This window comes from Phyllobates terribilis, unplaced genomic scaffold, assembly GCF_046119375.1.
Source record: "Phyllobates terribilis strain yellow unplaced genomic scaffold, ASM4611937v1 Scaffold_25__1_contigs__length_18738178, whole genome shotgun sequence".
NCBI classification, from domain to species: domain Eukaryota; kingdom Metazoa; phylum Chordata; class Amphibia; order Anura; family Dendrobatidae; genus Phyllobates; species Phyllobates terribilis.
The window spans coordinates 16,561,981-16,625,718 of record NW_027362785.1 but is presented as its reverse complement, the minus strand read 5'-3'; the positions used below and the strand labels follow the sequence as shown (position 1 = coordinate 16,625,718).

The window sequence follows — 63,738 nt, the reverse complement described above, 5'->3', positions numbered from 1 at the left end:
AATCCTCAGAGAAAAAAGACTTTGAAAAAGTCTAGTTCTGTGAGGTCGGTGGTGTCAAACTTGATTCCTGATTCCGCTACAAAATCAGGAATCAGTAGCTCATTATTTTCAGGTGGCGAGGTCCATATGGGGTCAGTAATGGGGGGCGCTGGTTCATAATCTGTCCTGGGGCGTCTGTGTGGCGGTTCAGCAGCACCTGAGGAGGAAGAGGAGGAGGATGACGAAGAGTCAGAAAAATAAAGAAAGGTGGCATCCTCTCCCTCACTGTCAGTGTCTGAGCCAAGAAAAGCGTATGCCTCCTCCACTGAATAGCGGGTTTGGGACATTTTTTTTCTATGTATGTGGTGTGTGTGTGTGTGTGAGTGCTTGGTGTAAACTTTTTTTTTTCTTAAAGAAAAAGATGAAAAAAAAGGAACAACCGGAGGTGGTGCAAACAGCGAGAACAGGTGCGGATTACTGAACTACGTCCCTGATCAACACTCGGCGGCTGCTGGATGTGCATGAAAAAAACTGCCAAAAGTCGACCGATCAAGTACTGATCAGCGCCCAGTGGCAGAAAGGGGGGTTGGGGAGAGGGGGATTGGGGTGGATGAGGAGGGATCAAAAAAATCTAGTTACAGTTGTCTTCTTTCTTCTGCCGCAGCAGGAGCAGTGATTGTGGTGTCACAGGCTTCTGTGGCACCGCAAGGCCCAGAACTAAGCATGATCGGACTGCGCGACCGCCCTCTACAAAAGAAAAAAAGTCAGTGGGAAAAAACAGCATAAAACAGCAAGCATGAGTGCTGTTGGGTGATCTGCGTCACCAATCAATGCTCGGTGGCTGCTGAATGCATGCGCAGAGGTGGTGCAAAGTGTGTGGGGGGTGGACAAGGACAAAAAATAGTCCTGGAAAACAGCGAGCACGGACGTTGATCAGTGATGTAGTCACTGATCAGCACTTGGCAGCTGCAGGACGCATGAAAAAAAGAAAACTGCCAAAAATCAAGAGATCAAGTACTGATCAGTGATCAAGTACTGATCAGCGCTCGGTGGCAGAAAGGAGGGGTGGGGAGGTGCGTTAAAAGAGGGGGGGATTGGTGTAGATGAGGAGAGATCAGGCAGGGATCTTCTTACAGATGTCTTCTTTCTTTTGTAGCAGCAGGAGCAGCGATTGTAGTGTCACAGGCTTCTGTGGCACCACAAGGCTTAGCACGGCACATGATCGGACAGCGTGACCGCCCTGTACAAAAAAAAGAAAGTCCATGGAAAAAAAAAAGTGTAAAACAGCGAGCACGAGTGCTGATCGTTGATTTGCACTCGGCGGCTTTTGGATGCATGCACGGAGGTGGTGCAGAGTGGGGGGGGGGGGTGAAAAATGGACAGGGACAAAAAAAGTTCTGGAAAACAGCAAGCCCGACGTTGATCAGTGATTTGCATCACTGATTATCGCTCGGCAGCTGCAGAAAGCACAAAAAAAAAAAACTGCCAAAAATCGAGTGATCAAGTACTGATCAGCGCTCGGTGGCAGAAGAGGGGCAGGTGGAGAGGGGGGGTAAAAGAATGGGGGAGGGGAGAGAAGGGGATTGGGGTAGTTGAGGAGAGATCAGGTAGGTGTCTACTTACTGATGTCTTCTCTTCTTAGCAGCAGGCAAGAGGCAGTAGAAGGGATTGTGGTGTCACAGAAGCTTCTGTGGCACCACAAGGTCCAGCACAGCGGAGATCAGCAGCATGATCGCCCTGTGCAAACCCTCAGCAACTGTGAGGGCGGTCACAGGTAGGTCATAGGGTGGTCACCGCCTGGTCACAGTGCGGTCACGCGCTCTGATTGGTGCGATTGATGTCATCATCGATCTCACCAATCAGAGCGGGCAGGGGCAAGGCCTGGCATTACCAGGCGCCAGCCTATGACTGGTGCACTTAGAGCACCGATCACAGGCTGGACATTAGTGTTTTAGGCAATCTGAAAGCCTGAAACATTGAGAAATGCAGCCATTGGTTGTTCAAAATTGAACAGCCAATCACAGAGATCGTAGTTACCCTAAGGTAAGATGGCGCCGTAATTTTAATGTAATCACCACGACTTCAGACGCGGGACAGCATTAAAGATTTATAGTAATAGTACATACATAGTCCATAATTACCAGGGCGCAGGGTGGAACTATTACTCACCACGTCATAAAGGGGTTAACCAGCTTCGAAGAGGTTTTTTTTGGTACGTGGCAGCACAAAATTGTAGAGTAATGCAAGCAACCCTGCGTGCTTTGATGAATTTTTGAGTGCAGATTGTATTAAAAAAAAAAAATGAATCCGTCAATGATTTTTTGAAAAAAGCAATCAAGCTATGGACTGTCATAGAGATGTATGCGACCAGAAGGAACACTCATTTCCAGCTGATGATACCTAGCACCTGTACCTATTCTAAATACAGCTAACAGCGGTATTAATAGGGGATAGAATAGACTTTTTTTTCATGGTTGTAACAGCAAGGAGTTTAAGTCAATAATCCCTGTCTGGATGCGTGTAATACGCTATCCAAGGTGCGATAGCTCACCCGTATACGAATTGCAGATGAGAGGTAATATTGTAGAATATAGAATCGATTTGAATTGTCCTTCCCATTATTAAGGAGTGGGTCTCCTAGACTGTTATTGCGTATGCAGTAAGTGCAAGGACTGCCAAAAATTAGGACGCACTCCAATACCAATTTGAAGAGACGTAGTGAAGGGCCTCAGAAAAATTGTATTAAAAATTAGCTATGACTAAGGGGGCAACCCTAGCGCCAGAAATGCATAAGAATTTTACATTTTGCTTCATTTTTTAAATGATCCAATAAAGTTTTTTCATATTTTACCTGTTTGAATTTTCTCCTATTCGTTTTAATTATGGCGCTCACCATCTTGGTTGAGTCCTCACAGTTTTGAAAAACGGCACAGATGTCAGGCATCCATGCCCACTCATCAGCTCTTATGTGCGGAGGCTGACCAGAATACCGACGGGCGTGTTGAAGCTAGTATTCAATAACTTCCCTCTGCTGCTCACAAATCCTTCCAAACATATGCAACGTTGAGTTCCAACGTGTGGTAACATCGCACACCATTGGGTGAGCTGGAAGCTGCAAACGCTGCTGAAGCACTGCCAGGGCGGCGGAAGCTGTACCAGACTTTCAGAAATGGGCACACATGCTGCATACTTTCACAAGCAGCTCAGGGTAGGTTTTGAGAAATCGCTGAACCATCAAATTGAGTACATGGTACGCGTGTGAGATTGCCAAGCTTCAGAGCTGCCACCATGCGCCAGCCATAGTCACACATGACCATGTCTGGTTCTAGGTTTAGTGGTGAGAGCTACAGATCAGCCTGCTCTGTTACAGCTTTCAACAACTCTGCAGTGGTGTGTGGTTTGTTAGAAAGCAGATTAGCTTGAGCAGTGTCTGTTGCTGCTTGGCCGAGGCAGTGCTTCCAGATTATGACTAATGTGGTAGTTTCGAGGTTGGGAGCTGAAGAGGAGGTGGTGCAGGAGGTGCTGTAGAATGTGGGGCCACCCTGATTGACCCATTTCCCACAATCCTCAGCGTTGGGAAGACGTGTTCTGTCCCAGGGTCCAACTGGGTCCCAGCTTCCACAATATTCCACAAGCACTTGTCCACGTGTCCGTGGTTTTTACCTTCCCAGTAACTGCATTGGTGAAGGCACGGGTAACGTTCTGGGAAATGTGCTTGTATAAGGTGGGGACGGCACACCAGGAGAAATAGTGGTGGCTGGGGACCGAGTTCCGAGGGACAGCCGCCATGAGGTTGCAGAAAGCTTCCGTCTACACATGCTGAAAAGGCAACATTTCCAGTGCAAGCAGTCTAGAAATGTAACAGTTTAGTATTGTGAACTGTGGGTGGCTGAGTATTTGCACTTGCGTTCCAAGGACTGGGGTAAGGACAACTGAATGCTGAACTGGAACAAGGACGTGGTTGCTGACGGTGGTGGTTGCAAGTGTGCATTGACAGGTGCAGGGTAGAAGTAGGAGGGCAGGAGGCATCTTCACCTATGTCATGGATAGCGGATTGACGTGCATGCACAACAGCAGAACAGGCAGTGGCGTCACCCGCAGACACTATTTCTGGACCCTGGCGTTTGGCCCAGATAGTCGGGTGCTTTGCTGTCATGTGCCTGAGCATGTTGGTCAGGCTGGTAGTTTTGCTGCCCTGCTGATGCTGGCATGGCAGATGTTGCAAATGGCCTTTTTTGGGTTACCTGGACAGTCTTTAAAAAAAGAGCCAGAGTCAGGAAGACCTAACAGTTGGACTGGCAGCTTTTCTCGTATTGGTGTTTTGGGGAACAGTTGCCGGCATTGTGTCTGTGACCACCCCACTGCTTATTCCGACCTGTTGTGGTGCTCTGCCTCCCTCCCCCTCTGCGCTGCTGTCCTCACTATGCATGTCACCTTCAAAAGGTTGGGTCAGTGACTTCATCGTCCACCACCTTGTCTTCCACGTACACAACCTGGTCCTCCTCCTGAGTTTCTGACAATTGTGTCTAATCATCATCCACCTCTTGCGACAGTAATTGCACTTTCCCACCGTCGCCTTTGTGTGACCGTAGCTGCTCAAATATTTGGGCATCGCTACATGTGATCTTGCCTCGCTTGAAGCAGACCAAGCTTGAGGCTAGAATCTATAAATGGAAGTGTGAACAGCTCTTCAGAGTGTCCAAGTATGGGATCACTTGTCTCTGGGCACTTGGCATGGTGGGAAGGAGGATCAGGGTGAGGAATATGTTGTCCAGACTCACGGCTAGTGAGACTGGACCGTGTGGAAGACAGGGTGGTGGAGAAACTGACTGGAAGCATTATTTGCTATCCAACCAACAACCTTTGCACACTGGTCTGGCTTCAAGAGTGGTGTTCCACAGCCCCTAGAAAGTGGGACAGGGAGGTGGGTTGACATAATGCGGGTGCTTGTTGTGCTCCTTCAGCAGGCACCGTTTCATCTTGTCCTCGGCCTCCGCATGCACCATCAGCAACATGTCCACTTCCCGTCCCTACGCGCCTTGCCCATTTTAAATGGGGTATAATATTTTGCAGTTTGCAAAAAATGTCAGGGTTATTACCGCAGTAATATTTGATCACGTCTGATGACCTATTTTTATGCAGTGGCGGTATAGCGATGCTATTGGTCAGTGACCAATTGTGGATATGTTTTGAACGCATAACTGGCAGACTTTAAATGGAGTATAATATTTGGCGGCTTCCAAAACAAAAAAAAAAATCAGGATTATTACGGAAGTAATATTTGACCACCTGAGATGATGGACAAGTTTCTTTGCTTGCACAATACAGCAATGCTATTCAAATCAACAACATCTATGCCGATAACAAGCAAACGGAGCAGTAAAAATGGTGTATTATATTGCTTTTCACCAAAATTATCAGGATTAAGAGCAAAAAGAATATTATTAGAGCTGATATCTAGGGCTATTGATAGGAGTTCCAGCAGCAGAAAGAACGTGCAATGGACCCTATTCTGTACTATACTAGATCTCCACAAACTCTACCTAACTAGTATTACCATCAGGATTAGCCCTAACAAGGAGCGTTAGTGTAGAATAACATTAGTAGTGTGGAATCACAGCTTAAAATAAGCGACAATTCTCTCCCTCGCTCAGCAGCACCCTTCCCTACTCTGCCTGTGCCGGGGAGACTGTGACAAGCATAGGGTCCAGAGTCTTATATAGACCCGATGACGCTGTGCGGCCAGCCAATCACTGCAATGCCACACATAACATGGCTACGGCATTACAGTGACTGGCAGGCAATCCCTGCATGTTAATTGGCATTCTAATATGCACCAAACATGTGGGACGGGGACTCGAGTGTTCCAAAAACACTCGCCCAGTAACGAGGAACTGGAGCACTGTGACACTTGGCGAGTCACGAGGAGTGAGGAGTATGCTCGCTCATCACTACTGGTCACCTAACATCGATCTTCTGACTCCCAAATTACATTGTAACTGATTTTTTTATGGACAACTTATCTAAAAATCACGGAGATAACATTCCTCAGACTAAAAAAATGTCAATCCTGGATAGGGCTCTCCACCTTTCATCTATTCTTGGTGCCTGTGGAGGCCTAGTGCAACCAAGTCCTCGTTTCTTAAGTTGGCCATATTCATCAGTTTCGACTCAGCCGAGTGTTCCCATGTTCTGTACAAGACAGCCTCTGCCACAATCCTGTGTTCTCCACATTCCTGTTCCTTTTGGCAACATCTGTTGGGAAAAAGCGCGCTAATCAAATCTGTATGAGGACCTTTGTATGGTAAACATCAGTGAAATGACCAAAGCTGCCCATACACATACCTTATGTTTATGGGGAGTCTCCCGACAACAGATGTCAAAGAAGAGAACAGGCAGGAAAATAAGATGTCAATGTCTGATCCTTACAGGAATACTGAACGTAGAAATAAGAAGAGTGAATGGATGGAAGTCAACATGATGGGCCGCACGTTGCCTCTAAAAGTCCTGCAGAGAGGACTAACTCTTCAGAACGCCGGATGTCAGCATCTCGCATCCCAGTGACACATATCTTGTGTTATAATTTTGTACAAATACATTTATTGGTCGTACTGTACATATTCACACAAAAGTAATCACCAGAAGACACCAGTGCGAAACATGAACAGCATAGAAACGAAAACTGCTGCATTCTAGATCCGGCAAAATGAATGATATAAATGGCACCAGGGCTGGTATGTACTCGCAAAACAGACAAAGGCTCTCCCATGTAACAGAAGCATTCATCCTCATCCAGCCACGGCAAAAAACATAAACCTATGGGAAAAATAAAAAAGGCCAGACAGGCCTGGCCATTAAAGAGGGTCCTCTCAGAAGTTCTGATTAGTGGGGGCTGAGCCACAAGTGATTAGTAAACTGAGGGAGGAGAAGGGCTTAGAGGATTTCAGCTCTCCTCCGACACTGAAGACAGCTCAGCAGTTGGAGCGAAGCCACTCTCAGCCGGGCCCTTCCACAACTAGACTTCCACCGATCACAACTTGGTGGCATTCTTCCACCGATCACAACTTGGTGGCCTTCCACTGCAGGGAGTTAACATTAGCGTCTTTTTAGCTGGAAGTTTAGGCCTTTTGGTGTTGTCACGTTCTGATTTGACTCCATCACTTCTACCCATCTTTACATACAGCTTGTTAGGGTGATGGCGCACGCTAAATAAATAATGCTGAAAACTATGGCAGCTATGTACAGGTGTAAATTGGTGCCAATTTCTGGGGGGGGGGGGGTGTAATTATTCATAAATGCTTTAGAACAATGATGGTCCCACATTACCCCAAAACTACCTACTTTTAATCATCAGTTGTGAGGAGTAAAAAGTTGCAAATCTTACTGCAAATATGAAACTACCGTCTATTATGTATCGGGGACTCCCAACAACAGGGACGCTGGATTAAAACTCCAGATACTTCTGACCTCGGGAAAACAAGCCACCGATAAAAATGGGTAGTGTTCGGCAGAGGAACCATCAGTATAACATTTATAATCATTATAAAAAGGGAGTCCTATGAACAAAGTACATTTTAGTCAATAGATCTTGTAATAACAAGTTCCACAATTGGACGTTAAAACATGTTATGCTGAGATAATCATGAGATAATGTGTCCCCACTGTGTATGGCTTGTGTCTGCGCGTGGGCGAAATAAGTGATTGTACAGATGATATAGCATTGGCATACAGCTTCTTTCTGTGAGGTAACATTTCCCTGCCCGTTTTATCACAGGAGCGAGTGTTTGTACTGCTCAGCATACGATGGGCGTTCATTAAAGATCTCCCCTGACCCACTTCCATTTATCACAGGACGCTGAAACTTCACATGTGTAATGATATAAGTCTCTATAGGTTACGTGCCAATTTGCAACTCAGAACTGATAACGGTCTGAATTTTACAGGTGAAGTGGTGTGAGGTTTGAAAATGGACCCAGTGGAATACAGAGCAGTCATCAAGTGCCTTTACATGAAATGGCTGCACAGCAAAGGAAATGTTTGATGAAAGAGGTTTATGGTGATGATTACCCATCATATGAGATCGCCAAGAACTGGCATAGTCAATTGAAATGTGGTCGGACTTTGGTGCAAACAGCTCCAATTCCACAGCGACCCCACGCTGCCAATGATGAAACACACCATCCAGCAAGTGGAGGTTGCCATTTTGGAAAATCACTGCATAACCATTCACCACCTAGCCCAAAATGTCAAGATTAGTGTGGGGTCCGTGGAAAAAAAATCATTCAAGACCATCTTCACATGCAAAAGATATCCGCTCGCTGGGTTCCCCGGGCTGCTAACACCTTTCGAGAAGCAGGAACGAGTCGAAAGCTCTCAGGCTCTATTGACAAAGAGTCATGGAAACCAGGACTTTTTCAACAGACTGATCGCACCGGATGAAAGCTGGTTCCATCACTATGATCCTTCGATGTAATGGAAGCATCATGACTCACCGCCTCCAAAGAACCCTCGGAAGGCAAGGTCACGCTTACAGTATTTTGGGACAAGCACAGAGTAGTATTAATCGATTTCCTAGCAAAGGGTACCATGATTAGTGGGGCATACTATGCTTCACTGCTGCGGAAATTGCAGAAGGACATCAAAAACAAGAGAAGCGGCATGCTCACAGAAAGGTGTCTTGCCTTCTGCAAGACAATGCACCAATTCACACCTCACATGTTGCCCAAATGGAAGCCTCCTATGGCTTTGAAATTCTACAACATCCCCCTTAGTCACCCGACCTCGCACCATCGGACGTGCATCTCTTTCCAAAAATGAAGTTATTTTTGAAGGGCAAGCATTTTCCAGATGAGACTGATTTCCGAAGTCACAACGTGGCTTTTGGAGCAACCCGTCGAATTCTACAAGCGAGGCGTTTACAGTTGCTTAAAGAGATGGGAGAAGTGTGTGTCCTAGGTGGCACCTATGTAGAGAAGGACTAATAACTGTGCCAAGTTTCATTGCGCTCAGTCCACAGGAAGTGGGTCAGGGGAAATCTTTAATGAACGCCCCTCGTAGATCAGTTCAGCGAGATAGGAGCTCCGGCAGTGAATGAGCTCATAGAACACTGATTTATCATGAGTTTAAAATCTTGGCGAAGCAGTAAAACCAGTCACTCCTGTGATAAAACAGGCAGGCAAATATGTTACCTCACAAAAAGCAGCAGCTGTGATCTCATGCTGACCAGTCTGTATACTCGTTTGCTCCCTTGGCCAGTAGCTGTGGTACATTCAGACCATGTCCCTGCACGGACAGCCACAGCCATTACACATTTATAAGGTTATCTCAGCACAACAACATTTTGTTGTTAACGCATCCATTTGTGGAACTAATTTTTATTTCAAGCTCTATTGACAAAAATGTACTTTGTGGGACAAAGCTTTGAATTACAGAAGCCATTTTAAATTGCAACACAAGACTGGTGACATTCAACCAAATTGACAAAAAAAAGATGATTTGTTGCGGTTATAATCATAAATCGCTCATTTTCGAGTCACACAATGAACACAGTCCCAGTCCTCAGATCAAGCTTAGCGACACCCGTCTGAGGGCAACCTCTCCATTGTTGTGGGTGTCTATGGCGGTCAGTGCGTCCGCGTAGCTCATCATGCACACGGTGGCTTCGCCGCTTTCTATATTTTGGAGATTCACAGAACTTACTTTAAAGTCACAAAAAAAATCTAAAATTTCAGTGGCAGTGATGGATACAGGCAAGTTCCTCATGACCAGTAGCGCTACTCCACTGCTCGTCTGCTTTGCGTTACAGATCGAACCCTCATCACAACCATTTACACGGTCCGAACGTTGTTGTGGAAGACTGCTCTGAATCACTGGGGGGGTCTGTATAAAGTCTGATGCGACCACTGCTACCAAGTCTGTACCAGAAAGGGGCGAAATGTCAGAATGAGAGGACACCCCTATCTCCTCCATGGCTGATTGTTCTACAGTGACGTGCACTTGGGCAACTTGTTCCACCGGTAGGGTGGCCTGTACTGATGCCACAGGCGCACTGGCTTGTACTGGTGCGCTGGTAGCCACACTGGGTAATGACTCTGAGGTGACACTCGACTTGCCACCGGCCTTAACCTTGACATTACGTATGCGTTCAGACACTTTTATTTCATTCGCTTGCTCCTTAGTAACGCGGATTATCAGAATTTTAATCCCCTGATAGGTCTGATTATTTTGTTTTTCAGCTCTGGATGCCTCTTTATCATCGCTGTACGTTACCAGCACATCCCCGAGCCCATCCCACTTCTCGTCATGTAATAGGTAAATGTCGTCGTCTTTCACACTTCTCCCAGTGAAGAATTTCCGGATCTCTGATTTAGTGACATTGCATGGAAAGTTTCGCAGATACAGACATCTTCTCTCTGGTGACCTCCTTCTACTTGTATGATAGTTACGCTCCCGTGAGGATCGACTTCGTGACCTCCTCCTACCTCGGCGACCATTACTTTCTTGTGAGGATCGACTTCGTGACCGCCTCCTACTTCGGTGCCCATTTTCTTGTGAGGATCGACTTCGTGACCTCTTCCTATCTGGGAGTTTGCTACGGTCTTGTGAGGATCGACTTCGTGACCTCTTTCTATCTGAGTGATCGCTACGTTCTCGTGAGGATCGACTGGGTGACTTTTTCTTATCTGAGTGATCGCTACGTTCTCGTGAGGATCGACTGGGTGACTTTTTCTTATCTGAGTGATCGCTACGTTCTCGTGAGGATCGACTGGGTGACTTTTTCTTATCTGAGTGATTGCTACGGTCTCGTGAGGATCGACTGGGTGACTTTTTCTTATCCGAGTGATCGCTACGTTCTCGTGAGGATCGACTGGGTGTCTTTTTCTTATCTGTGTGATCACTACGTTCTTGTGAGGATCGACTGGGTGACTTCCTATTATCTGGGCGATCATTACAGGCTGAGACTCTCATATGATCGATTAACCTGTACATGGACCCCTTTGAGATGGGTAATACATTCAGCGGGTAGCCCATGAAAGTTTCTTTGTTGAAGCCGAGTGCTCGCTTGTAATCTCGCTCTCTTTGGAACATGACGAATCCTTCTCTGGTCCGTCTGCCCTGTTTATCAACGAGGAAGTCAATCTGCGAGTCCTTCATGTACAGATCGGAGAAGAGCTTCTTGATATCACTTTTCTCTGCTTCGAAGCTTAGATTAAGGAGATGCACATAGTACTCCTGTACATAAACAGCTCCTCGTCTCGTTATTCTGATGTTCGGTGATCTGGACCTGCTCCTGGATGAGCGTTCAGGAGAGCGCTCTCGCTTTGCGATATGGTCCCCACCATTTTGGTTCCACTCCTCCTCATTGGAAAGCTTGAGTACTACAGGTGAATAGCGGAGGGGCTTATTATTAAACTTCATGGCTTTCCTGGCATCAGATTCATTTCCGAACTTGACGATCGCCTTCCCACTTCTACATCCATTGAAGAGTTTTAGAAACAAGATATCTTCCACACAGAGCCCCCTGAAAAACTCTTGGATGTCGGTCCATGTGGCTTCAATCGGCAGCCCCCGTATGTACAGATAGACAGTTGACAAACTGCCTTTTTCATTACTTTTTAAAGCAGTTTCTGGATTACTGGAGGAAGTTATCGATGACTTCAGCCCAATCTTGACTATCTCCAAGGCCTGTCTCATCTCGTCTTCATTGCTGTACTCCAGATAGACAAATGAATCCTTAAGTAGACGACCCGACAGGTTCATGGCTTGGCGTGCATCATCATGTGTGGAGAACACAATATACGCTTCACCATATAATCCACCTATGATGGACACCCCTCCTCTGGGTATATTCAATCCACAGAAGAACTGACGAATGTCAGAAGAAGCTGCCGTAGCAGGAAGACCCTTCAGCTGGACGATCAGAGACATCATGGGGTCAACACCTGAGGAGAGGAAAAACAAATGTACGTAGAGTGAGAAGAAATATCCGGATGCTGTCCTGATCTATATCTGATACGAGAGATAGTCAGATGCACATATACTGTGTAGTGTACAGGCCAGTGAGGCCGACGTCCGCAGGGACTGTGACATTAGACACAATTTAAGCTGTCAGACCCGTGTGCTCTGTGCAAGCTGCATGTCACAATTTGTTTTACCATCTCATCTATGCAGAAAAGTACTCTTAATTGTACCATAGACTATTGAAGGGGTTGTTTGGATACAAATAATTGCAGAAATTTCCAAAACTGCCTAAAAAAGACAAAAAAAACCCCCCTCACCCACAGTGATCCCCGCAGGTCCTGTCCTGTCCAGTCCAATCACTACATGGAGAGGTGACTCTCCTCAGCCAGTGAAAGGCAAACACGGCATCTCCAGTGTGTCCATGACGGGACTAGGAAGCTGGGAGACCAGGTGACTCCCAGAATGGATTGCTTCTGACAATGAGTGGGATACAGATGTGAACATGGCCCTATGTCAGATGGCTATTTTTAGAGAGCAAATTTGGGAATTTACCAACCAAGCAATCGGTGCCTCACAGCGAAGGTGATGGCAGATCATAAACAAAACTGTATATAAATTAGGTTGTAAAGTGCTCGATGCTTGAACACACCCATTCCAAGGCCAGACTATGGCGGGGTGCAATGACGCCGGGCCACTGCACAGTGCACCAATGGAAGACTATGCCAGTGCACCCAGCAGCACCGCAAGAGGAAGAGAAGACATTTCCATGTTTATTATCCTCCCCTTCAGGGCACCCCTATGAAGCTCATCCCCTCAGTGGTAATGACCTGGAGGATGTGTGATGTCAGCGCAGCAACTCCCACATCTCACTCATCCACTGTCACACTTACCCTCCGTTACATCTCGGTTGTAACCCCAGACACCTGTCCCCCGTCACCGTTACCTCAAGTCTCCATTGTCCTTTGAGTCACAGTTACAACGTCTCACCCCGTGCTCTCCCATCTCCCCACCCCGTCCAATCGCGCCTCCCCCGCCCTCTCCATCGCCGTCACCTCGCGTCTCCCCCGCCCTCTCAGTCACCTCGCGTCTCCCCCGCCCTCTCAGTCACACCCGCCCTCTCCGTCACCTCGCGTCTCCCCCGCCCTCTCCGTCACCTCGCGTCTCCCCCACTCTCTCCGTCACCTCGCGTCTGACCCGCCCTCTCCGTCACCTCACGTCTGACCTGTCCTCTCCCCCACCTCGCTTCTTCCCCATCCTCTCCCCCACCTCGCTTCTTCCCCGTCCTCTCCCCCACCTCGCTTCTTCCCCACCTCGCTTCTTCCCCGTCCTCTTCCCCACCTCGCTTCTTCCCCGTCCTCTCATGTCTTCCCCGTCACCGTTACCTCATGCCTCCCAAGTCCTTTTTGTCACCTCGCGTCTCCCCCGTCCTCTCACGTCTCCCCCCGTCCTCTCCGTTACCTCGCGTCTTCCCCGTCCTCAAAGTTACCTCGCGTCTTCCCCGTCCTAGAATCATACAATGGTAGAGTTGGAGGGGACCTCCTGGGTCATCTGGTCCAACCCCCTGCTCAAAGCAGGATTCACTAAATCATCTCAGACAGATATCTGTCCAGCCTCTGTTTGAAGACGTCCATTGAAGGGGAACTCACCACCTCTCGTGGCCGCCTGTTCCACTCATTGATCACCTCACTGTCAAAAAGTTTTTTCTAATATCTAATCTGTGTCTCCTCCAATTCAGTTTCATCCCATTGCTTCTAGTCTTTCTTTGTGCAAATGAGAATAAAGATGATCCTTCTACAATGTAACAGCCCTTGAGATATTTGTTTGAGGTTACCTCGTGTCTTCCCCGTCCTCTCTTGTCACCTCGCATCTCCGCCACCTCGCTTCTTCCCCGTCCTCTCCCCCACCTCGCTTCTTCCCGGTCCTCTCACGTCTCCCCCGTCCTCTCTGTTACCTCGCGTCTCCCCCGTCCTCTCCATCACCTCGCGTCTCCCCCATCCTCTCACGTCTCCCCCGTCCTCTCCGTTACATCGCGTCTTCCCCGTCCTGTCAGTCACCATTACCTCATGTCTACCCTGTCCTCTCCATCACCTCTCGTCTCTCCCATCTTCTCCGTTACATCGCGTCTTCCCCGTCCTGTCAGTCACCATTACCTCAAGTCTCCCCCGTCCTCTCCATCACCTCGCGTCTCCCCCATCCTCCCACGTCTCCCCCGTCCTCTCTGTTACATCGCGTCTTCCCCGTCCTGTCAGTCACCGTTGCCTCACGTCTCCCCCACCTCGCTTCTTCCCCATCCTCTCACGTCTCCCCCGTTACATCAAGTCTTCCCCGTCCTGTCAGTCACAGTTACCTCTCGTCTCCCCCGTCCTCTCCGTCACTGTAACCTCGCGTCTCCCCCGTCCTCTCCGTCACGGTTACCTCGCGTCTCCCCCGTCCTCTCCGTCACCTCGCGTCTCCCCCACCTCGCTTCTTCCCCGTCCTCTCCCCCACCTAGCTTCTTCCCGGTCCTCTCACGTCTCCCCCACCTCGCTTCTTCCCGGTTCTCCCCCGTCCTCTCACGTCTCCCCCGTCCTCTCACGTCTCCCCCGTCCTCTCACGTCTCCCCCGTCCTCTGTTACCTCGCGTCTCCCCCGTCCTCTCCGTCACTGTTACCTCGCGTCTCCCCCACCTCGCTTCTTCCCGTTCCTCCCACGTCTCCCCCGTCCTCTGTTACCTCCCGTCTCCCCCGTCCTCTCACGTCTCGCCCCGTCCTCTCTGTCATTGTTACCTCGCGTCTCCCCCGTCCTCTCCGTCATTGTTACCTCGCGTCTCCCCCGTCCTCTCCGTCACTGTTACCTCGCGTCTCCCCCACCTCGCTTCTTCCCGTTCCTCCCACGTCTCCCCCGTCCTCTCACGTCTCGCCCCGTCCTCTCTGTCATTGTTACCTCGCGTCTCCCAAGTCCTCTCCGTTACTGTTACCTCGCGTCTCCCCCGTCCTCTCGCGTCTCCCCCGTCCTCTCGCGTCTCCCCCGTCCTCTCCGTCACCTCGCGTCTCCCCCGTCCTCTCGCGTCTCCCCCGTCCTCTCGCGTCTCCCCCGTCCTCTCGCGTCTCCCCCGTCCTCTCCGTCACTGTTACCTCGCGTCTCCCCCGTCCTCTCCGTCACTGTTACCTCGCGTCTCCCCCACCTCGCTTCTTCCCGTTCCTCCCACGTCTCCCCCGTCCTCTGTTACCTCCCGTCTCCCCCGTCCTCTCACGTCTCGCCCCGTCATTGTTACCTCGCGTCTCCCAAGTCCTCTCCGTTACTGTTACCTCGCGTCTCCCCCGTCCTCTCGCGTCTCCCCCGTCCTCTCCGTCACTGTTACCTCGCGTCTCCCCCGTCCTCTCCGTCACTGTTACCTCGCGTCTCCCCCGTCCTCTCGCGTCTCCCCCGTCCTCTCCGTCACTGTTACCTCGCGTCTCCCCCGTCCTCTCCGTCACTGTTACCTCGCGTCTCCCCCGTCCTCTCCGTCACCTCGCGTCTCCCACACCTCGCTTCTTCCCCACCTTGCTTCTTCCCGGTCCTCTCACGTCTCCCCTGTCCTCTCACGTCTCCCCCGTCCTCTCACGTCTCCCCCGTCCTCTCCATCACTGTTACCTCGCGTCTCCCCCGTCACTGTTACCTCGCGTCTCCCCCGTCACTGTTACCTCGCGTCTCCCCCGTCACTGTTACCTCGCGTCTCCCCCGTCACTGTTACCTCGCGTCTCCCCCGTCACTGTTACCTCGCGTCTCCCCCGTCACTGTTACCTCGCGTCTCCCCCGTCACCGTTACCTCGCGTCTCCCCCGTCACCGTTACCTCGCGTCTCCCCCGTCACTGTTACCTCGCGTCTCCCCCGTCACTGTTACCTCGCGTCTCCCCCGTCACTGTTACCTCGCGTCTCCCCCGTCACTGTTACCTCGCATCTCCCACGTCACTGTTACCTCGCGTCTCCCCCGTCCTCTCCCCCGTCACTGTTACCTCACGTCTCCCCGTCCTCTCCCCCTTCACTGTTACCTCGCGTCTCCCACGTCCTCTCCCCCGTCACTGTTACCTCGCGTCTCCCCCGTCCTCTCCATCACTGTTACCTCGCGTCTCCCCCGTCCTCTCCCCCACCTCGCTTCTTCGCGGTCCTCTCATGTCTCCCCCACCTCGCTTCTTCCCGGTCCTCTCACGTCTCCCCCGTCCTCAGTTACCTCGCGTCTCCCCCGTCCTCTCGCGTCACTGTTACCTCGCGTCTCCCCCGTCCTCTCACGTCACTGTTACCTCGCGTCTCCCCCGTCCTCTCCGTCACTGTTACCTCGCGTCTCCCCCGTCCTCTCCGTCACTGTTACCTCGCGTCTCCCCCATTCTCTCCGTCACTGTTACCTCGCGTCTCCCCGTCCTCTCCGTCACTGTTACCTCGCGTCTCCCCCGTCCTCTCCGTCACTGTTACCTCGCGTCTCCCCCACCTCGCTTCTTTCCGTCCTCTCCCCCACCTCGCTTCTACCCGGTCCTCTCACGTCTCCCCCACCTCGCTTCTACCCGGTCCTCTCACGTCTCCCCCTTCCTCTGTTAACTCGCGTCTCCCCCGTCACCTCGCGTCTCCCACATCTCGCTTCTTCCCCGTCCTCTTCCCCACCTCGCTTCTTCCCGGTCCTCTCACGTCTCCCCGTCCTCTCCGTTACTGTTACCTCGCGTCTTCCCCGTCCTCTCCGTTACCTCGCGTCTCCCCCGTCCTCCCCGTCCTCTCGCGCCTCCCCCGTCCTCTCGCGCCTCCCCCGTCCTCTCAGTTACCTCGCGTCTTCCCCGTCTTCTCAGTTACCTCGTGTCTCACCCGTCATCTCCGTTACCTCGCCTCTCAACCCTCCTCTCACGTCTTCCCCGTCCTCTCTGTTAACTCGCGTCTCGCCCGTCCTCTCACGTCTCCCTGTCCTCTCCGTTACCTCGCGTCTCATCCGTCCTCTCCGTTACCTCGCGTCTCCCCCGTCCTCTCCGTTACCTCGCGTCTCCCCCGTCCTCTCCGTTATCTCGCGTCTCCCCCGTCCTCTCCGTTATCTCGCGTCTCCCCCGTCCTCTCCGTTATCTCGCGTCTCCCCCGTCCTCTCCGTCACCCCGTCCTCTCCGTTACCTCGCGTCTCCCCCGTCCTCTCGCGTCTCCCCCATCCTCTCGCGTCTCCCCCATCCTCTCCGTTACCTCGCGTCTCCCCCGTCCTCTCCGTTACCTCACGTCTCCCCCGTCCTCTCCGTTACCTCGCGTCTCCCCCGTCCTCTCCGTTACCTCGCGTCTCCCCCGTCCTCTCCGTCACCCCGTCCTCTCCGTTACCTCGCGTCTCCCCCGTCCTCTCCGTTACCTCGCGTCTCCCCCGTCCTCTCCGTCACCTCGCGTCTCCCCCATCCTCTCACGTCTCCCCCGTCCTCTCCGTTACCTCGCGTCTCCCCCGTCCTCTCCGTTACCTCGCGTCTCCCCCGTCCTCTCGCGTCTCCCCCGTCCTCTCCGTTACCTCGCGTCTCCCCCGTCCTCTCCGTTACCTCGCGTCTCCCCCGTCCTCTCCGTTACCTCGCGTCTCCCCCGTCCTCTCCGTTACCTCGCGTCTCCCCCGTCCTCTCCGTTACCTCGCGTCTCCCCCGTCCTCTCCGTTACCTCGCGTCTCCCCCGTCCTCTCCGTTACCTCGCGTCTCCCCCGTCCTCTCCGTTACCTCGCGTCTCCCCCGTCCTCTCCGTTACCTCGCGTCTCCCCCGTCCTCTCCGTTACCTCGCGTCTCCCCCGTCCTGTCCGTTACCTCGCGTCTCCCCCGTCCTGTCCGTTACCTCGCGTCTCCCCCGTCCTGTCAGTTACCTCGCGTCTCCCCCGTCCTCTCCGTCACCCCGTCCTCTCCGTTACCTCGCGTCTCCCCCATCCTCTCCGTCACCCCGTCCTCTCCGTCACCTCGCGTCTCCCCCATCCTCTCACGTCTCCCCCGTCCTCTCCGTTACCTCGCGTCTCCCCCGTCCTCTCCGTTACCTCGCGTCTCCCCCGTCCTCTCGCGTCTCCCCCGTCCTCTCCGTTACCTCGCGTCTCCCCCGTCCTCTCCGTTACCTCGCGTCTCCCCCGTCCTCTCCGTTACCTCGCGTCTCCCCCGTCCTCTCCGTTACCTCGCGTCTCCCCCGTCCTCTCCGTTACCTCGCGTCTCCCCCGTCCTCTCCGTTACCTCGCGTCTCCCCCGTCCTCTCCGTTACCTCGCGTCTCCCCCGTCCTCTCCGTTACCTCGCGTCTCCCCCGTCCTCTCCGTTACCTCGCGTCTCCCCCGTCCTCTCCGTTACCTCGCGTCTCCCCCGTCCTCTCCGTTACCTCGCGTCTCCCCCGTCCTCTCCGTTACCTCGCGTCTCCCCCGTCCTCTCCGTTACCTCGCGTCTCCCCCGTCCTCTCCGTTACCTCGCGTCTCCCCCGTCCTCTCCGTTACCTCGCGTCTCCCCCGTCCTCTCCGTTACCTCGCGTCTCCCCCGTCCTCTCCGTTACCTCGCGTCTCCCCCGTCCTCTCCGTTACCTCGCGTCTCCCCCGTCCTCTCCGTTACCTCGCGTCTCCCCCGTCCTCTCCGTTACCTCGCGTCTCCCCCGTCCTCTCCGTTACCTCGCGTCTCCCCCGTCCTCTCCGTTACCTCGCGTCTCCCCCGTCCTCTCCGTTACCTCGCGTCTCCCCCGTCCTCTCCGTTACCTCGCGTCTCCCCCGTCCTCTCCGTTACCTCGCGTCTCCCCCGTCCTCTCCGTTACCTCGCGTCTCCCCCGTCCTCTCCGTTACCTCGCGTCTCCCCCGTCCTCTCCGTTACCTCGCGTCTCCCCCGTCCTCTCCGTTACCTCGCGTCTCCCCCGTCCTCTCCGTTACCTCGCGTCTCCCCCGTCCTCTCCGTTACCTCGCGTCTCCCCCGTCCTCTCCGTTACCTCGCGTCTCCCCCGTCCTCTCCGTTACCTCGCGTCTCCCCCGTCCTCTCCGTTACCTCGCGTCTCCCCCGTCCTCTCCGTTACCTCGCGTCTCCCCCGTCCTCTCCGTTACCTCGCGTCTCCCCCGTCCTCTCCGTTACCTCGCGTCTCCCCCGTCCTCTCCGTTACCTCGCGTCTCCCCCGTCCTCTCCGCTACCTCGCGTCTCCCCCGTCCTCTCTGCTACCTCGCGTCTCCCCCGTCCTCTCCGTTACCTCGCGTCTCCCCCGTCCTCTCCGTCACCCCGTACTCTCCGTTACCTCGCGTCTCCCCCGTCCTCTCCGTCACCCCGTCCTCTCCGTTACCTCGCGTCTCCCCAATCCTCTCACGTCTCCCCCGTCCTCTCCGTTACCTCGCGTCTCCCCCGTCCTCTCCGTTACCTCGCGTCTCCCCCGTCCTCTCCGTTACCTCGCGTCTCCCCCGTCCTCTCCGTTACCTCGCGTCTCCCCCGTCCTCTCCGTTACCTCGCGTCTCCCCCATCCTCTCACGTCTCCCCCGTCCTCTCCGTTACCTCGCGTCTCCCCCGTCCTCTCCGTTACCTCGCGTCTCCCCCGTCCTCTCGCGTCTCCCCCGTCCTCTCCGTTACCTCGCGTCTCCCCCGTCCTCTCCGTTACCTCGCGTCTCCCCCGTCCTCTCCGTTACCTCGCGTCTCCCCCGTCCTCTCCGTTACCTCGCGTCTCCCCCGTCCTCTCCGTTACCTCGCGTCTCCCCCGTCCTCTCCGTTACCTCGCGTCTCCCCCGTCCTCTCCGTTACCTCGCGTCTCCCCCGTCCTCTCCGTTACCTCGCGTCTCCCCCGTCCTCTCGCGTCTCCCCCGTCCTCTCGCGTCTCCCCCGTCCTCTCGCGTCTCCCCCGTCCTGTTACCTCGCGTCTCCCCCGTCCTGTCCGTTACCTCGCGTCTCCCCCGTCCTCTCGCGTCTCCCCCGTCCTCTGTTACCTCGCATCTCCCCCGTCCTGTCCGTTACCTCGCGTCTCCCCCGTCCTCTCAGTTACCTCGCGTCTCCCCCGTCCTGTCCGTTACCTCGCGTCTCCCCCGTCCTCTCGCGTCTCCCCCGTCCTCTGTTACCTCGCGTCTCCCCCGTCCTCTGTTACCTCGCGTCTCCCCCGTCCTGTCCGTTACCTCGCGTCTCCCCCATCCTCTCGCGTCTCCCCCGTCCTCTCCGTTACCTCGCGTCTCCCCCGTCCTCTCCGTTACCTCGCGTCTCCCCCGTCCTCTCCGTTACCTCGCGTCTCCCCCGTCCTCTCACGTCTCCCCCGTCCTCTCCGTTACCTCGCGTCTCCCCCGTCCTCTCGCGTCTCCCCCGTCCTCTCCGTTACCTCGCGTCTCCCCCGTCCTCTCCGTTACCTCGCGTCTCCCCCGTCCTCTCCGTTACCTCGCGTCTCCCCCGTCCTCTCCGTTACCTCGCGTCTCCCCCGTCCTGTCCGTTACCTCGCGTCTCCCCCGTCCTGTCCGTTACCTCGCGTCTCCCCCGTCCTCTCCGTCACCTCACGTCTCCCCCTCAGGACACTGACATCACCCCACGGCTGCAGCACTCGGTTGCTATGGGTAACCGCATCACTTTACGTCCGGTCGCCATACTTCCTGTACCGAACATTCACGACACGTCCCGGCCTGCAGATAACTCACCAGCCCGGCCTTGTAGCCGCTGGCCTTCTCTCCCAGATGAGCCTGAGCAATATGGCGGCGGCGGAGTCACCTGTGCGCAGGCGCAGCAGCTCGAGGACTCAGTGAGCGGTGGATGTAATGTGAGCGGTGCTGCACGGTGCGGCCGCCATAGCCTCTATAGCGCAGCCACTTCCGGCCTGTGTTTCCGCTGTCAGCCGATAACCAGATCAATGGCCGCGATCAGTGCGGCGACACAGTCTAGGCCGGAGGAGAGGAGGTCACATGACGCGGCACGTGGTGCAGGGACAGGACCTGAGTACGGGCGTGTGTGCTCCGTGTCCTTTGTGTCAGGGGTGGGGGCTACTGTGTCTTGATGGCTCGGGGGGTATCTGACTGTGGCTCATGGCTTGAGGCGTAACTGACTGTGGTTGGAGGGTATCTGATTGTGGCTCGGCTCTTGGGGGTATCTGACTGTGACTTGGGGGGGGGGTATCTGACTGTGGCTCGGGGCTTGGGGGGTATCTGACTGTGACTTGGGGGGGGGGTATCTGACTGTGGCTCGGGGCTTGGGGGTATCTGACTGTGACTTGGGGGGGGGTATCTGACTGTGGCTCGGAGCTTGGGGGAGTATTTGACTGGCTAATGGCTTGGAGGGTAACTGACTGTGGCTCGGGGCTTGGGGGGGTATCTGACTGTGACTTGGGGGGGGTATCTGACTGTGGCTCGGGGCTTGGGGGTATCTGACTGTGACTTGGGGGAGGGGTATCTGACTGTGGCTGGGGGTATCTGATTGTGGCTCGGGGCTTGGGGGGTATATCTGACTGTGGCTGGGGGTATCTGACTGTGGCTCGGGGCTTGGGGGGTATCTGACTGTGACTTGGGGGGGTATCTGACTGTGGCTCGGGGCTTGGGGGGTATCTGACTGTGACTTGGGGGGGTATCTGACTGTGACTTGGGGGAGGGGTATCTGACTGTGGCTGGGGGTATCTGATTGTGGCTCGGGGCTTGGGGGGTATATCTGACTGTGGCTGGGGGTATCTGACTGTGGCTCGGGGCTTGGGGGGTATCTGACTGTGACTTGGGGGGGGTATCTGACTGTGGCTCGGGGCTTGGGGGGTATATCTGACTGTGGCTGGGGGTATCTGACTGTGGCTCGGGGCTTGGGGGGTATATCTGACTGTGGCTGGGGGTATCTGACTGTGGCTCGGGGCTTGGGGGGTATATCTGACTGTGGCTGGGGGTATCTGACTGTGGCTCGGGGCTTGGGGGGTATATCTGACTGTGGCTGGGGGTATCTGACTGTGGCTCGGGGCTTGGGGGGTATATCTGACTGTGGCTGGGGGTATCTGAATGTGGCGGGGGGTTTTGGGGGGGTATCTGTGGCTTGGGGCTATCTGACTGGCTCAGGGCTAGGGGGTATCTGACTGTGGCTGGGGGGTATCTGACTGTGGCTCTGTGGTTGGGGGGTATCTTACTGTGGCTCGGGGCTTGGGGGGTATCTGAATTTGGCTGGGGGTATCTGATTCGGGTTGGGGGCTATCTGACTGTGGCTCCGGGGTTGGGGGCTATCTGACTGTGGCGGGTTTTTTTTGGGGGGTGTCTGATTTGGGGTTGGGGAGTATCTGACTGTGGCTTCGGGGTTAGGGGGTATCTGAGTGTGACAGGGGTATCTGACTGTGTTGGGGGGTATCTGACTGTGGCTTGGAGGTTAGGGGAGTATCTTACTGTGGGTTGGAGGTGTCATGGAAATATTGAAAGTCTCCTTTCTCCTCTGTCATAGAAATTTAGAAAATATTTTCTTTCCCCAACAGCTCTTTCCCCTTCCCTTATCCACCATCTGTCTGCAAAATTAGCAGGCGCAGGAGAAGTGGCTTGTAGGCAGATGCCAGTACAGTCATGGCCAAAAGTTTTGAGAATGACACCAAAATGATATTTCCCATGATCTGCTGGCCTCTGGTTGTTATTAGTGTTTGTCTGATGTTTCTATCACATACAGAAATATAATTGCAATCATATTATGAGGACCAATAGGTTATATTGACAGTTAGAATCAGTTAATGCAGCAAGTCAATATCTGCAGTGTTGCCCCTTCTTCTTCAAGACCTCTGTAATTCTCCCTGGCATGCTCTCAATCAAGTTTTGGACCAAATCCTGACTGATAGCAGTCCATTCTTGCATAATCAATGCTTGCATTTTGCCAGAATTTGTTGTTTTTTGTTTGACCACCCTTCTCTTGATGATTGACCACAAGTTCTCAATGGGATTAAGATCTGGGGAGTTTCCAGGCCATGGACCCAAAATCTCTATGTTTTGTTCCATGAGCCATTTAGTTATCACCTTTGCTTTATGGCAAGGTGCTCCATCATGCTGGAAAAGGCATTGTTGGGCGCCAAACTGCTCTTGGACGGTTGGGAGAAGTTGCTCTTGGAGGACATTCTGGTACCATTCTTTATTCATGGCTGTGTTTTTAGGCAAGACTGTGAGTGAGCCGATTCCCTTGGCTGAGAAGCAACCCCACACATGAATGGTTTCAGGATGCTTTACAGTTGGCATGAGACAAGACTGATGGTAGCGCTCACCTCTTCTCCGAATAAGCTGTTTTCCAGATGTCCCAAACAATCGAAAAGGGGATTCATCAGAGAAAATGACTTTGCCCCAGTCCTCAGCAGTCCACTCCCTGTACCTTTTGCAGAATATCAGTCGGTCCCTGATGTTTTTTCTGGAGAGAAGTGGCTTCTTTGCTGCCCTCCTTGAAACCTGCCCTTGCTCAAAGAGTCTCCGCCTCACAGTGCGTGCAGAAGCACTCACACCAGCCTGCTGCCATTCCTGAGCAAGCTCGGCACTGCTGGTAGTCCGATCCCGCAGCTGAAACAGTTTTAAGATACGGTCCTGGCGCTTGCTGGTCTTTCTTGGGCGCCCTGGAGCCTTTTTGACAACAATGGAAGCTCTCTCCTTGAAGTTCTTGATGATGCGATAGATTGTTGACTGAGGTGCAATCTTTGTAGCTGCGATACTCTTCCCTGTTAGGCCATTTTTGTGCAGTGCAATGATGGCTGCACGTGTTTCTTTAGAGATAACCATGGTTAACAGAAGAGAAACAATGATACCAAGAACCAGCCTCCTTTTAAAGTGTCCAGTGATGTCATTCTTACTTAATCATGACTGATTGATCGCCAGCCCTGTCCTCATCAACACCCACACCTGTGTTAATGGATCAATCACTAAAACGATGTTAGCTGTTCCTTTTAAGGCTGGACTGCAATGATGTTGAAATGTGTTTTGGGGGTTAAAGTTCATTTTCTGGGCAAATATTGACTTTGCAAGTACAGTAATTGCTGTTAAGCTGAACACTCTTTGACATTCAGGAGTATATGCAAATTGCCATTACAAAAAATGAAGCAGTAAACTTTGGAAAAATTACTATTTGTCTCATTCTCAATACTTTTGGCCATGACTGTACAAGGAGAGGTGGCAAACACAATTAACAGAGACCTGCCATAAATTTACTCCTAGCTGAGGAAGATTTAGTTCCTGGCTTCAAAAGAATTCAACAGAAATCTGCAGTCGCGCCAGCACAAAATATGTAATATCTAAAGTTCCACACGTCCGATAATAATGGGGCCCATATTTTTAGTGGCAGGGTCAGCCAAGGAGCAAAGTTCATAATTTTCCGTAGCGGTACGCTCCTCCGGGGAGCGGTAACACAAAAGTACAAAATAGCAGACCGCAACTATAACATGTGTGGTCTCTAAAAAAAGGTAAATTCATAATGGAAAATATTTTACCACTTTTGCGCTACTGCGATCAACCAGAGACATCGCAGAAACCAGATATGCTAATAAAAATATGAAGGCTGGAGCCCAGCCCATGTGAGGTCATCACAGGGGGTGTGTGGGCAGGTCTCCCCCTTAGGCATAAAACACACATCCGAAGGAGGGGGGGGCAGTGTTCATTGCCGGGGGGGAATAGACTCTATAAGCAAAGGATCACGTTCGATAATGGTCAAATCAAATTGGGGCGCCCCCCCCTCCAGCTATACTAAGTCATCTCTGCGAACTTTATAGTAAGTTTCTTCTTTAATCCTGTTTTATTTGTGTAACTGTATATTCTGTACTGATTGTCCCCCTTTTGTAAAATCTTTGTATATTTTTCCTAAACACTGCCTCCCTTTTGGATTAAATATAAAATTGAATAGTTCTGTTTCTTTTGCCCTGTAATAGTTTCTTTTCTCAAAGCCATATGCTACCAGAACACAGGCATGTGTAGTATATTTCAAATTGGGTCGGTGGTGGCAGCGAATAATATTAATTGGCTGTCGTGAAGCTGACAGTAACCGTACAGGGGTGTATACACATATTCCATGCATTACAATCCGGAGGTGTGTACGTCATATGCTTTCTGCTCGCTTGCCAATGCCTACGTAGTGAGTAATCTGGAATGTGTATGCGCGAATCCCTGCTCAATCCTGACAAAGTGACAGCAGCGGTGGGATATTGTGTGATCTCCCCAGTGTCGTCGCTGACGGGGGTATCCGACTGTGGTTTGGGGGTTAGAGGGTATCTGACTGTTGCACGGGGTTGGGTGGCATCAGACTGTGGCTCCGGGAGTAGGGGTTATCTGACTGGCATGGGGGTTAGGGGCGTATCTGACTGGGGCTTGGGGGGGTATCTGACTCTGGCACAGTGGCTGGGGGTATTTGACTGTGGCACAGTGGTTGGGTGGCATCTGACTGTGGCACAGGGGTTGGGTGGCATCTGACTGTGCCACAGGGGTTGGGTGGCATCTGACTGTGGTGCATTTGTGTAATGGTTCTCACTCCTTTCATGGCTGCAGTCTTCCCGGTGAGGAAGTTGGTGTTTTCTGTTGACAGTTCCACTTGACTGTAGAAGGTTATTGCCGGTGGTTTCCGGGCTGGTGTCCCTGGCAGTGAACTTTGACTGAGTACAGGTTGCACCTCTTATGTAATCAGAGATTATCCTGATACTTGAGTCTCCTGGTTACACAGTGATAATCAGATGTGGAGGGGCGTTAACCCTCCCAGAACTTCACGCTCAGTGTCAGTAAGCTGCTGGTTGTACACTTGTTCCTGCGGGAATAGAGATTTTAATGTTGGATGTTCCTCCCCAGGTCAATGTGCAGATCACTCTCTGCAATATATATGACTTTATTTACAGTATCTAGAGACAACAAGACTACTGGGCGAGATACGCCTGACGACGAGTGGAGTTCACCTTTGCTTGCGCAAATAGTCTAAAGTCCATTTGATCGATACTTGAGGTGGGGTAAAGCTCATCCGCGGTTCATTCAGCATTTACCGTGATGGCGTCTGCTGCTCCGACTGAACCTCTTACCTGTCCCAACTGCCAGAACAAGAGTGCGGATACTGGGGCCGTCTCATGTGAGCACAACTTCTGCTGGGTGTGCATTGACTGTGTACTGGACAAGCAGCGAGGAGTCCACACGCATCATGAGTGCCAAATGGAGGAGCGGCCTATTCAGGCGCACAGAATCCTGGAGGTGGCGGGGCACCACAGCGGCATCACCTGCACTTATTGCGTTCACTCCCCAGTTCCAGCGATAAAGTCCTGCGTCATGTGTGAAGCTTCTCTCTGTGATACCCACCTGGCCGTCCACAGCAAGTCACCAGAACATGTCCTGATCGAACCCACCACGGCCCTACGGAACCGGAAATGTTCCATCCATAAGAAGATCCTCGAGTATTACTGCACCGCCGATGCCACCTGCGTCTGCGTCTCCTGCATTCTCTTCGGAGATCATAGAGGACATCGGGTGGAGACGTTTGATGTTGTCTCCGAGAGGAAGAAGAAAAGACTTCAACTCGACCTGAACAGACTCGCCTCAAAGAGTGAAGAAACAGAGAAGAATATCCAAACTCTGCAGACTCGTCGAGGAGAAGTAAAAGTCAAAACATCAGATGTAACTGAGAGAGTGACGGCACTGTTTAGAGACATCAGGAGACAGTTGGACACACTGGAGAAGAAAGTCTTGAGCGAGATCTCCAGACAGGAGGAGCAGGTGTCACTCTCGGTCTCCAAGCTCATCCAACACCTGGAGCTCCAGAAGGATTCACTGTCCACCAAGATGTCCTATTTAGAGGAGCTGTGTACCAAGACTGACCCTCTCATCGTCATACAGGAGCAGGAATCCGAGAGCGAAGACTTCTGTGACGTAGAGGAGGACGCGGACGACTGGCGTGACAGGCAGATCTATAGAGTACCCGGTGTGGATGAGGGTCTGGTCTCAGTGACTTTACACACAGGATTATGTGGCATAATGGCCGGCATAAAGAAAGGGATCAACGTCCAGGGAGCTGTGGACGTATTACTGGATGTCAACACAGCCGGCAACGACATCCAAGTATCCGGAGACTTGAAAGCTGCATCTTGGTCACATATCAACCAGAACTACCCAGAAAAGCCTGGAAGGTTCCAGTATGATCAGGTACTTAGTACCAGGAGCTTCAGTTCAGGGCGGCATTTCTGGGAGGTGGAGACAAGTGAGACAGGAGTTTGGTTTCTGGGGATGTGTTACCCCAGCATTGATCGCAGGGGGCGCCAGTCATGGATTGGAGATAATAACAAGTCATGGTGTTTACGGCGCTATGATAATGTCCAGTACTCGGTGATACATGATGGGAAATGGCTGCAGTTACCCCACAGTGTGTCCTGCCAGTTACTGGGGGTTTACCTGGACTACGAAGCTGGCCAGCTGTCCTTCTATGAGCTCCGAGACCCTATAAGACACTTACACACCTTCAGTACCACCTTCATCGAGCCCCTGCACGTAGCCTTCAGTGTGTACAAATCATGGGTGCGCATCAGTGGCTATTAGTGGGTGACCGATCCTCCCGGTTTAGTGCCTAATAAGAGACCAGGGGCAGCATCAGGGCCCACGAGTGGGCAACTCATCCTCCCGATTTTGTGCCTGATAATGGACACCGGGGCAGCATCAAAGGCCAGGAGTGGGCTCTCAATGTAGTGTCTGATATTATACACCGGGGGCAGCGTCAGGGGCCAGGAGTGGGCTCTCAATGTAGTGTCTGATATCACACACTGGGGGCAGCGTCAGGGGCCAGGAGTGGGCTCTCAATGTAGTGTCTGATATCATACACCGGGGGCAGTATCAGGGGCCAGGAGTGGGCTCTCAATGTAGTGTCTGATATTATACACCGGGGGTAGCGTCAGGGGCCAGGAGTGGGCTCTCAATGTAGTGTCTGATATCATACACTGGGGGCAGCGTCAGGGGCCAGGAGTGGGCTCTCAATGTAGTGTCTGATATCATACACCGGGGGCAGCGTCAGGGGCCAGGAGTGGGCTCTCAATGTAGTGTCTGATATTATACACCGGGGGCAGTATCAGGGGCCAGGAGTGGGCTCAATGTAGTGTCTGATATCATACACCGGGGGCAGCGTCAGGGGCCAGGAGTGGGCTCTCAATGTAGTGTCTGATATCATACACTGGGGGCAGTATCAGGGGCCAGTAGTGGGCTCAATGTAGTGTCTGATATCATACACCGGGGGCAGTATCAGGGGCCAGGAGTGGGCTCTCAATGTAGTGTCTGATATCATACACAGGGGGGCAGCGTCAGGGGCCAGGAGTGGGCTCTTAATGTAGTGTCTGATATCATACACCGGGGGCAGCGTCAGGGGCCAGGAGTGGGCTCTCAATGTAGTGTCTGATATTATACACCGGGGGCAGTATCAGGGGCCAGGAGTGGGCTCAATGTAGTGTCTGATATTATACACCGGGGGCAGTATCAGGGGCCAGGAGTGGGCTCTCAATGTAGTGTCTGATATTATACACCGGGGGTAGCGTCAGGGGCCAGGAGTGGGCTCTCAATGTAGTGTCTGATATCATACACTGGGGGCAGCGTCAGGGGCCAGGAGTGGGCTCTCAATGTAGTGTCTGATATCATACACCGGGGGCAGCGTCAGGGGCCAGGAGTGGGCTCTCAATGTAGTGTCTGATATTATACACCGGGGGCAGTATCAGGGGCCAGTAGTGGGCTCAATGTAGTGTCTGATATTATACACCGGGGGCAGTATCAGGGGCCAGGAGTGGGCTCAATGTAGTGTCTGATATCATACACCGGGGGCAGCGTCAGGGGCCAGGAGTGGGCTCTCAATGTAGTGTCTGATATTATACACCGGGGGCAGTATCAGGGGCCAGGAGTGGGCTCAATGTAGTGTCTGATATTATACACCGGGGGCAGTATCAGGGGCCAGGAGTGGGCTCAATGTAGTGTCTGATATTATACACCGGGGGCAGTATCAGGGGCCAGGAGTGGGCTCTCAATGTAGTGTCTGATATCATACACAGGGGGGCAGCGTCAGGGGCCAGGAGTGGGCTCTTAATGTAGTGTCTGATATCATACACTGGGGGCAGCGTCAGGGGCCAGGAGTGGGCTCTCATTGTAGTGTCTGATATTATACACCGGGGGCAGCGTCAGGGGCCAGGAGTGGGCTCAATGTAGTGTCTGATATCAGACACTGGGGGCAGTGTCAGGGGCCAGGAGTGGGCTCTCAATGTAGTGTCTGATATCATACACCGGGGGCAGTATCAGGGGCCAGGAGTGGGCTCTCAATGTAGTGTCTGATATCATACACCGGGGGCAGTGTCAGGGGCCAGGAGTGGGCTCTCAATGTAGTGTCTGATATCAGACACTGGGGGCAGTGTCAGGGGCCAGGAGTGGGCTCTCAATGTAGTGTCTGATATCATACACCGGGGGCAGTATCAGGGGCCAGGAGTGGGCTCTCAATGTAGTGTCTGATATCAGACACAGGGGGCAACGTCAGGGGCCAGGAGTGGGCTCTCAATGTAGTGTCTGATATCATACACAGGGGGGCAGCGTCAGGGGCCAGGAGTGGGCTCTCACTGTAGTGTCTGATATCATACACCGGGGGCAGTATCAGGGGCCAGGAGTGGGCTCTCAATGTAGTGTCTGATATCAGACACTGGGGGCAGTGTCAGGGGCCAGGAGTGGGCTCTCAATGTAGTGTCTGATATCATACACCGGGGGCAGTATCAGGGGCCAGGAGTGGGCTCTCAATGTAGTGTCTGATATCAGACACAGGGGGCAACGTCAGGGGCCAGGAGTGGGCTCTCAATGTAGTGTCTGATATCATACACAGGGGGGCAGCGTCAGGGGCCAGGAGTGGGCTCTCACTGTAGTGTCTGATATCATACACCGGGGGCAGTATCAGGGGCCAGGAGTGGGCTCTCAATGTAGTGTCTGATATCAGACACAGGGGGCAACGTCAGGGGCCAGGAGTGGGCTCAATGTAGTGTCTGATATTATACACCGGGGGCAGCGTCAGGGGCCAGGAGTGGGCTCTCAATGTAGTGTCTGATATCAGACACAGGGGGCAGCATCCAATTCATGGAGTGAAGAAGATAATGTAAAGCCACCCCATGTTATTTGATATTGAAACCGTTCACAATGTAGCGTTGTCGCTCCAAGGAGAACCGCCGACCCAGAAAACCAGAAGAAATATTCCAGGTGTCGGCAAGTGGATAAAATCTTCAAAGCTTTATTTCAGAACATGTAGGTAAAGATTCCTGATGGTAGATGAGATGTCGGTCTGACGCGTTTCAGGCACGAGCCGCCCCTGGTCACGGCGTACAGTACAAAGAAACGCTGGCCAATGACCCCTGAATCTGTTCTGTGTTCAGAGACCCCTGAATCTGTTCTGTTCTTTGTTCGGAGACCCCCTGAATCTGTTCTTCTTTGTTTGGAGACCCCTGAATTTGTTCTGTTCTGTGTTCGGAGACCCCCTGAATCTGTTCTGTTCGTGTTCGGAGACCCCCTGAATCTGTTCTGTTCGTGTTCGGAGACCCCCTGAATCTGTTCTTATGATCTCTAATTTGTGAATCGTACAGCCAGTCTGTGATGTTGCGAGCGTTGCATTGCACCCTGTACACACATATTAGTGTTGCAATTAATAAATGAATTAATCTTGTGTGTCATTGATCTCATTTATCTACATACTGGCACTTGTTACATTTTGCACCTACACATTTAAAAACCCCTTCATTGAAAGCCGGGTCTGCGGATTATATACAGACGAGGGGAAGGACACTGCCACAGGATTTACCCTCCCACCAGTCTCATCAAGGACGGGTCCTGGAAGAGAACAGGTGTGTATGTATGTATATATATGTATGTATATATTGTTAATGATCGTCTTCATTTCACTGTATTGTGGGTTATATGCAGTGCTAAAAGCACCGTTATTGTGATTTTGGGGATTCTTTCCTGTAACCTCCTGCGGTGACGTCCTCTGTACTCTTAATGATCTGCTCCTTTCTTTTCCTCAATCTTTAATCACAGACCTTTCTCTCTGATCCTTCATTGTTGGAGCAGATTTTCTTCGCTCTAATAAATTCCCCAAATGGGATGGAATAATGGGGTGATGGGGTGACATGGGGGTAACGTGGTGTTACCGCTGACAGGCTTGAGGTACATTTCATTCCCCAATTCTGAACGGCCTTCCAATGTGAAGTCCGAACAATCTATTGTTTTATTTGATCCAGAAAAGGTGAAAATTTATTTCATTAGAAATGATGTATGGGTTCGACAGTCACCAGAGAGGACGTGGGTTAGGAAAAGCCCTATTGGGGCATTCGAGGAACAACTTATTGAAAGATCCCCCCTGGGACCTACATACACCCCCCACTCACATCCCCATCTCAGCGGGCCATGGGACCTCTCCAGAGAGGAGCGGACACGTTGTGAGGAGGGTGGGGGTCTGGGCAGGCCTGTATTTTCCACTAGGCACTGGGGGTCCAGATCCTAGGGCGGCGGGTCGCAGGGGGCGGCGCCCGGGTCAAAATATATATATAAAAAATATATATATATATATATTTTTTTTACTCGCCCTCCCTCCTCCAGGTTCTTTAGAAAACGGGCATCTTTCTGGAGGAGGGAGGGGCAGCAGCGCATTCATTTTTTTTTTTTTTGCATCTTTTCGACGCGAATACAAATGAACCTCCATTTGCGCCGGCACTTCCACGTGCGGTGGTGTGAACACACTGATGACGTCACGCCGGCACTTCCAGGGTCAGAGGAGCTCCAATCAGCTTCACTGACCCCACGTGCGGTGGTGTGAACACACTGATGACGTCACGCTGGCACTTCCGGGATCAGAGGAGCTCCAATCAGCTTCACTGACCCCACGTGCGGAGGTGTGAACACACTGATGACGTCACGTTGGCACTTCCGGGATCAGAGGAGCTCCAATCAGCTTCACTGACCCCACGTGCGGTGGTGTGAACACACTGATGACGTCAGGCTGGCACTTCCGGGATCAGAGGAGCTCCAATCAGCTTCACTGACCCCACGTGCGGAGGTGTGAACACACTGATGACGTCACGCTGGCACTTCCGGGATCAGAGGAGCTCCAATCAGCTTCACTGACCCCACGTGCGGAGGTGTGAACACACTGATGACGTCACGCTGGCACTTCCGGGATCAGAGGAGCTCCAATCAGCTTCACTGACCCCACGTGCGGTAGTGTGAACACACTGATGACGTCGCGCCGGCACTTCCGGGATCAGAGGAGCTCCAATCAGCTTCACTGACCCCACGTGCGGTGGTGTGAACACACTGATGACGTCACGCCGGCACTTCCGGGATCAGAGGAGCTCCAATCAGCTTCACTGACCCCACGTGCGGTGGTGTGAACACACTGATGACGTCACGCCGGCACTTCCAGGGTCAGAGGAGCTCCAATCAGCTTCACTGACCCCACGTGCGGTGGTGTGAACACACTGATGACGTCACGCCGGCACTTCCGGGATCAGAGGAGCTCCAGTCTGCTTCACTGACCCCACGTGCGGTGGTGTGGACACACTGATGACGTCACGCTGGCACTACCGGGATTAGAGGAGCTCCAATCAGCTTCACTGACCCCACGTGCGGTGGTATGAACACACTGATGACGTCACGCCGGCACTTCCGGGATCAGAGGAGCTCCAGTCAGCTTCACTGACCCCACGTGCGGTGGTGTGAACACACTGATGACATCACGCCGGCACTTCCAGGGTCAGAGGAGCTCCAATCTGCTTCACTGACCCCACGTGCGGTGGTGTGGACACACTGATGACGTCACGCTGGCACTACCGGGATTAGAGGAGCTCCAATCAGCTTCACTGACCCCACGTGCGGTGGTATGAACACACTGATGACGTCACGCCGGCACTTCCGGGATCAGAGGAGCTCCAGTCAGCTTCACTGACCCCACGTGCGGTGGTGTGAACACACTGATGACATCACGCCGGCACTTCCAGGGTCAGAGGAGCTCCAATCTGCTTCACTGACCCCACGTGCGGTGGTGTGAACACACTGATGACGTCACGCTGGCACTTCCAGGGTCAGAGGAGCTCCAATCAGCTTCACTGACCCCACGTGCGGTGGTATGAACACACTGATGACGTCACGCCGGCACTTCCGGGATCAGAGGAGCTCCAGTCAGCTTCACTGACCCCACGTGCGGTGGTGTGAACACACTGATGACATCACGCCGGCACTTCCAGGGTCAGAGGAGCTCCAATCTGCTTCACTGACCCCACGTGCGGTGGTGTGAACACACTGATGACGTCACGCTGGCACTTCCAGGGTCAGAGGAGCTCCAATCAGCTTCACTGACCCCACGTGCGGTGGTGTGAACACACTGATGACGTCACGCTGGCACTTCCGGGATCAGAGGAGCTCCAAACAGCTTAACTGACCCCACGTGCGGTGGTGTGAACACACTGATGACGTCACGCTGGCACTTCCGGGATCAGAGGAGCTCCAATCAGCTTCACTGACCCCACGTGCGGTGGTGTGAACACACTGATGGCGTCACGCTGGCATTTCCGGGATCAGAGGAGCTCCAATCAGCTTCACTGACCCCACGTGCGGTGGTGTGAACACACTGATGACGTCACGCTGGCACTTCCAGGGTCAGAGGAGCTCCAATCAGCTTCACTGACCCCACGTGCGGTGGTGTGAACACCACTGATGACGTCGCGCCGGCACTTCCAGGGTCAGAGGAGCTCCAGTCTGCTTCACTGACCCCACGTGCGGTGGTGTGAACACACTGATGACGTCACGCTGGCACTTCCAGGGTCAGAGGAGCTCCAATCAGCTTCACTGACCCCACGTGCGGTGGTGTGAACACACTGATGACGTCACGCTGGCACTTCCGGGATCAGAGGAGCTCCAATCAGCTTCACTGACACCCACGTGCGGTGGTGTGAACACACTGATGACGTCACGCCGGCACTTCCGGGATCAGAGGAGCTCCAGTCTGCTTCACTGACACCCACGTGCGGTGGTGTGAACACACTGATGACGTCACGCTGGCACTTCCAGGGTCAGAGGAGCTCCAATCAGCTTCACTGACCCCACGTGCGGTGGTGTGAACACACTGATGACGTCACACCGGCACTTCCAGGGTCAGAGGAGCTCCAGTCTGCTTCACTGACCCCACGTGCGGTGGTGTGAACACACTGATGACGTCACGCCGGCACTTCCGGGATCAGAGGAGCTCCAATCTGCTTCACTGACCCCACGTGCTGTGGTGTGAACACACTGATGACGTCGCGCCGGCACTTCCAGGGTCAGAGGAGCTCCAATCTGCTTCACTGACCCCACGTGCGGTGGTGTGAACACACTGATGATGTCACGGCGGCACTTCTGGGGTCAGAGGAGCTCCAATCAGCTTCACTGACCCCACGTGCGGTGGTGTGAACACACTGATGACGTCACGCCGGCACTTCCGGGGTCAGAGGAGCTCCAATCAGCTTCACTGACCCCACGTGCGGTGGTGTGAACACACTGATGACGTCACGCCGGCACTTCCAGGGTCAGAGGAGCTCCAGTCTGCTTCACTGACCCCACGTGCGGTGGTGTGAACACACTGATGACGTCACGCCGGCACTTCCGGGGTCAGAGGAGCTCCAATCAGCTTCACTGACCCCACGTGCGGTGGTGTGAACACACTGATGACGTCACGCCGGCACTTCCGGGGTCAGAGGAGCTCCAATCAGCTTCACTGACCCCACGTGCGGTGGTGTGAACACACTGATGACGTCACGCCGGCACTTCTGGGGTCAGAGGAGCTCCAATCAGCTTCACTGACCCCACGTGCTGTGGTGTGAACACACTGACGTCGCGGCGGCACAATGACATCATCCTGCCGACATCAGTGCAGAGTGCCGCAGAGGACAAGACGGAGCCTGGAGCAGGTGAGCGCTCAGAGCCGAAGGTGCGGGGAGTCTATGGGGGGGGGACTGTGTGTGGAGGAGAACATGGCCGGGGGGTTCTCTGTGTGGAGGAGAACATGGCCGGGGGGTTCTCTGTGTGGAGGAGAACATGGCCGGGGGGTTCTCTGTGTGGAGGAGAACATGGCCGGGGGGTTCTCTGTGTGGAGGAGAACATGGCCGGGGGGCTCTCTGTGTGGAGAATGGGGACGGGAGGGCTCTGTGTGTGTAGAATATGGATGGGGGGGCTCTGTGTGTGGAGAATATGGGTGGGGGGCTCTATGTGGAGAATGTGGCCGCGTAGGGCATGTGTATATATAGGTGCACAGGGCGGGTGTGTATATATAGGGGCACAGCGTAGGGCATGTGTATATATAGGTGCACAGGGCGGGTGTGTATATATAGGGGCACAGCACAGGGCGGGTGTATATATAGGGGCACAGCGTAGGGCGTGTGTATATAGGGCACAGCGTAGGGGTGTATATATAGGGGCACAGCATAGAGGTGTATATATAGGGGCACAGCACAGGGTGTGAGTATATATAGGGGCACAGCATAGGGTGTGTATATATAGGGGCACAGTGTAGGGCATGTGTGTATATAGGGGCACAGCGTAGGGCATGTGTGTATATAGGGGCACAGCGTAGGGCATGTGTATATATAGGGGCACAGGGCGGGTGTGTATATATAGGGGCACAGCGTAGGGCGTGTGTATATAGGGCACAGTGTAGGGGTGTATATATAGGGGCACAGCATAGAGGTGCATATATAGGGGCACAGCATAGGGCGTGTATATATAGGGGCACAGCATAGGGTGTGTATATATAGGGGCACAGCATAGGGTGTGTATATATAGGGGCACAGTGTAGGGCATGTGTGTGTATATAGGGGCACAGCACAGGGTGTGTGTATATAGGGGCACAGTGTAGGGCATGTGTGTATATAGGGGCACAGCGTAGGGCGTGTGTATATATAGGGGCACAGCATAGGGTGTGTATATATAGGGGCACAGTGTAGGGCGTGTGTGTATATAGGGGCACAGCGTAGGGCGTGTGTGTATATAGGGGCACAGCGTAGGGCGTGTGTGTATATAGGGGCACAGCGTAGGGCGTGTGTATATATAGGGGCACAGCATAGGGTGTGTATATATAGGGGCACAGTGTAGGGCATGTGTGTATATAGGGGCACAGCGTAGGGCGTGTGTGTATATAGGGGCACAGTGTAGGGCATGTGTATATATAGGTGCACAGGGCGGTTGTGTATATATAGGGGCACAGCACAGGGTGGGTGTATATATAGGGGCACAGCGTAGGGCGTGTGTATATAGGGCACAGCGTAGGGGTGTATATATAGGGGCACAGCGTAGGGGTGTATATATAGGGGCACAGCATAGAGGTGCATATATAGGGGCACAGCATAGGGCGTGTATATATAGGGGCACAGCATAGGGTGTGTATATATAGGGGCACAGTGTAGGGCATGTGTGTATATAGGGGCACAGCACAGGGTGTGTGTATATAGGGGCACAGGGGGTGTATATATAGGGGCACAGCATAGGGTGTGTATATATAGGGGCACAGTGTAGGGCGTGTGTGTATATAGGGGCACAGTGTAGGGCGTGTGTGTATATAGGGGCACAGCGTAGGGCGTGTGTGTATATAGGGGCACAGCGTAGGGCGTGTGTGTATATAGGGGCACAGCGTAGGGCGTGTGTGTATATAGGGGCACAGCGTAGGGCGTGTGTATATATAGGGGCACAGCGTAGGGTGTGTATATATAGGGGCACAGTGTAGGGCATGTGTGTATATAGGGGCACAGCGTAGGGCGTGTGTGTATATAGGGGCACAGCACAGGGTGTGTGTATATAGGGGCACAGGGGGTGTATATATAGGGGCACAGCGTAGGGCGTGTGTGTATATAGGGGCACAGGGGGTGTATATATAGGGGCACAGCACAGGGCGTGTGTATATAGGGGCATAGCGTAGGGGGCGTGTGTATATAGGGGCACAGGGGGTGTATATATAGGGGCACAGCGTAGGGCGTGTGTATATAGGGGCATAGCGTAGGGGGCGTGTGTATATAGGGGCACAGGGGGTGTATATATAGGGGCACAGCGTAGGGTGTGTATATATAGGGGCACAGCGTAGGGCATGTGTATATATAGGTGCACAGGGCGGGTGTGTATATATAGGGGCACAGCACAGGGCGGGTGTATATATAGGGGCACAGCGTAGGGCGTGTGTATATAGGGCACAGCGTAGGGGTGTATATATAGGGGCACAGCATAGAGGTGTATATATAGGGGCACAGCACAGGGTGTGAGTATATATAGGGGCACAGCATAGGGTGTGTATATATAGGGGCACAGTGTAGGGCATGTGTGTATATAGGGGCACAGCGTAGGGCATGTGTGTATATAGGGGCACAGCGTAGGGCATGTGTATATATAGGGGCACAGGGCGGGTGTGTATATATAGGGGCACAGCGTAGGGCGTGTGTATATAGGGCACAGTGTAGGGGTGTATATATAGGGGCACAGCATAGAGGTGCATATATAGGGGCACAGCATAGGGCGTGTATATATAGGGGCACAGCATAGGGTGTGTATATATAGGGGCACAGCATAGGGTGTGTATATATAGGGGCACAGTGTAGGGCATGTGTGTGTATATAGGGGCACAGCACAGGGTGTGTGTATATAGGGGCACAGTGTAGGGCATGTGTGTATATAGGGGCACAGCGTAGGGCGTGTGTATATATAGGGGCACAGCATAGGGTGTGTATATATAGGGGCACAGTGTAGGGCGTGTGTGTATATAGGGGCACAGCGTAGGGCGTGTGTGTATATAGGGGCACAGCGTAGGGCGTGTGTGTATATAGGGGCACAGCGTAGGGCGTGTGTATATATAGGGGCACAGCATAGGGTGTGTATATATAGGGGCACAGTGTAGGGCATGTGTGTATATAGGGGCACAGCGTAGGGCGTGTGTGTATATAGGGGCACAGTGTAGGGCATGTGTATATATAGGTGCACAGGGCGGTTGTGTATATATAGGGGCACAGCACAGGGTGGGTGTATATATAGGGGCACAGCGTAGGGCGTGTGTATATAGGGCACAGCGTAGGGGTGTATATATAGGGGCACAGCGTAGGGGTGTATATATAGGGGCACAGCATAGAGGTGCATATATAGGGGCACAGCATAGGGCGTGTATATATAGGGGCACAGCATAGGGTGTGTATATATAGGGGCACAGTGTAGGGCATGTGTGTATATAGGGGCACAGCACAGGGTGTGTGTATATAGGGGCACAGGGGGTGTATATATAGGGGCACAGCATAGGGTGTGTATATATAGGGGCACAGTGTAGGGCGTGTGTGTATATAGGGGCACAGTGTAGGGCGTGTGTGTATATAGGGGCACAGCGTAGGGCGTGTGTGTATATAGGGGCACAGCGTAGGGCGTGTGTGTATATAGGGGCACAGCGTAGGGCGTGTGTATATATAGGGGCACAGCGTAGGGTGTGTATATATAGGGGCACAGTGTAGGGCATGTGTGTATATAGGGGCACAGCGTAGGGCGTGTGTGTATATAGGGGCACAGCACAGGGTGTGTGTATATAGGGGCACAGGGGGTGTATATATAGGGGCACAGCGTAGGGCGTGTGTGTATATAGGGGCACAGGGGGTGTATATATAGGGGCACAGCACAGGGCGTGTGTATATAGGGGCATAGCGTAGGGGGCGTGTGTATATAGGGGCACAGGGGGTGTATATATAGGGGCACAGCGTAGGGTGTGTATATATAGGGGCACAGCGTAGGACGTGTATATATAGGGGCACATAAGAAAGGGGGGAGTGGGGTTGCACCACCAATACTAATCCTGATATATATGAAAGGGGGTGCTACGTCATGTAGAGAAAGAGTACATGAACTCATTGGCGGTTTTTCGTTTGGTTAGGAAGTGTTGAAGAATGCGAACAATTTTTTGAATTCCTCAACACAAATTCACTTAACATCTTTCTTATTCTACTTCAGCCACCTCAGCTATCTTCTTGAACCTCAAGATCTCTATTCATGGGGATCGAATTCTGACAAGCCGACTACTACCAACAACCTCCTTCTATTCTTGAGCTTCCATCCATTGCATACCAGACAGGGTGTTCCTGTCGGGCAATTTTTGAGAACAAGACACAACTGTACACAGGATGAAGATTTTCGCCACAAAGCTGAAGATCTTACACACCACCTTAAAAAGAGGGGCTATCCAAGAAAGGTGATCTCCAGAGCCTAGCAGCGGGCTAGGTCCCAGACACAAGAGACCCTCCTCACCCCTAAGAAGAGATACCAGAACATGGACCTACGGTTCATTACCAACTACATGGATCAATGGGAAGAGGTGAGAAATATTCTTGATAAACGTTGGGATTTATTAAAAACGGACCGGCAGACATCGTCAGTCCTAACGGACCGCCCTTGATTGACGGCAAGAAGAGCTCCTACCGAGGGGGATATCTTGACTAGAAGCCATTTTCAAAGACCCACATGTAAACTCAACAGGGGCATTTCGCTTAATGGTTCCTTTCCTTGTGGGGACTGTAATGTATGCCAGTACATGCACCCCACCCGTGACAAATTCATTAATCCCTTCGACAATGAAACCTATCACATCAGGAGTTACATTAACTGTAAAACGAAGTGCGTAATTTATGCCATTATTTGGCCCTGCCATCAGGTCTATGTGGGACAGACCTCACAGGAGCTGAGGAAACGCATACAGAAGCACTTCTCCACCATTAACTTGGCAGCTGCAGATCTCAAGAAGGGTTAGATCCAGGGCCAGCTCCAGGTTTTTCTGGGCCCTGGGCGACAGAGTCTTAGTGGCCCCTTTAACACATACCACGATTCATGATGCACAGATACCGCAGAGAAATATATATATAGTACAATGCAAAGATTTCACTTCTTACATTACATGAGTGATATCTATTGTAAATTCTATAATAGCTCAGAAACCGGCGAATCGTTCCACACAGAATACTGGCCCCCATATAAGGCTCCATACGGAATACTGGCCCCCATATAAGCGCTTCATACGGAATACTGGCCCCCATATAAGGCTCCATACGGAATACTGGCCTCCATATAAGGCTCCATATGGAATACTGGCCCCCATATAAGGCTCCATACAGAATACTGGCCCCCATATAACGCTCCATACAGGATACTGGCCCCCATATAACGCTCCATACGGAATACTGGCCCCCATATAACGCTCCATACAGGATACTGGCCCCCATATAACGCTCCACACAGAATACTGGCCCCCATATAAGGCTCCATACGGAATACTGGCCCCCATATAACGCTTCATACGGAATACTGGCCCCCATATAAGGCTCCATACGGAATACTGGCCTCCATATAACGCTTCATACGGAATACTGGCCCCCATATAACGCTCCATACGGAATACTGGCCTCCATATAAGGCTCCATATGGAATACTGGCCCCCATATAAGGCTCCATACAGAATACTGGCCCCCATATAACGCTCCATACAGGATACTGGTCCCCTTATAAAGCTCCATACAGGATACTGGCCCCTATATAACGCTCCATACAGGATACTGGTCCCCTTATAAAACTCCATACAGGATACTGGCCCCCATATAACGCTCCATACAGGATACCGGTCCCCTTATAACGCTCCATACAGGATACCGGTCCCCTTATAACTCTCCATACAGGATACTGGCCCCCATATAATGCTGCATGCAGGCTGTTACCCCCCACATAATGCCCCATACAGGCTGTCCCCCCCTTATAATGCTCCATGCAGGCTATTACCCCCCACATAATGCCCCATACAGGCCCCCCCCTTTTAATGCTCCATGCAGGCTGTTCCCCCCCACATAATGCACTATGCTGGCTGCCCCCCCCTTTATAATGCCCCATGCAGGATGTCCCCCCCCCCCTTTATAATGCCCCATGCAGGATGCCCCCCCCTTCTCTTTATAATGCCCCATGCAGGCTGCCCCCCCCCCTTTATAATGCCCCATGCAGGATTTCCCCCCCCCTTTATAATGCCCCATGCAGGCTGTTCCCCCTTCTCTTTATAATGCCCCATGCAGGCTGTTCCCCCCCCTTTATAATGCCCCATGCAGGATGTCCCCCCCTTCTCTTTATAATGCCCCATGCAGGCTGTTCCCCCCCCTCTATATAATGCCCCATGCAGGATTCCCCCCCCTCTATATAATGCCCCATGCATGCTGTCACCCCTCCTCTATATACTGCCCCATGCAGGATGTCCCCCCCCCTTTATAATGCCCCCATGCAGGATGCCCCCCCCCTTCTCTTTATAATGCCCCATGCAGGCTGTTCCCCCCCCTCTATATAATGCCCCATGCAGGATGTCCCCCCCCCCTTTATAATGCCCCATGCATGCTGTCACCCCTCCTCTATATAATGCCCCATGCAGGATGCCCCCCCCCTTCTCTTTATAATGCCCCATGCAGGCTGTCCCCCCCCCTCTATATAATGCCCCATGCAGGATGCCCCCCCCTTCTCTTTATAATGCCCCATGCAGGATGTCCCCCCCCCTTTATAATGCCCCATACAGGATGCCCCCCCCTTCTCTTTATAATGCCCCATGCAGGCTGTCCCCCCCCCTCTATATAATGCCCCATGCAGGATGTGCCCCCCCTTTATAATGCCCCATGCAGGATGCCCCCCCCTTCTCTTTATAATGCCCCATGCAGGCTGTTCCCCCCCCTCTATATAATGCCCCATGCAGGATGCCCCCCCCCTTCTCTTTATAATGCCCCATGCAGGATGTCACCCCCCCTTTATAATGCCCCATGCAGGATGCCCCCCCCCCCTTCTCTTTATAATGCCCCATGCAGGCTGTCCCCCCCCCCCCTCTATATAATGCCCCATGCAGGATGTGTGTCACCCTGGCCTGGATGCCACAAGTGTAAATAAAGCTGTGTCTGAGAGCAAGGGGGAGGTTCTCTGGTCAGGGGAACATTAGCATGCAATGCCTCCTGTCTCAGGCCAGTAGGGGGAGCTGGCTGCCCCTATAAAAGCTGGTACTGGGGACAGGGTTAGAGAGAACTGGATGGCCTGTCTCAGCTTTGAGACGTGTCCCGGAGCAGAGCAGGGACAGAAAGTTGTGTTGCACCTAAGAGGAAGTGTGGCAGGAGGAGAGAGCCACAAGCCAGAGACAAGAGGCGAAGAGAGCCTGTCTTGGCAGAGAAAAGACTTAATTTCATCAGACTTTGGTGTCTGAGGCTGGAAGGATTCCACATCCCCCAGCAGAGAACCAGTCCGCAAGGGACTGTACATTCCTTGGCCTAAGAAGCCTGGAGGCCCTGCCACAACCGAAGGGACCAGTAAAGCTCGGAAACGTGGGCTGTTACCCTATCAGGAGGAGATAGCCAGAAGGAGCGCAGAAAGCACGGTAGGCCCACACCCTCACCCTGACCAGGCCCAATTTCCCCGTTGCTCTCAGACATCCAGGTCCCCTCCTAGCTGGGACTGTTTGTGGGTCAGTTTACCTGTTTAGTAAAGACCCTGGACTGCAACCTGTTGTCTGTGTGCTCCTTGCTCCTCCAGCACTATCAGCACCGGGACTCTCACTACCATCACTCCCACCATCCACTATACTGCCCTGGGGCCGCACTCTTCCCGTGGGGAGTCACACCATCCCAGCTGCACACCTCATCAGCCCCAGCGGTCTGCCCTGCAGCGGCGGTTCCTAATGACCGCAAATCCACAGGTGGCGTAGTCGGACATTATCAATAGCACATAACGGACTACCACTGGCCTGACCACCCTGAGCCACGGAACCGGGTTGCCACTACTACCCCCATCGTTCCCTATTGCCCGGATCCGAGTGCCCCACGGCCCAGGGGGCGAGTCAGATGCCCCCCCCTTCTCTTTATAATGCCCCATGCAGGCTGTTCCCCCCCCCCCTCTATATAATGCCCCATGCAGGATGCCCCCCCCCTTCTCTTTATAATGCCCCATGCAGGATGCCCCCCCTTCTCTTTATAATGCCCCATGCAGGATGGCCCCCCTCTCTTTATACTGCCCCATGCAGGCTGTCACCCCCCCCTCTTTATAATGCCCCATGCAGGATGCCCCCCCCTTCTCTTTATAATGCCCCATGCAGGCTGTCCCCCCCCCCCCTCTATATAATGCCCCATGCAGGATGTCCCCCCCCCTTTATAATGCCCCATGCATGCTGTCACCCCTCCTCTATATACTGCCCCATGCAGGATGTCCCCCCCCATTTATAATGCCCCCATGCAGGATGCCCCCCCCCCTTCTCTTTATAATGCCCCATGCAGGCTGTTCCCCCCCCTCTATATAATGCCCCATGCAGGATGTCCCCCCCCCTTTATAATGCCCCATGCATGCTGTCACCCCTCCTCTATATACTGCCCCATGCAGGATGCCCCCCCCTTCTCTTTATAATGCCCCATGCAGGCTGTTCCCCCCCCCTCTATATAATGCCCCATGCAGGATGTCCCCCCCCTTTATAATGCCCCATGCAGGATGCCCCCCCTTCTCTTTATAATGCCCCATGCAGGCTGTCCCCCCCCCTCTATATAATGCCCCATGCAGGATGTGCCCCCCCTTTATAATGCCCCATGCAGGATGCCCCCCCCTTCTCTTTATAATGCCCCATGCAGGATGCCCCCCCCTTCTCTATATAATGCCCCATGCAGGATGTGCCCCCCCTTTATAATGCCCCATGCAGGATGCCCCCCCCTTCTCTTTATAATGCCCCATGCAGGATGTCACCCCCCCCTTTATATAATGCCCCATGCAGGATGCCCCCCCCTTCTCTTTATAATGCCCCATGCAGGATGTCACCCCCCCCCTTTATATAATGCCCCATGCAGGATGCCCCCCCCCCTCTCTTTATAATGCCCCATGCAGGATGTCACCCCCCCCTTTATATAATGCCCCATGCAGGATGCCCCCCCCCTTCTCTTTATAATGCCCCATGCAGGATGTCACCCCCCCTTTATAATGCTCCATGCAGGATGCCCCCCCCCCTTCTCTTTATAATGCCCCATGCAGGCTGTCCCCCCCCTCTATATAATGCCCCATGCAGGATGTCACCCCCCCTTTATAATGCCCCATGCAGGATGCCCCCCCTTCTCTTTATAATGCCCCATGCAGGCTGTTCCCCCCCCCCCTTTATAATGCCCCATGCAGGATGCCCCCCCCTTCTCTTTATAATGCCCCATGCAGGCTGTCCCCCCCCTCTATATAATGCCCCATGCAGGATGCCCCCCCCTTCTCTTTATAATGCCCCATGCAGGATGGCCCCCCTCTCTTTATACTGCCCCATGCAGGCTGTCACCCCCCCCTCTTTATAATGCCCCATGCAGGATGCCCCCCCCCTTCTCTTTATAATGCCCCATGCAGGATGGCCCCCCTCTCTTTATAATGCCCCATGCAGGATGCCCCCCCTTCTCTTTATAATGCCCCATGCAGGCTGTCCCCCCCCCCCTCTATATAATGCCCCATGCAGGATGCCCCCCCCCTTCTCTTTATAATGCCCCATGCAGGATGTCACCCCCCCCTTTATATAATGCCCCATGCAGGATGCCCCCCCTTCTCTTTATAATGCCCCATGCAGGATGCCCCCCCTTCTCTTTATAATGCCCCATGCAGGATGCCCCCCCTTCTCTTTATAATGCCCCATGCAGGATGCCCCCCCCTTCTCTTTATAATGCCCCATGCAGGATGTGCCCCCCCTTTATAATGCCCCATGCAGGATGCCCCCCCCTTCTCTTTATAATGCCCCATGCAGGATGGCCCCCCTCTCTTTATACTGCCCCATTAAGGCTGTCACCCCCCCCTCTTTATAATGCCCCATGCAGGATGCCCCCCCCTTCTCTTTATAATGCCCCATGCAGGCTGTTCCCCCCCCCCTCTATATAATGCCCCATGCAGGATGTCCCCCCCTCCTCTTTATAATGCCCCATGCAGGCTGTTCCCCCCCCTCTATATAATGCCCCATGCAGGATGTCCCCCCCTCCTCTTTATAATGCCCCATGCATGCTGTCACCCCTCCTCTATATACTGCCCCATGCCTCCATACATTAAAAAAAAAAAATCAAATACTCACCTCCCTTCTCCTCACCTGCTACCTGCTGCCCGCTGCCCGCCGCTCGCTGCTCGGCTCCGAACTCCAGCGTTGTCGGTGTCTTCCCGCTCAGCGCTCCCTGTGACGGCTCAGGGGAGGGTGTGGTGAAAAGACGTCACCGCGCCCTCTGACCTGAGACGTCACAGGGAGCGCAGAGCAGGAAGAGAGCTGATCTGCGGAGGCACGGGGAGAGGTAAGTATCTGGCTGCCGGGGCCCTGAGCAAGCGGCGGAGAAGGGCGGGCACTGACACCACTCTCCTCCGCCCATAGCCCAGCGGGGTGCGCGACCGCCAGTGGGCCCCTCTGCCTGCTCAGGGCCCCGGCATTTGCCCGGGTGCGCCGGGTGCTGACGCCGGCCCTGGTTACATCACTTACTTCAGTGGCTTCCCATTATCTCAATTACCATCAGGGCAGCCTTACCGACACTCGTATCGTGGGCCCCCAAAAAAATAAATGGATCGGGTAGGGGTGACAATCTAACAGAGTCACGATGGATCTATGAATTACACTCAGTAGCTCCTTTTGGACTAATTGAGGAACTTCTATTCTCAGGCTTCTTGGGTCAATAGTTGATGTGACCTTCAGGTCCTACGTATATTGTCTTTTATCTAATTTTTTCTAATTCTTATTTTTATAAGGGACTTCTTGGAGGCGATATATACATGTGAAAAAGACTTGGGTATACTAATAGATCACAGACTGAACATGAGTCAACAGTGTGATGCAGCAGCAAAAAAGGCAAATACAATTCTGGGATGTATTAACAGAAGCATACAGTCTAGATCACGTGAAGTCATTATCGGTCTTTACTCCTCTTTGGTCAGACCTCATCTGGATACTGTGTCCAGTTCTGGGAGGTATTAGGAGAAGCATAGAGTCTAGATCACGTGAAGTCATTATCGGTCTTTACTCCTCTTTGGTCAGACCTCATCTGGAATACTGTGTACAGTTTTGGGCACCACATTTTAAAAAAGACATCGACAAACTGGAGCAAGTTCAGAGAAGAGCGACCAGAATGGTGACTGGTCTGCAAACCATGTCCTATGAGGAACGGTTGCAGGATTTGGGAATGTTTAGCTTGCAAAAAAGAAGACTGAGAGGAGACTTAATAGCTGTCTACAAATATCCCAAGGGCTGTCACATTGTAGAAGGATCATCTTTATTCTCATTTGCACAAGGAAAGACTAGAAGCAATGGGATGAAACTAAATGGGAGGAGACACAGATTAGAGATTAGAAAAAACTTATATATATATTTATATATATATATTAAGCTATAGTCAGTGATATACATGCAGACCCCGATAATACACAGCTACAGTCAGTGATAGACATGCAGACCCCAATAATACATATTTACAGTCAGTGATATACTAGGAGGGATAGCTAATACTAGAGAAGAGAGAGAGAGGATTCAAAAAGACCTAAATAAACTGGAGCAGTGGGCAGCAACCAACAGAATGGTTTTTAACAGGGAAAAATGCAAAGTACTACATCTGGGCAATAAAAATGAAAAACGCATATACAGAATGGGAGGAATAGAGCTAAGCAACAGTACATGTGAAAAAGACTTAGGTATACTAATACATAGACCGAACATGAGTCAACAGTGTGATGCAGCAGCAAAAAAGGCAAATACAATTCTGGGATGTAGTAACAGAAGCATACAGTCTAGATCACGTGAAGTCATTATCGCACTTTACTCCTCTTTGGTCAGACCTCATCCGGAATATTGCGTCCAGTTTTGGGCGCCACATTTAAAAAAAGACATTGACGAGGAGACAGACGTGTGAAGCAGCGCTCCTGCTGGCACCCGAGTCTTATCTCGGCCATTCCCGGCTGTTTACTGCCTTACCTACCGGGAACAATACCGGGTTGAAGTCGGGAGTCAGCGGAGACGTCGGGTGTGGGTCCGGAGCCCTTGAGAAGGTGTTGTGGAACACCGCGGAGTCCGCGGCCTGGTCGGGCGGCCTCCTGCATCACCGCTTCCGCCCCCTCTTTCCCCGGAGTGGTCCGACACTCCGTGAGCTCTGCAGTCTCTGAGAAGTTCAGCAGCAGCGGAGAGGTCCATGGAGACACGCACCGGAGTCCTGTGATCGGAGTCGGTGGTGAGTGGGAGAGATAGCTGGGAGGGAAGAAGGGACGGCGGCCATCTTACTGATTCTCTCCCCTCTGGAAACGGAGAGCAAAGTTTGCAGCATTCCGCTCCTCATTCCACAGTAAAGGCTAAATGGGCCAGGACTGTAATGGTGTTTTAACCCCACATGGGTTGGAATCCACTTTATTTTCTTATACCGTGACTCCATTCCTGTGGAGACAGCTACGTGGAGTTACCTATGATACAAACTATAGTCTCCACGCTGCTGCTGCCAGATTCTTCTTCTCCTGTGTTTTCTAACACAAGTCTGCCATCTCCTGGATCTTCTGGGAAAGTAGATAACACCAAGCTATTCCCAATATACAGTAACATGACTATGTCCGGTGCTTAACCCACTATGTTAACCCCAAGATGAGGTGACTCCTATTGCATAGACTTCAATAAAAGCGGCACGGCGCATTTCTACTCACAGAGAACAGTAGAAGGGTCCCTGCAAAGCAGGGAGAAAATGGCCACACATGTTCATATATATATCTAAAATATTGTCTTTATTGAAATATAAATACCACATCACAATACATATCTATACACGAACGGACCACATCATGGATACATGATGCTGGAGACCAAAAATGGTGAATAAAATAAAACACCAAAAACAAAAAAACGTAAAATCCTGTGACACAGGATATAGTGGATATCTAAGAGGAAAAAATCTTTAGCCAATATATATATCTCCTATTAGATGCAATTTATCAGATGGTTACCCCTTGAAAAAGGTTTCTCTACCGAAACGTGCGTCGGGGTGACGCTTACAGCGGTTCGCTTGGTTGCCCAGTGACTGTCCAGGTACGATAACCCCTAAGTAATATTGTGCATATTATTTATACTATTGGTGAGTATGTGCTCCTATAGCTACATTTGTTTGCACCCTGGATGTCATAGTTGGGTTGAAATTTACTTAGAAGAGGAAAATATTTAAAACCTAACCATCTGATAAATTGCATCTAATAGGATATATATATATATATTGGCTAAAGATTTTTTCCTCCTCCCGTGAAAGTTCAACTATGGGAGAAGACCCAGGGTCTGCAGATGCTCCGTTAACCAAAAATATGATGCAAGAACTACTGAGCACTCTGCGCAAGTCTCTAAAAGATGACCTGAAACAAATGGTGAGTGCCCTGAAAAAAGATGTGAGAAACCTGGAGGAACGTACCTCACGGTTAGAGGACAAAATGGTGGATTTTGCAGATTCTCATAACCAGGGTCGGACTGGGGTGTCTGGGGCCCACAGGGAGAACTGACTCTAGGGGCCCACCTACAGCCATATGCAAATATCTGTTATCCGCTATCCCTGTTATAGTGGAGCATTGACTGGCGGCTCCTGCACATCTACTGTGCACCACTATAACTGGGATGTACAATTACGGTAGTTTGCATTAAAGGGCTTCTTTGGTTAAAACAAGTTATCACCGATCCATGGGATCCACAGGATCGGTGATCACTTATTGATCGTTTGGGTCCGAACATTGGAAAACGCGCCTATCAGAAGAATGGGGAAGTTTCATCCCTGACAGGACACTTATCCCCATTTTAAAATGCAGCTTCCAAAAAAGAGCAGCGCTCACAGTCACTGAGGGAATGACTGGATGAGTGGTCGCATCTCACATGCCGCTCCAGTCTAATGGGGAGAAAAGCTCCACATTCTGCCGATTGTGTCCCAGCAGTCAGACCCCCACCAATCAATATCATCACTGATCCCGTGGAGAGGTGATTACTTGTTTTCACCGGAGAACCCCTGTAAGTGCATCTCTGCCGCTCTGGTCCAAGTATTTAATCCTAAGGCTGCGGCCCCACTATCAGTATTTGGTCAGTATTTTTTCTCAGGAGTGGGAGCCAAAACCAGGTGAGGAACAATCAGAGAAAAGGTAGAATAGAAACAAGTCACCAATTCTGTATTTATCACCCACTCCTGGTTTTGGCAGCTACTCCTGAGAAAAAATACTGACCGAATACTGATGGTGGGGCTGTGGCCTAATGGAAAAAAATCTTTTCCTAGTTAATATCAGCAAGAACAAAATGACTGCCATACACAACACAGTCCACTATATCAACACCAATAATACCACATACAAAAGAGACAAATATCGCCACACCATGACTAGATCACATATTACCACCACATAGTGACCGAATAATACTACATACAAGGAACAAATACGGCCACACCATGACCAGACCACATATTACCACCCCAAAGTGACCAAATACTACAATACTGATCATGAATACAAACCACAATACTAACAACACTGTTATTACCACCAGTGACATTATACACAGGAGCTCTGTATATAGTGTCAGTGTACAGGTAATACAGGGATCACCAGTGACATTATACACAGGAGCTCTGTATATAGTGTCAGTGTACAGGAAATACAGGGATCACCAGTGACATTATACACAGGAGCTCTGTATATAGTGTACAGTGTACAGGTAATACAGTGACCACCAGTGACATTATACACTGGAGCTCAGTATATAGTGTCAGTGTACAGGTAATACAGGGTTCACCAGTGACATTATACACAGGAGCTCTGTATAGAGTGTCAGTGTACAGGTAATACAGTGATCACCAGTGACACTATACACTGGAGCTCTGTATTTAGTGTACAGGTATTACAGTGGTCACCAGTGACATTATACACAGGAGCTCTGTATATAGTGTACAGGTAATACAGTGGTCACCAGTGACATTATACACAGGAGCTCTGTACATAGTGTATAGTGCACAGGTAATACAGTGGTCACCAGTGACATTATACACAGGAGCTCTGTATATAGTGTACAGATAATACAGTGGTCACCAGTGACATTATACACAGCAGCTCTGTATATAGTGTACAGGTAATACAGTGGTCACCAGTGACATTATACACAGGAACTTTGTATATAGTGTATAGTGTACAGGTAATACAGGGATCACCAGTGACATTATACACAGGAGCTCTGTATATAGTGTCAGTGTACAGGTAATACAGTGATCACCAGTGACATTATACACTGGAGCTCTGTATATAGTGCACAGGTAATACAGTGGTCACAAGTGACATTATACACAGAAGCTCTGTATATAGTGTATACATAATATAGTGATCACCAGTGACATACACAGGAGTTCTGTATATACCATATAAAAACGTGGTCAGAATTGTTGGTACCCCTCGTTTAATGAAAGAAAAACCCACAATGGTCACAGAAATAACTTGAATCTGACAAAAGTAATAATAAATTAAAAATCTATGAAAATGAACAAATGAAAGTCAGACATTGCTTCTCTGCTTCCACTGAATTTAAAAAAAAAAATTAAACTCATGAAATCGGCCCGGACAGAAATGATGGGACCCCTGAAAATAATGTGACAAAAGGGACATGTTAAATAAAGTTGTGTCCACTAATTAGCATCACAGGTGTCTACAATCTTGTAATCAGTCAGTGGGCCTGTATATAGGGCTGCAGATACTCACTGTGCTGTATATAGGGCTGCAGATACTCACTGTGCCTGTATATAGGGCTACAGATACTCACTGTGCTGTATATAGGGCTACAGATACTCACTGTGCTGTATATAGGACTACAGATACTCACTGTGCCTGTATATAGAGCTACAGATACTCACTGTGCTGTATATAGGACTACAGATACTCACTGTGCTGTATATAGAGCTACAGATACTCACTGTGCTGTATATAGAGCTACAGATACTCACTGTGCTGTATATAGGACTACAGATACTCACTGTGCCTGTATATAGAGCTACAGATACTCACTGTGCCTGTATATAGAGCTACAGATACTCACTGTGCCTGTATATAGGGCTACAGATACTCACTGTGCCTGTATATAGAGCTACAGATACTCACTGTGCTGTATATAGGGCTACAGATACTCACTGTGCTGTATATAGAGCTACAGATACTCACTGTGCCTGTATATAGAGCTACAGATACTCACTGTGCTGTATATAGGACTACAGATACTCACTGTGCTGTATATAGAGCTACAGATACTCACTGTGCTGTATATAGGACTACAGATACTCACTGTGCTGTATATAGGGCTACAGATACTCACTGTGCTGTATATAGGACTACAGATACTCACTGTGCTGTATATAGGGCTACAGATACTCACTGTGCTGTATATAGAGCTACAGATACTCACTGTGCTGTATATAGAGCTACAGATACTCACTGTGCTGTATATAGGACTACAGATACTCACTGTGCCTGTATATAGAGCTACAGATACTCACTGTGCCTGTATATAGAGCTACAGATACTCACTGTGCTGTATATAGGGCTACAGATACTCACTGTGCTGTATATAGAGTTACAGATACTCACTGTGCTGTATATAGAGCTACAGATACTCACTGTGCCTGTATATAGGGCTACAGATACTCACTGTGCTGTATATAGAGCTACAGATACTCACTGTGCTGTATATAGGGCTACAGATACTCACTGTGCTGTATATAGAGCTACAGATACTCACTGTGCTGTATATAGAGCTACAGATACTCACTGTGCTGTATATAGAGCTACAGATACTCACTGTGCCTGTATATAGGGCTGCAGATACTCACTGTGCTGTATATAGGGCTACAGATACTCACTGTGCTGTATATAGTGCTACAGATACTCACTGTGCTGTATATAGAGTTACAGATACTCACTGTGCTGTATATAGAGCTACAGATACTCACTGTGCCTGTATATAGGGCTACAGATACTCACTGTGCTGTATATAGAGCTACAGATACTCACTGTGCTGTATATAGGGCTACAGATACTCACTGTGCTGTATATAGAGCTACAGATACTCACTGTGCTGTATATAGGGCTACAGATACTCACTGTGCTGTATATAGAGCTACAGATACTCACTGTGCTGTATATAGAGCTACAGATACTCACTGTGCTGTATATAGAGCTACAGATACTCACTGTGCCTGTATATAGGGCTGCAGATACTCACTGTGCTGTATATAGGGCTACAGATACTCACTGTGCTGTATATAGGGCTACAGATACTCACTGTGCCTGTATATAGGGCTACAGATACTCACTGTGCTGTATATAGGGCTACAGATACTCACTGTGCCTGTATATAGGGCTACAGATACTCACTGTGCTGTATATAGAGCTACAGATACTCACTGTGCTGTATATAGAGCTACAGATACTCACTGTGCTGTATATAGAGCTACAGATACTCACTGTGCTGTATATAGAGCTACAGATACTCACTGTGCTGTATATAGAGCTACAGATACTCACTGTGCTGTATATAGGGCTACAGATACTCACTGTGCCTGTATATAGGGCTACAGATACTCACTGTGCTGTATATAGAGCTACAGATACTCACTGTGCCTGTATATAGAGCTACAGATACTCACTGTGCTGTATATAGGACTACAGATACTCACTGTGCCTGTATATAGAGCTACAGATACTCACTGTGCCTGTATATAGAGCTACAGATACTCACTGTGCTGTATATAGAGCTACAGATACTCACTGTGCCTGTATATAGGACTACAGATACTCACTGTGCTGTATATAGAGCTACATATACTCACTGTGCCTGTATATAGAGCTACAGATACTCACTGTGCTGTATATAGGGCTACAGATACTCACTGTGCTGTATATAGAGCTACAGATACTCACTGTGCTGTATATAGAGCTACAGATACTCACTGTGCCTGTATATAGAGCTACAGATACTCACTGTGCCTGTATATAGGACTACAGATACTCACTGTGCTGTATATAGAGCCACAGATACTCACTGTGCCTGTATATAGGGCTACAGATACTCACTGTGCCTGTATATAGAGCTACAGATACTCACTGTGCCTGTATATAGAGCTACAGATACTCACTGTGCCTGTATATAGGGCTACAGATACTCACTGTGCTGTATATAGGGCTACAGATACTCACTGTGCCTGTATATAGGGCTACAGATACTCACTGTGCTGTATATAGAGCTACAGATACTCACTGTGCCTGTATATAGGACTACAGATACTCACTGTGCCTGTATATAGAGCTACAGATACTCACTGTGCTGTATATAGAGCTACAGATACTCACTGTGCTGTATATAGAGCTACAGATACTCACTGTGCTGTATATAGAACTACAGATACTCACTGTGCCTGTATATAGAGCTACAGATACTCACTGTGCTGTATATAGAGCTACAGATACTCACTGTGCCTGTATATAGGACTACAGATACTCACTGTGCCTGTATATAGGGCTACAGATACTCACTGTGCTGTATATAGAGCTACAGATACTCACTGTGCCTGTATATAGGGCTACAGATACTCACTGTGCCTGTATATAGGACTACAGATACTCACTGTGCCTGTATATAGGGCTACAGATACTCACTGTGCTGTATATAGAGCTACAGATACTCACTGTGCCTGTATATAGGGCTACAGATACTCACTGTGCTGTATATAGAGCTACAGATACTCACTGTGCTGTATATAGAGCTACAGATACTCACTGTGCTGTATATAGAGCTACAGATACTCACTGTGCCTGTATATAGGGCTACAGATACTCACTGTGCTGTATATAGGGCTACAGATACTCACTGTGCTGTATATAGAGCTACAGATACTCACTGTGCTGTATATAGGGCTACAGATACTCACTGTGCTGTATATAGAGCTACAGATACTCACTGTGCTGTATATAGAGCTACAGATACTCACTGTGCCTGTATATAGAGCTACAGATACTCACTGTGCTGTATATAGAGCTACAGATACTCACTGTGCCTGTATATAGAGCTACAGATACTCACTGTGCTGTATATAGGGCTACAGATACTCACTGTGCTGTATATAGAGCTACAGATACTCACTGTGCTGTATATAGAGCTACAGATACTCACTGTGCCTGTATATAGAGCTACAGATACTCACTGTGCTGTATATAGAGCTACAGATACTCACTGTGCTGTATATAGAGCTACAGATACTCACTGTGCCTGTATATAGGACTACAGATACTCACTGTGCTGTATATAGAGCTACAGATACTCACTGTGCTGTATATAGAGCTACAGATACTCACTGTGCTGTATATAGGGCTACAGATACTCACTGTGCTGTATATAGAGCTACAGATACTCACTGTGCTGTATATAGAGCTACAGATACTCACTGTGCTGTATATAGAGCTACAGATACTCACTGTGCTGTATATAGAGCTACAGATACTCACTGTGCTGTATATAGAGCTACAGATACTCACTGTGCTGTATATAGAGCTACAGATACTCACTGTGCCTGTATATAGAGCTACAGATACTCACTGTGCCTGTATATAGGACTACAGATACTCACTGTGCCTGTATATAGGACTACAGATACTCACTGTGCTGTATATAGGACTACAGATACTCACTGTGCCTGTATATAGGACTACAGATACTCACTGTGCCTGTATATAGAGCTACAGATACTCACTGTGCTGTATATAGGGCTACAGATACTCACTGTGCTGTATATAGGGCTACAGATACTCACTGTGCCTGTATATAGAGCTACAGATACTCACTGTGCTGTATATAGAGCTACAGATACTCACTGTGCTGTATATAGGGCTACAGATACTCACTGTGCCTGTATATAGAGCTACAGATACTCACTGTGCTGTATATAGAGCTACAGATACTCACTGTGCTGTATATGGAGCTACAGATACTCACTGTGCCTGTATATAGAGCTACAGATACTCACTGTGCCTGTATATAGGACTACAGATACTCACTGTGCTGTATATAGAGCTACAGATACTCACTGTGCCTGTATATAGGACTACAGATACTCACTGTGCTGTATATAGGGCTACAGATACTCAGTGTGCTGTATATAGGGCTACAGATACTCACTGTGCTGTATATAGGGCTACAGATACTCACTGTGCTGTATATAGAGCTACAGATACTCACTGTGCCTGTATATAGAGCTACAGATACTCACTGTGCTGTATATAGGGCTACAGATACTCACTGTGCTGTATAATGGGGCTACAGATACTCACTGTGCTGTATATAGGGCTACAGATACTCACTGTGCCTGTATATAGGGCTACAGATACTCACTGTGCTGTATATAGAGCTACAGATACTCACTGTGCTGTATATAGAGCTACAGATACAGATACTCACTGTGCTGTATATAGAGCTACAGATACTCACTGTACTGTATATAGAGCTACAGATACTCACTGTGCTGTATATAGAGCTGCAGATACTCACTGTGCTGTATATAGGGCTACAGATACTCACTGTGCCTGTATATAGAGCTACAGATACTCACTGTGCTGTATATAGAGCTACAGATACTCACTGTACTGTATATAGAGCTACAGATACTCACTGTGCTGTATATAGAGCTGCAGATACTCACTGTGCTGTATATAGGGCTACAGATACTCACTGTACTGTATATAGAGCTACAGATACTCACTGTGCTGTATATAGAGCTGCAGATACTCACTGTGCTGTATATAGGGCTACAGATACTCACTGTGCCTGTATATAGAGCTATAGATACTCACTGTGCTGTATATAGGACTACAGATACTCACTGTGCCTGTATATAGAGCTACAGATACTCACTGTGCTGTATATAGAGCTACAGATACTCACTGTGCCTGTATATAGGGCTACAGATACTCACTGTGCCTGTATATAGAGCTACAGATACTCACTGTGCTGTATATAGAGCTACAGATACTCACTGTGCCTGTATATAGAGCTACAGATACTCACTGTGCTGTATATAGAGCTACAGATACTCACTGTGCTGTATATAGAGCTACAGATACTCACTGTGCTGTATATAGAGCTACAGATACTCACTGTGCTGTATATAGAGCTACAGATACTCACTGTGCCTGTATATAGAGCTACAGATACTCACTGTGCTGTATATAGAGCTACAGATACTCACTGTGCCTGTATATAGAGCTACAGATACTCACTGTGCCTGTATATAGGGCTACAGATACTCACTGTGCCTGTATATAGGGCTACAGATACTCACTGTGCTGTATATAGAGCTACAGATACTCACTGTGCCTGTATATAGGACTACAGATACTCACTGTGCCTGTATATAGAGCTACAGATACTCACTGTGCTGTATATAGAGCTACAGATACTCACTGTGCTGTATATAGAGCTACAGATACTCACTGTGCTGTATATAGAGCTACAGATACTCACTGTGCTGTATATAGAGCTACAGATACTCACTGTGCTGTATATAAGACTACAGATACTCACTGTGCCTGTATATAGAGCTACAGATACTCACTGTGCTGTATATAGAGCTACAGATACTCACTGTGCTGTATATAGAGCTACAGATACTCACTGTGCCTGTATATAGGCTACAGATACTCACTGTGCCTGTATATAGAGCTACAGATACTCACTGTGCTGTATATAGAGCTACAGATACTCACTGTGCTGTATATAGAGCTACAGATACTCACTGTGCTGTATATAGAGCTACAGATACTCACTGTGCTGTATATAGAGCTACAGATACTCACTGTGCTGTATATAGAGCTACAGATACTCACTGTGCTGTATATAGAGCTACAGATACTCACTGTGCTGTATATAGGGCTACAGATACTCACTGTGCCTGTATATAGAGCTACAGATACTCACTGTGCTGTATATAGAGCTACAGATACTCACTGTGCTGTATATAGAGCTACAGATACTCACTGTGCCTGTATATAGAGCTACAGATACTCACTGTGCTGTATATAGGGCTACAGATACTCACTGTGCTGTATATAGGACTACAGATACTCACTGTGCTGTATATAGGGCTACAGATACTCACTGTGCTGTATATAGAGCTACAGATACTCACTGTGCTGTATATAGAGCTACAGATACTCACTGTGCTGTATATAGAGCTACAGATACTCACTGTGCCTGTATATAGGACTACAGATACTCACTGTGCTGTATATAGAGCTACAGATACTCACTGTGCTGTATATAGAGCTACAGATACTCACTGTGCTGTATATAGACTACAGATACTCACTGTGCTGTATATAGAGCTACAGATACTCACTGTGCTGTATATAGAGCTACAGATACTCACTGTGCTGTATATAGAGCTACAGATACTCACTGTGCTGTATATAGAGCTACAGATACTCACTGTGCTGTATATAGGGCTACAGATACTCACTGTGCTGTATATAGAGCTACAGATACTCACTGTGCTGTATATAGGACTACAGATACTCACTGTGCTGTATATAGAGCTACAGATACTCACTGTGCTGTATATAGAGCTACAGATACTCACTGTGCTGTATATAGGGCTATAGATACTCACTGTGCTGTATATAGAGCTACAGATACTCACTGTGCTGTATATAGAGCTACAGATACTCACTGTGCTGTATATAGAGCTATAAGATACTCACTGTGCTGTATGTAGAGCTACAGATACTCACTGTGCTGTATATAGAGCTACAGATACTCACTGTGCCTGTATATAGAGCTACAGATACTCACTGTGCTGTATATAGGGCTATAGATACTCACTGTGCTGTATATAGAGCTACAGATACTCACTGTGCTGTATATAGAGCTACAGATACTCACTGTGCTGTATATAGAGCTATAGATACTCACTGTGCTGTATATAGAGCTACAGATACTCACTGTGCTGTATATAGGACTACAGATACTCACTGTGCCTGTATATAGGGCTACAGATACTCACTGTGCTGTATATAGAGCTACAGATACTCACTGTGCTGTATATAGAGCTACAGATACTCACTGTGCCTGTATATAGAGCTACAGATACTCACTGTGCTGTATATAGAGCTACAGATACTCACTGTGCTGTATATAGGACTACAGATACTCACTGTGCCTGTATATAGGGCTACAGATACTCACTGTGCTGTATATAGAGCTACAGATACTCACTGTGCCTGTATATAGAGCTACAGATACTCACTGTGCCTATATATAGAGCTACAGATACTCACTGTGCCTGTATATAGAGCTACAGATACTCACTGTGCCTGTATATAGGACTACAGATACTCACTGTGCCTGTATATAGACTACAGATACTCACTGTGCTGTATATAGGACTACAGATACTCACTGTGCCTGTATATAGAGCTACAGATACTCACTGTGCTGTATATAGAGCTACAGATACTCACTGTGCTGTATATAGAGCTACAGATACTCACTGTGCTGTATATAGGGCTACAGATACTCACTGTGCCTGTATATAGAGCTACAGATACTCACTGTACTGTATATAGAGCTACAGATACTCACTGTGCTGTATATAGAGCTACAGATACTCACTGTGCCTGTATATAGGACTACAGATACTCACTGTGCCTGTATATAGAGCTACAGATACTCACTGTGCTGTATATAGGGCTACAGATACTCACTGTGCCTGTATATAGGGCTAAAGATACTCACTGTGCTGTATATAGGGTTACAGATACTCACTGTGCCTGTATATAGAGCTACAGATACTCACTGTGCTGTATATAGAGCTACAGATACTCACTGTGCCTGTATATAGAGCTACAGATACTCACTGTGCCTGTATATAGAGCTACAGATACTCACTGTGCCTGTATATAGAGCTACAGATACTCACTGTGCTGTATATAGAGCTACAGATACTCACTGTGCTGTATATAGAGCTACAGATACTCACTGTGCTGTATATAGAGCTACAGATACTCACTGTGCTGTATATAGAGCTACAGATACTCACTGTGCCTGTATATAGAGCTACAGATACTCACTGTGCTGTATATAGAGCTACAGATACTCACTGTGCCTGTATATAGAGCTACAGATACTCACTGTGCCTGTATATAGGGCTACAGATACTCACTGTGCCTGTATATAGTGCTACAGATACTCACTGTGCTGTATATAGAGCTACAGATACTCACTGTGATGTATATAGAGCTACAGATACTCACTGTGCTGTATATAGAGCTACAGATACTCACTGTGCCTGTATATAGGACTACAGATACTCACTGTGCTGTATATAGAGCTACAGATACTCACTGTGCCTGTATATAGTGCTACAGATACTCACTGTGCTGTATATAGAGCTACAGATACTCACTGTGCTGTATATAGAGCTACAGATACTCACTGTGCCTGTATATAGGGCTACAGATACTCACTGTGCTGTATATAGAGCTACAGATACTCACTGTGCTGTATATAGAGCTACAGATACTCACTGTGCTGTATATAGAGCTACAGATACTCACTGTGCCTGTATATAGGGCTACAGATACTCCACTGTGCTGTATATAGAGCTACAGATACTCACTGTGCTGTATATAGAGCTACAGATACTCACTGTGCCTGTATATAGGGCTACAGATACTCACTGTGCTGTATATAGAGCTACAGATACTCACTGTGCTGTATATAGAGCTACAGATACTCACTGTGCTGTATATAGTGCTACAGATACTCACTGTGCCTGTATATAGAGCTACAGATACTCACTGTGCCTGTATATAGAGCTACAGATACTCACTGTGCCTGTATATAGGGCTACAGATACTCACTGTGCCTGAATATAGAGCTACAGATACTCACTGTGCCTGTATATAGAGCTACAGATACTCACTGTGCCTGTATATAGGGCTACAGATACTCACTGTGCCTGTATATAGAGCTACAGATACTCACTGTGCTGTATATAGAGCTACAGATACTCACTGTGCCTGTATATAGAGCTACAGATACTCACTGTGCTGTATATAGAGCTACAGATACTCACTGTGCCTGTATATAGAGCTACAGATACTCACTGTGCTGTATATAGAGCTACAGATACTCACTGTGCCTGTATATAGAGCTACAGATACTCACTGTGCTGTATATAGAGCTACAGATACTCACTGTGCCTGTATATAGGGCTACAGATACTCACTGTGCTGTATATAGAGCTACAGATACTCACTGTGCCTGTATATAGGGCTACAGATACTCACTGTGCTGTATATAGAGCTACAGATACTCACTGTGCCTGTATATAGGGCTACAGATACTCACTGTGCTGTATATAGAGCTACAGATACTCACTGTGCTGTATATAGGGCTACAGATACTCACTGTGCCTGTATATAGAACTACAGATACTCACTGTGCTGTATATAGAGCTACAGATACTCACTGTGCTGTATATAGAGCTACAGATACTCACTGTGCCTGTATATAGGGCTACAGATACTCACTGTGCTGTATATAGGTCTACAGATACTCACTGTGCCTGTATATAGGGCTACAGATACTCACTGTGCTGTATATAGAGCTACAGATACTCACTGTGCTGTATATAGAGCTACAGATACTCACTGTGCTGTATATAGAGCTACAGATACTCACTGTGCTGTATATAGAGCTACAGATACTCACTGTGCCTGTATATAGAGCTACAGATACTCACTGTGCCTGTATATAGGACTACAGATACTCACTGTGCTGTATATAGAGCTACAGATACTCACTGTGCCTGTATATAGAGCTACAGATACTCACTGTGCCTGTATATAGGGCTACAGATACTCACTGTGCTGTATATAGAGCTACAGATACTCACTGTGCTGTATATAGAGCTACAGATACTCACTGTGCTGTATATAGAGCTACAGATACTCACTGTGCCTGTATATAGAGCTACAGATACTCACTGTGCTGTATATAGAGCTACAGATACTCACTGTGCTGTATATAGGGCTACAGATACTCACTGTGCCTGTATATAGAGCTACAGATACTCACTGTGCTGTATATAGAGCTACAGATACTCACTGTGCCTGTATATAGGGCTACAGATACTCACTGTGCCTGTATATAGAGCTACAGATACTCACTGTGCTGTATATAGAGCTACAGATACTCACTGTGCCTGTATATAGGGCTACAGATACTCACTGTGCTGTATATAGAGCTACAGATACTCACTGTGCCTGTATATAGAGCTACAGATACTCACTGTGCTGTATATAGAGCTACAGATACTCACTGTGCTGTATATAGAGCTACAGATACTCACTGTGCCTGTATATAGGGCTACAGATACTCACTGTGCTGTATATAGAGCTACAGATACTCACTGTGCTGTATATAGAGCTACAGATACTCACTGTGCCTGTATATAGAGCTACAGATACTCACTGTGCCTGTATATAGAGCTACAGATACTCACTGTGCCTGTATATAGGACTACAGATACTCACTGTGCTGTATATAGGGCTACAGATACTCACTGTGCTGTATATAGGGCTACAGATACTCACTGTGCCTGTATATAGGGCTACAGATACTCACTGTGCTGTATATAGAGCTACAGATACTCACTGTGCCTGTATATAGAGGCTACAGATACTCACTGTGCTGTATATAGGGCTACAGATACTCACTGTGCTGTATATAGGGCTACAGATACTCACTGTGCTGTATATAGAGCTACAGATACTCACTGTGCTGTATATAGGGCTACAGATACTCACTGTGCCTGTATATAGGACTACAGATACTCACTGTGCTGTATATAGGGCTACAGATACTCACTGTGCTGTATATAGGGCTACAGATACTCACTGTGCTGTATATAGGGCTACAGATACTCACTGTGCTGTATATAGAGCTACAGATACTCACTGTGCCTGTATATAGGGCTACAGATACTCACTGTGCTGTATATAGGGCTACAGATACTCACTGTGCTGTATATAGGGCTACAGATACTCACTGTGCTGTATATAGAGCTACAGATACTCACTGTGCTGTATATAGGGCTACAGATACTCACTGTGCCTGTATATAGGGCTACAGATACTCACTGTGCTGTATATAGAGCTACAGATACTCACTGTGCTGTATATAGAGCTACAGATACTCACTGTGCTGTATATAGAGCTACAGATACTCACTGTACTGTATATAGAGCTACAGATACTCACTGTGCTGTATATAGAGCTGCAGATACTCACTGTGCTGTATATAGGGCTACAGATACTCACTGTACTGTATATAGAGCTACAGATACTCACTGTGCTGTATATAGAGCTGCAGATACTCACTGTGCTGTATATAGGGCTACAGATACTCACTGTACTGTATATAGAGCTACAGATACTCACTGTGCTGTATATAGAGCTGCAGATACTCACTGTGCTGTATATAGGGCTACAGATACTCACTGTGCCTGTATATAGAGCTATAGATACTCACTGTGCTGTATATAGGACTACAGATACTCACTGTGCCTGTATATAGAGCTACAGATACTCACTGTGCTGTATATAGAGCTACAGATACTCACTGTGCCTGTATATAGGGCTACAGATACTCACTGTGCCTGTATATAGAGCTACAGATACTCACTGTGCTGTATATAGAGCTACAGATACTCACTGTGCTGTATATAGGGCTACAGATACTCACTGTGCTGTATATAGAGCTACAGATACTCACTGTGCTGTATATAGAGCTACAGATACTCACTGTGCTGTATATAGACTACAGATACTCACTGTGCCTGTATATAGAGCTACAGATACTCACTGTGCCTGTATATAGAGCTACAGATACTCACTGTGCTGTATATAGAGCTACAGATACTCACTGTGCTGTATATAGAGCTACAGATACTCACTGTGCTGTATATAGAGCTACAGATACTCACTGTGCTGTATATAGAGCTACAGATACTCACTGTGCCTGTATATAGGACTACAGATACTCACTGTGCCTGTATATAGGGCTACAGATACTCACTGTGCCTGTATATAGAGCTACAGATACTCACTGTGCTGTATATAGAGCTACAGATACTCACTGTGCTGTATATAGAGCTACAGATACTCACTGTGCTGTATATAGGACTACAGATACTCACTGTGCTGTATATAGAGCTACAGATACTCACTGTGCTGTATATAGAGCTACAGATACTCACTGTGCTGTATATAGAGCTACAGATACTCACTGTGCCTGTATATAGGGCTACAGATACTCACTGTGCCTGTATATAGAGCTACAGATACTCACTGTGCTGTATATAGAGCTACAGATACTCACTGTGCTGTATATAGAGCTACAGATACTCACTGTGCTGTATATAGAGCTACAGATACTCACTGTGCTGTATATAGGGCTACAGATACTCACTGTGCTGTATATAGAGCTACAGATACTCACTGTGCTGTATATAGGGCTACAGATACTCACTGTGCTGTATATAGAGCTACAGATACTCACTGTGCTGTATATAGAGCTACAGATACTCACTGTGCTGTATATAAGACTACAGATACTCACTGTGCCTGTATATAGAGCTACAGATACTCACTGTGCCTGTATATAGAGCTACAGATACTCACTGTGCTGTATATAGGGCTACAGATACTCACTGTGCCTGTATATAGAGCTACAGATACTCACTGTGCTGTATATAGGGCTACAGATACTCACTGTGCCTGTATATAGGGCTAAAGATACTCACTGTGCTGTATATAGGGTTACAGATACTCACTGTGCCTGTATATAGAGCTACAGATAC

At 49.9% G+C, this 63,738-nt stretch overlaps 2 protein-coding genes across 2 annotated transcripts; one reads left to right on the top strand and one right to left on the bottom strand.

The window, feature by feature from the left end:
• Window positions 1-6,551: 6,551 nt before the first annotated feature.
• Window positions 6,552-20,681, bottom strand: LOC141176392 (RNA-binding protein 12B-A-like). Its single transcript, XM_073660370.1, has 2 exons — window positions 20,495-20,681; window positions 6,552-11,921 (listed from the first exon to the last, which is right to left on the bottom strand). The coding sequence occupies exon 2, from the start codon at window positions 11,908-11,910 to the stop codon at window positions 9,538-9,540; it is 2,373 nt and encodes a 790-aa protein (XP_073516471.1). The 5' UTR covers window positions 11,911-11,921; window positions 20,495-20,681; the 3' UTR covers window positions 6,552-9,537.
• A 4,853-nt stretch (window positions 20,682-25,534) lies between these two features.
• LOC141176394 (tripartite motif-containing protein 14-like) lies at window positions 25,535-30,452 on the top strand. Its single transcript, XM_073660372.1, has one exon. The coding sequence runs from the start codon at window positions 25,793-25,795 to the stop codon at window positions 27,323-27,325; it is 1,533 nt and encodes a 510-aa protein (XP_073516473.1). The 5' UTR covers window positions 25,535-25,792; the 3' UTR covers window positions 27,326-30,452.
• Window positions 30,453-63,738: the final 33,286 nt, after the last annotated feature.

Excerpts from the sequence above, each read along its gene's own strand:
- LOC141176392 (XM_073660370.1), bottom strand. The coding sequence starts at position 11,910 with ATGATGTCTCTGATCGTCCAGCTGAAGGGTCTTCCTGCTACGGCAGCT.
- LOC141176394 (XM_073660372.1), top strand. The coding sequence starts at position 25,793 with ATGGCGTCTGCTGCTCCGACTGAACCTCTTACCTGTCCCAACTGCCAG.